This window comes from Rana temporaria, chromosome 13, assembly GCF_905171775.1.
Source record: "Rana temporaria chromosome 13, aRanTem1.1, whole genome shotgun sequence".
Lineage (NCBI taxonomy): Eukaryota > Metazoa > Chordata > Amphibia > Anura > Ranidae > Rana > Rana temporaria.
The window spans coordinates 13,280,856-13,352,944 of NC_053501.1; the positions used below are offsets into that span (position 1 = coordinate 13,280,856).

General features: G+C 46.5%; 1 protein-coding gene across 2 annotated transcripts; it reads right to left on the reverse strand.

Moving 5' to 3' along the window:
• Positions 1–2,681: 2,681 nt before the first annotated feature.
• C13H14orf132 (chromosome 13 C14orf132 homolog) lies at positions 2,682–58,119 on the reverse strand. Of its 2 annotated transcripts, none has more exons than XM_040332618.1 (2): positions 57,654–58,119; positions 2,682–6,150 (listed from the first exon to the last, which is right to left on the reverse strand). In XM_040332618.1, exons 1-2 carry the CDS (start codon positions 57,678–57,680, stop codon positions 5,923–5,925), a joined length of 255 nt encoding a protein of 84 aa, XP_040188552.1. In that variant the 5' UTR covers positions 57,681–58,119; the 3' UTR covers positions 2,682–5,922. The 2 variants fall into 2 exon arrangements, with proteins under 2 accessions (XP_040188552.1, XP_040188551.1); XM_040332617.1 differs by lacking the exon at positions 57,654–58,119 and adding an exon at positions 15,412–15,590.
• Between the last annotated feature and the right edge of the window lie 13,970 nt (positions 58,120–72,089).

Below are 72,089 nucleotides of genomic sequence, written 5' to 3' on the forward strand. Positions count from 1 at the left end.
ACTGGCCCTTTGTTTAGAAAGTTTGGAGACCCCTGACCTAGAGTGCCACCATCCAGAAATACAGCAAGGTAAAAACCAGGGACTTTCTAGGACAGCACCCAAGCATACAGACTCAACACACAAGTATATAAAAAAAAATGTATTATACAAAAATATATATGCTATATTACCAAAAGTATTGGGACACCCGCCTTTACACACACATGAACTTTAATGGCATCCCAGTCTTAGTCCGTAGGGTTCAATATTGAGTTGGCCCCGCCCTTTGCAGCTATAACAGCTTCACCTCTTCTGGGAAGGCCATCCACAAGGTTTAGGAGGGTGTCTATAGGAATGTTTGCCCATTCTTCCAGAAGAGCATTTGTGAGGTCAGGCACTGATGTTGGACAAGAAGGGCTAGCTCGCAGTCTCCACTCTAGTGGGTTGAGGTCAGCACTCTGTGCAGGCCAGTCAAGTTCCTCCACCCCAAACTCGCTCCTCCATGTCTTTATGGACCTTGCTTTGTGGTCTTATGCGCAGTCCTGTTGAAACAGGAAGGGGCCGTCCCCAAACTGTCCCCACAAATTTGGGAGCATGAAATTGTCCAAAATGTCTTGGTAATCCTGACACCTTATGGTGTGGGGTTGTTTTTCAGGGGTTGGGCTTGGCCCCTTCATTCTAATAAAGGGAACTCTTAAGGCGTCAGCATTCCAAGACATTTTGGACAAAGGGGACAAGCCCAACCCCTGAAAAGCAGCCCCACACCATAAAAAACCTCCACCAAATGAGTTGGACCAGTGCACAAAGCAAAGCGGAGACTGCGAGCCAGGCCTTCTCATCCAGCATCAGGGCCTGACCTCACAAATGTGCTTCTGGAAGAATGGTCAAACATTCCCAAAGACACACTCCTAAACCTTGTGGACGGCCTTCCCAGAAGAGTTGAAGCTGTTATAGTGGCAAAGGGTGGGGCCAACTCAATACTGAACCCTACGGACTAATGCCGCGTGCACACGACCGTTTTTCATGACGAGAAAACTGACATTTTTTAAGATTGGTCGTGAAAACCGGTCGTGTGTATGCTCCATAGCAGTTTTCTCTACGAGAAAACTGCCCGCAAAAAAATTAGAACCTGCTCTATTGTTTCTCGTCGTTTTTCCCGTCGTTCTTTTTCTCGTCGCAAAAACCGCTCGTGTGTATGCTTTTCGGAGGGGGAAAAAACGTGCAATGTCAGAATCAAGTATGAGACGGTAGCGTTCTGGTAAAACTAGCGTTCGTAATGGAGATGGCACATTCGTCACGCTGTAACGGACAGAAAAGCACGAAGACTGAAAAGCGCGAATCGTCTCTCACCAAACTTTTACTAACACAAGGATCAGCAAAAGCAGCCCAAAGGGTGGCGCCATTTAAATGGAACTTCCCCTTTATAGTGCCGTTGTACGTGGTGTACGCCATCGCGCTTTGCTCAAGCGTCTTTTTCATGAACGTGTGTAGGCAAGGCAGGCTTGAGAGGAATCACGTCGAGAAAAAGGTCGCGTTTGCATGACAGGAAAAACGGTTGTGTGTACACGGCATAAGACTGGGATGCCATTAAAGTTCATGTGTGTGTAAAGGCAGGTGTCCCAATACTTTTGGTAATATAGTGTGTGTGTTTATATATATATATATATATATAGATAGATATAGCCAGATTCAGAGAGAGTTACGCCGGCGTATCAGTAGATGCAGTAGATACGCCGACGTAACTCGGAATCTGCGCCGTCGTAAGTTTAAGTGTATTCTCAAACCAGCGCAGGCTGTCGTATCTTAGGGTGCAATTTTTTCAGCTGGCCACTAGGTGGCGCTTCCGTTGAGTTCAGCGTAGAATATGTAAATGCCTAGATACGCCGATTCACGAACGTACGTGCGCTCGTCGCAGTAAAGATATGCCGTTTACGTAAGGCGATTCCCGGCGTAAAGTTAGTCGAACAAATAGCTGGCCTAGTCAATGTTAAGTATGGCCGTCGTTCCCGTGTCGAAATTAGAAAAATTTACGTCGTCTGCGTAAGTCGTCCGTGAATAGGGCTGGACGTAATTTATGTTCACGTCGAAACCAATACGTCCTTGCGGCGTACTTTGGAGCAATGCACACTGGGATATGTACACGGACGGCGCATGCGCCGTTCGTAAAAAAACGTCAATCACGTCGGGTCACCAAACATTAACATAAAACACGCCCCCCATCCTCATTTGAATTAGGCACGCTTACGCCGGCCCCATTTACGCTACGCCGCAAGTTAGGAGGCAAGTGCTTTGTGAATACAGTACTTGCCTCTCTGACTTAATGCGGCGTAGCGTAAATACGATACGCTACGCCGCCTTAAATATGCGCGCCCCTACCTGAATCTAGCTAATAGAGTATATCGATCTATATACTGTATATATATATATATTTATATACATATATATATATGTGTGTGTGTTTTGTTACAAATGTGTTTTTTTTAATCAAATTTTTATATGTACACAAAATCTTGGCTTACTTTTAGTTTCCTACAATGCCCAGCACAGAAGCCTCTGAATGGGCGCATAAGGATCAACAAGGGAGCTTTTCTTTTCAAATCTCAGAATTCAGCTTTTAACGTAACGGAGGTGCTGACTGTACTGTCTGGTACAGAAGACTGGATCGTAACTCTGGCTAAACACAAAAGTCGTGTATTTGGCAGGTGGGTCAGTTGAAAAAAAATCTGTTGAATAAAGAGTTCAATAGCTCAAGGTGAATTTTACACACCAAGGTAAATGACTCCTTGCAATGGCTCATCCATTATTAGAGGGGTCATTGAGATATATATATAATATTAGATATAAAAAGATTTTTAAAGAATAGACATAACAAAAAATAAATAAATACATTTAACTTAAACCCGTTTTCCTTTAGTGCCGTCACCTTATGTTTCTCTGGCGGGTCCCCTTTCTGTACTTGGCCTATGCGGGCCCCATATCCATCTTTACATCTTGGCTTTGCATTCCTGCCACTCCCTCCAGCCACAGGGAGTGGAGAGAAATACCCAATACTTGCAAGCATGGGAAGCATGTGACTCCCTCCCATTCAGACCATCTCATAGTCCCGGTGCTTGCCCATTGGTTGCTGAAGCTGTTGTTATCACATGGGGTCAGAGTTCACATAAGGCGATTTTAAAAGGTTTATTAAAAGGTAGGTCAATAGAATCATTTGAGAAGGGTGGCAGTTGTGTCAATCTGTTGATTTGACTTGCATCGCCAAAGCACAGGTCCACTTTAAGACGTTTACAGAAACTGGGAGACTGGTTGTACCCAAGTTGATCGATCAACATTCTACATTCAACCTGCCCATTAACAGTTAAAATCTTAGCTGGTCTTGCTGAACCGGCTGAGATTCTAACCATGTATGGATAGCCTTAGTCTTCTCCTTGCTCCAGGAGGCCAAATGGAGTGGCGGGGGATGAAAAGGAAGGCCGGTAGAAGCATCTGAGAAGGGTGGCAGTTGAGTCAATCTGTTGATTTGACTTGCATGACCAAAGCACAAGTCCACTTTAAGACGGTTACAGAAACCAGAAGCTGGTTGTACCCAAGTTAATCGTTCGACTTTCCCATTACCGGTTCAAATCTCAGCCGGTTCCTGCTAAACCGGCTGAGATTCTAACTATGTATGGATGTCCTTAGTCTTCTCTTTGCTCCAGAAGGCCAAATGGAGTGGCAGGGGATGAAAAGGAAGGCAGGTAGAAGCATCTGAGAAGGGTGACAGTTGTGTCAATCTGTTGATCTGACTTGCATGGCCAAAGCACAGGTCCACTTTAAGACGGTTACAGAAACCGGGAGGCTGGTTGTACCCAAGTTGATCGATCACCTTGCTACATTCAACTTGCCCATTACCGATTCAAATCTTAGCCGGTTCCTGCTGATCCGGGTAAGATTTGAACCATGTATGGATGTCCTTAGTCCTTTACTTGCTGCAGGAGGCCAAATGGAGTGGCGGGGGATGGAAAGGAAGGCCGTTAGAAGCATCTGAGAAGGGTGGAAGTTGAGTCAATCTGTTGATTTGACTTGAATGGCCAAAGCACAAGTCCACTTTAAGACGGTTACAGAAACCAGAAGCTGGTTGTACCCAAGTTAATCGTTCAACTTGCCCATTACCGGTTCAAATCTTAGCCGGTTTCTGCTGAACCGGCTGAGATTCTAACTATGCATGGATGGCCTTAGTCTTCTCTTTGCTCCAGGAGGCCAAATGGAGTGGCGGGGGATGAAAAGGAAGGCCGGTAGAAGCATCTGAGAAGGGTGGCAGTTGTGTCAATCTGTTGACCTGACTTGCATGGCCAAAGCACAGGTCCACTTTAAGACGGTTACAGAAACCAGAAGCTGGTTGTACCCAAGTTAATCGTTCAACTTGCCCATTACCGGTTCAAATCTTAGCCGGTTTCTGCTAAACCGGCTGAGATTCTAACTATGTATGGATGTCCTTAGTCTTCTCTTTGCTGCAGGAGGCCAAATGGAGTGGCGGGGGATGAAAAGGAAGGCCGGTAGAAGCATCTGAGAAGGGTGGCAGTTGAGTCAATCTGTTGATTTGACTTGCATGGCCAAAGCACAGGTCCACTTTAAGAGGGTTACAGAAACTGGGTGGCTGGTTGTACCCAAGTTGATCGATCAACATTCTACATTCAGCCTGCCCATTAACGGTTCGAATCTTAGCCGGTTTCTGCTAAACCAACTGAGATTCTAACTATGTATGGATGTCCTTAGTCCTTTACTTGCTGCAGGAGGCCAAATGGAGTGGCGGGGGATCAAAAGGAACGTCAATAGAAGCATCTGAGAAGGGTGGCAGTTTAATACAGTTACAGAAACTGGGAGGCTGGTTGTACCCAAGTCGATCGTTCAAAATTCTACATTCAACCTGCCCATTAACAGTTGAAATCTTAGCTGGTTCTTGCTGAACCGGCTGAGATTCTAACTATGTATGGATGTCCTTAGTCTTCTCTTTGCTCCAGGAGGCCAAATGGAGTGGCGGGGGATGAAAAGGAAGGCCGGTAGAAGCATCTGAGAAGGGTGGCAGTTGAGTCAATCTGTTGATTTGACTTGCATGGCCAAAGCACAGGTCCACTTTAGGATGGTTACAGAAACTGGGTGGCTGGTTGTACCCAAGTTGATCGATCAACATTCTACATTCAGCCTGCCCATTAACGGTTCGAATTTTAGCTGGTTCCTGCTGAACCGGCTGAGATTTGAACCATTTGTGGACGGCCTTGCTCCTGGAGGCCAAACGGAGTGGCAGGGGATCAAAAAGTAGGTCGGTAGAAGCATCTGAGAAGGGTGGCAGTTGAGTCAATCCGTTAATTTGACTTGCATGGTCCACTTTAAGACGGTTTCAGAAATAAGTAAAGATTCAGCGAGTTTCTAAACCACTTGTCAGTTGCAAGTGGTGATAAGTGACTGGAGATCTGGAGAAAAATGCCCAATAACATAAAAAAAAAAAAAGGAAAGTTTGCAAATATGTTGAGAGTTGCAGATCTTTCATTAATAAGGCCATTAAGACTGCCATCGATTTTTATTTATTTTTTTCCCGCCACGCATAAGTTGTCAGCTGGCTCCTTCAGGGTATTTCTTTTCCATCTTCCAGACCATCAGTATTAGAGCCGTAATACAACCAGAATGAAGGCGGCCGCCGTTTCTTCCGATGTTTCCATGTAAATTACAGCAGCTTTTTCCATCTCTGTAGGCAAGGAAGCGCCCGGTTACCCCCCCTGGGCTCCGCAGAGTGTGACCACCGCGCGCTTTAGATTATTTACACTTCACAATGAACCGTCGTTCCCGAGCGTTAAATGTTTCATGATCATTTTTCTTTTTTAGGTCTGACAGGGTTTAAATAATGAACGCGGTATGTACATAAATAAAAAATAATGTTTGTCTCTTGGAGCGTCTGGCATTCTCGTCTTCTTAGAAAGTGAAGGCGTAGACAACGCCGACCACAACAATGTTCCCGATGGTGGCGATGATGGCGATCCATAGCAAGATGGCGTCGTTGGAGGAGCGGGAGGGTTCTTCGGGGGGGCTCTGGGCGATGATGGAGGCAGCGTGGACGTTGGCGGAAGAGTTAAATAAGGAATACTCTGTTTCGAATTCCTCGTTGGGTGAATCCATGAAGGCCCCTCCCATTACGGGGAGCTGTAAGAAGAAACAGAAAAGTCAGTTAAAACTTTTTAGGAAAAAAAAAAGCATATTCAACCCTATACATGTTTTCTACAGATTATTCATATAAAGTGGAAATGAACTGTGCCCCAAAAAAAGTTTGGCAAAGGGCCACCCGGGGGCCCTGGGGACCTCTGGGCCCTTTAATAACAAATAAGAAAATATATATAAAAATAAATAAATATGTTTTATAAAGAAAAAAAAAGGGGGGGGTTGCCATCTGGACCCCTGGGGACCTCCAGGCCCCTTACAGGTGTACTGCCTGTACCCCCCTGATGGCGGCCCTGGTTATAGTGGCAAAGGGTGTGCCAACTCAATATTGAACTCTACGGACTTAGACTGGGATGCCATTAAAGTTCATGTTACTTATTCTCTCTGGAGAAGAGACGCTTGAGAGGGGATATGATTTCAATGTACAAATACCGTACTGGTGACCCCACAATAGGGAGAGAACTTTTTCGTGGAAGGGAGTTAACAAGACACGTGGCCACTCATTAAAATGAGAAGAAAAGAGGTTTAACCTTAAACTACGCAGAGGGTTATTTACTGTAAGAACGGCAAGGATGTGGAATTCCCGTCTCAGCGGGACATCGATAGTTAAACTATTAGATAATCACCTAAACGACTACAACATACAGGGATATACAATGTAATACTGACATATCATCACACACATAGGTTGGACTTGATGGACTTGTGTCTTTTTTTCAACCTCACCTACTATGTAACTATATGTGTGTGTAAAGGCAGGCATCCCAATACTTTTGGTACTATAGAGTACATAGCCTCCGCCCTTTGCCCCTCCCCAGCCCCCACCTTGAAACTGTCTCTGCAGCACATTACGGTATTGGCAGCATGAGTGGCACTGTCTCTGCAGGCAGCACATGCGTTATGCATGTGCTACCTGCAGACAGTGGCACCCATGCCATGATTCCACCAATGCCACATTAACTGCAGAAAGTGCCACCCATGCCGTAAGGTGCTGAAGACAGTGCCACCCATGACGCTAATGCCATAACGCATGTGTTGCCTGCCAACAGTACCACCCATGCTGATGTTGCCAATGCCATATTGTGCTGCAGACAGTGCCACCCATGCCGTAATGTGCTGCAGACAGTGCCATCCATGACGCTAATGCCATAACGCATGTGCTGTCTGCCAACAGTACCACCCATGCTGCCAATGCCATATTGTGCTGCAGACAGTGCCACCCATGCCGCCAATGCATGGGTGGCACTGTCTCTGCAGGCAGCACATGCGCTATGGCATTAGCATCATGGGGGCACTGTCTGCAGCACAATACGGCATTGTCGGCATGCCATATACAGTGGAACCAAGGTTAACGAGCAACGCGGTTAATGAGCGTTTTGAAAGACGAGCAACTTTTTTTTTAAAAACCTGACTCGGTTTGTGAGAGTTGTCTCGCAAAACGAGCAGGATTCAAGCCAATGGGGTGTACAGTACTGCAGTTGGCCAGAGGTGCGGGGGGGGGGGTGCGCCGGTGACACTCGGAATGGTTCGGAGCCGGAAATACTCTCGAAACACATGGAAATACTCCTAGTTTCTGAGTGTTTCCATACCTTTCTGAGGGTTTCCAAGTTCCAGAGTATTTCCGAGGCTCTCCGATGCCCCCTCCACCTCTGGCCACATGCGGTATTGCATGCAATAGAAGTCAATGCGGAACGAATTATCTTTGTTTCCATTGACTTCTATTGGGAAACTCGCTTTGATATGCGAGTGCTTTGGATTGCAAGCATTCTCCTGAAGCGGATTATGCTCGTAATCTGAGGTTCCACTGTACAATGTTTGGGGGTTCTGAGTTATTTTCTAGCCAAAAAATGATGATTTTTTACATTTAGGAGAGAAGTGCCGGAATCGGCCCGTTATAGAAGTGGTTAAGCACCACACTCAAACCAGTAAGGTCAAATTTTACTGGGAAAATGATTAGCTCCTCTAGTGATACATTTTTTGCTTAAGTCGTCAATTTTTTTGGAGCGTTGATATTTAAAGTGCGCTGTCAGTGTTTCACGCCACCTAACCGCGCTCCACGCAAAACCGTTTTCGCTGGTCTTGTCTGATGTGCTAATAATCGCCTCTCTGCTGGAGGATATTAATTTTTCATCGCACCGCTAACAGCTAACCACCGGCACAGATAAATCACTGGAATATGACAGCCAATGCCGCGACCCAACGCACTCCTTCCTTACACAACTCATTTGCATACGGTTTTAATTAGAGAAGAAAATATAACAAGAACCGCATGAAGTATAAAATCCTCCACATATCATAAATACTGTATAGATATAGTTTAGAAAAGGATACGATTTACGAGAAGGGTTCAGTTTCCAATCGATGAATAATTGAAGGCTTAGAAAAAAGCAGTCTCTTCAGAGTGAATCCGCAATGTAGGATTGGAAACTGACAGAAATATAGGAAACAAAGTTACAAAAAGGAAATTATACATGGTGCTGCTGGCTACTGGAAGTGATGCTATTAGAAGGCATGGGATAAGTTATATCTTAGAGACCTGTTTATTAGGGATGAGTTGAATTGCCCCGAGTTGGGTTAGAGTAGGGTTCAGGGAACTTCAAACCCAATTGATATCAATAGGAGCCGAATCTGTCATATAAAAAATTACCTCTTTTCTGGACTAAAAGGCAAATGGTTGGCACTATTCCTCCCACTGACACCAATGATGGGACACTATTAATGGTACACTATTCCTCCCACTGATACCAATAACGGGACACTATTCCTCACACTGATAACAATAATGGGGCACTATGCCTCTTACTGATATCTATGATGGGACACTATTCCTTCCACTGACACCAATGATGGGACACGATTCCTTCCACTAACACCATCGATGGGACACTATTCCTCCCACTGATAGCAATGGTGGGACACTATTCCTCCCTCTGACACCAATGATGGGACACTATTCCTCCCACTGACACCAATGGTGGGACACTATTCCTCCCTCTGACACCGATGATGGGACATTGTTCCTTCCACTGATACCAAGGATGGGACACTATTCCTCCCACTGATAACAATGATGGGACACTATTCTTTCCACTGACACCACTGATGGGACACTATTCCTTCCACTGATACCAAGGATGGGGCACCATTCCTCCCACTGACACCAAAGAAAGATATTATTCTTCCCACTAATACCAATGATGAGGCGCTATTCCTCCTCCTACTGGGCATTATGTAATTCATTTTTACCTCTACTAACCACCAAGTCTAAGGTGTTTTCTACCGCCACTAGCTACAATCCAGTCCTCCTTTAGTCTAAAGGACAGTTAGGCCCCTTTCACACTGGGGCGAGAGGTGCGTTGGCGGTATAGCGCCGCTAAAAATAGCGGCGCCATACTGTCGGAAATTGCCGCGGGATTCGGCCGCTAGGGGTGCGGTATTAACCCCCACTAACGGCCTAAAAAGGGTTAATGCCGCCCCCAATGTGCCTCTGCAGAGGCGCATTGCGGGCGGTATTACCGCGGTTTCCCATTGTTTTAAATGGGAAGGAGCGGGGGAAGGAGCGGTATACACACCGCTCCTCTCACCGCTCCAAAGATGCTGCTTGCAGGAGATTTTTTTCTCTCAGCGCATCGCCTTTTTTTCTCTCCCGCCTGCGCAAGCCCTCGGTCTTTGACATTGAGAATGCAGTGCAGGAGTTTTTCAGGCGGTATTATTAGCCTAAACTCCTCAGTGTGAAAGGGGCCTAACTGGCCCCTTCGCTAAGAAAATTTGGAGGCCCCTGACCTATAGCAAAGTCCCAGGGCAGACAACTCGTATACTCTGTGCAGCAGGGGTAAAAAAGAGCAACAATCACTGAGATATTAGGTCTGTACTGCCCAAGACTTGAATGTCTCCCTAAATCCCTAATATTTACTTTACATGCGTTTTGGTCTTCCCTACTGCAGTCCACAGTAGGGAAAGACCAAAACGCATGTAAAGTAAATAGTGAGATTTATTAAAAGCATAAGTCAAACAATAAAACAAGCCAGCAAACAACCACGGTGACACACAATAATAATTCTCTAAACCAAACGTGAATACAGGAGTAAGATATAATCATAAATATAATCAAGCCAGGGTCATACACGAGAGATCAATCAGATAGAACAGGGAGGAGCAGGACGGGAAAGGGAGAGGACAACAGGAGAAAGGTATAAGTCTGCAAGACAGGGGTCCAGGTATGGATGCAGGGTTCAGGAACACAGGACACGTACAGTATTCAGGAATACAGGTCAGGGCTCAAGGAAAATTCCAAGGCAAGTGTGTGAGCATCTGACGGGTATGTGTACACACCTCCTGCAATCAGTCTCAGATGATGCCTGATTGCATGAGATGATATCGGCTCCAGACTGCCGCTGGTGGACACCAGTACTGCGGCCCAAAGATCTGACAGCGCCACCAACAGGTGAAACTTTATCTGACAGACTTGGTGCTGAGCCCAGCTGGGACCTCAAAGACCAGACAGGACCTTCAGCAGGACAGACAGAAAGGTCTGGCAGCCCTTTTGGCTGGGAACCTCTCCTCCAGGGAAAAGAACCCTGCTCTCTGGGGTTCCAGACTATTTATGCACTCCCCAACCATCATCTGGGCACACCTCCCCAGGGATTGGCTGGAGCTGCATAAATATTTGGGCTGCTCGTTTGGCTCTCCCACCCACTATGTTCTGGAAATCTCCAGAAAACAGGGGGGGAAGCAGTCAGACTTGCAGACTGCAGAACCCAGAGAAGCCCAGAACAATCACACACACATTGCTCTGCGGATTACAGGAGAGCCACAGAACTAAATTGGCCAAACCGGCCACGTGCGATCACGCGCACAAGCACCAGTGCAGGGATTTGTGTGTGTAAACGCACAAATCCCTGTGCTATCAGAGGAGAGGAGAAATGTCGTTTGTTCCTAGTATGTAGGAACGGCGATATGTCTCTCTTCCCCATACAGTTAGAACACACTGAGGGAACACACATTTAACCCCTTGATCACCCCCTAGTGTTAACCCCTTCCCTGCCAGTGTCATTTACACAAAAATCAGTTCCTTTTTTATAGCACTGATCGTTATATAAATGTCAATGGTCCCAAAGATGTGTCCAATCTGTCTGTCGCAATACTGCTAAAAATTGGAGATCACCGTCATTACTAGTAAAAAATAATAATAATAATGAAAATACTATAAAATCTTTCCCATAGTTTGTAGACACTATAACTTTGGCATGAAACAATCAATATACACTTATTGAGATTTTTATTTTACCAAAAATAAGTAGAAGAAAATATATTGGCCTAAACTGATATGTTTTGTAAAAACAGTTTTGGGCGTATTTATTAAAGCAAAAAGTAAAACATTTATTTTTTTCAAAATGCATGCTCTATTTTTGTGTATAGCGCAAAAAAATTAAAAACTACCAGTTAAAGTGACGCAGTGCCAAATTGTAAAAAGTGCTCTGGTCAGGAAGGGGGTAAAACCTACAAGAGAAGCACTCTACAAGTTGAGATACATGAAGACTCTGAAGAGTGGCTAACTGTATAGAATGCATTAGGTGAAAAACATTGAAGGTTTACAACCCCTTTAATGACATTCCAGTCTTATAGCTGGATTCACAAAGAGTTACGCCGGCGTATCAGTAGATACGCCGTCGTAACTTCGGAATCTAAGCCGTCGTACATTTAAGTGTATTCTCAAACTGAAATACACTTAAACCTAGCTAAGATACCACGGCCTGCGTCGTCGTATCTTAGCTGTCTAGTTCCGCCAGCCGCTAGGGGTGTGAACGCTGATTTACGCCTAGAATGCGTAAATCAGCGAGATACGCCGATTCACGAACGTACGCTTGCCCGTCGCAGTAAACATACGCCGTTTACGTAAGGAGTTTTCCGGCGTAAAGTTAGTCGAACAAATAGCTGGCCTAGTCAATGTTAAGTATGGCCGTCGTTCCCGCGTCCAAATTTGAAAATTTTACCTTGTTTGCGCAAGTCGTCCGTGAATGGGGCTGGACGTAATTTACGTTCACGTCGAAACCAATACATCCTTGCGGTGTACTTTGGAGCAATGCACACTGGGATATGTCCACAGACGGAGCATGCGCCGTTCGTAAAAAAAACGTCAATCACGTCGGGTCACGAGTCATTTACATAAAACACGCCCCCCTCATCCTCATTTGAATAAGGTGCGCTTACGCCGGCCCATTCACGTTATGCCGCTGTAACTTAGGAGGCAAGTGCTTTGTGAATACAGCACTTGCCTCTCTGACTTACGGAGGAGTAGCGTATATGCGATACGCTACGCCGCTTCAAAAGTAAGCCAGGCTATCTGAATCTGGCTATTAGTCCGTAGGGTTCAATATTGGGTTGGCCCACCCTTTGCAACTATAACAGCTTCAACTCTTCTATCGGGTTGAGATCAGCACTCTGTGAAGGCCAGTCAAGTTCCTCCACCCAAAACTCGCTCATCCATGTCTTTATGGACCTTGCTTTGTGCACTGGTCCAAATCATTTGGTGGAGGGGGGATTATGGTGTGGGATTGTTTTTCAGGGGTTGGGTTTGGCCCCTTAGTTCCAGTGAAGGGAACTCTTAAGGTGTGAGCCTACCAAGACATTTTGGGAATGGCCCCTTCCTGTTCCAACATGACTGCACACCAGAGCACAAGGTCAATAAAGACATGGATGAGCGAGTTTGGGGTGAAGGAACTTGACTGGCCTGCACAGAGTCCTGACCTCAACCCGATAGAACGCCCTTGGGATAAATTAGAGTTGACCTTCTCATCCGACATATGTGACCAATCATGCAATCCCATGGATGCGTCTGTGTTTGGTGGTTGCCAGGAGAACGGTACTTGCCTGACTGCATTGTGCCAAGTGTAAAGTTTGGTGGAGGGGGATTATGGTGTGGGGGGAGGGGGGATTATGGTGTGGGGTTGTTTTTCAGGGGTTGGATTTGGCCCCTTAGTTCCAGTAAAAGGGAACTCTTAAGGTGTCAGCATACCAAGACATTTTGGACAATTTCATGCTCCCAACTTTGTGGGAACAGTTTGGGGATGTCCCCTTCTTGTTCCAACATGACTGCACAGAGTCCTGACCTCAACCCAACAGAACACATTTATAATGAATTAAATCGCCGACTGTGAGCCAGGCCTTTTTGTCCAACATCAGTGCCTGACCTCACAAATGCTCTTCTGGAAGAATGATCAAACATTCCCATAGACACACTCCTAAACCTTGTGGACGGCCTTCCCAGAAGAGTTGAAGCTGTTAGAGCTGCAAAGGGCGGGGCCAACTAAATATTGAACCCTACGGACTAAGACTGGGATGCCATTAAAGGGGCTGTAAAGGTTTGTTTTCTATTTTCTAAATATGTTCCTTTAAGCAAGTGCATTGTTGGTTCACGGCCAGGAATCCCGTCTGTTTGAAAACCATCAGTTTTCCCAACGGGATTCCTGCCAATCTTGCCTTGAAAAGCCATGTATACACACGGCCACACAAAAGACCCGCCGTTCTTTTGAATGGCAAGAACGCGGTGACGTCAAAGACTACGACGAGCCGGCTAAATTACGTTCTATGCTACCGCGCATGCGTCGAATTGTTATTGTTTATTTCCCCTTCAGGTAAGCATACAGACGACCGGTTTTCTCGGCAGGAAACGCTCTGCCGGGAATCCCGACGGGAAAAGAGAGAGCAGGTTTTCTATTTTATTTTCGGCAGTTTTCCTGTTGGGGAAAACTGCTAGGGAGCATACACACGGCCGGGATTCCCGGCCAAAAGCTCTCCTGGCAGTTCTTCTGCCGGGAAAACCGGTCCGAGGCTTTACCTTTTCCTTCAATTTCCCTTTTAAATGTTTTTTTTTTCTTTGTCTGAATATCTCACTTCCTGTTCCTCCTTAGTAAGCTGTTCTGGCTGACTAGCCCCCAGCCAGAACATGGGGGCAAGCTTACCGAGGAGGAACAGAAAGTGAGAAATTCAGACAAAGAAAGAAAAACATTTAGGGCCAGATCCACGTAGCGTGGCGCATTGTTCTGTCCGGCGTAGCGTATCTCTGATACACTACGCCACCGTAACTAACAGCGTATTTTCCTTATCCTGAAAGAATTTGCGCCGTAAGTTACGGCGGCGTAGTGTAACTTTGTCGGCGTAAGGGCGCGCAATTCAAATGGATGAGATGGGGGCATGTTTTATGTCAATACGTCTTGACCCAACGTAAATTACGTTTTTTTTGAACGGCGCATGCGCCGTCTGTGGGGGTATCCCAGTGCGCATGCTCGAAATTAACCCGCAACAAGGCAATGCTTACGACGTGAACGTCATTCTACGCAAAGCCCTATTCGCGAACGACTTACGCAAACGACGTAAAATTTTCAAAATTCGACGCGGGAACGACGTCCATACTTAACATTGAGTACGCCTCATATAGTAACTTTACGCCGAAAAAAGCCTTACGGAAACAACGTAAAAAAATGCGCCGGCCGGACGTACGTTTGTGGATTCGCGTATCTAGCTAATTTGCATACTCGACGCGGAAATCGACGGAAACGCCACCTAGCGGCCAACGTAAATATGCACCTTAGATCCGACGGCGTACTAAGACGTACGTCAGTCGGATCTAGCCCAGCTTCAGGCGTATCTTGTTTTTTGGATACAAAACAAAGATACGCCGGAGCAAACTAGAAGTTACGCGGCATATCAATAGATACGCCAGCGTAACTTCTTTGTGGATCTGCCCCTTAGAAGGGAAATGGAAGGAAAAGGTAAGTGAACCAACAATGCACTAGCTTAAAGGAATATATTTAGAAAATAAAAAACAAACCTTTGCAAATCCCTTTAAAGTTCATGTGCGTGTAAAGGCAGGCGTCCCAATACTTTTGGTAATATAGTGTGTATGTATATATATATATATAAAATGTCTGATAGCACTATAAGCCCTTCCACGAATAGCACATTATGGAAATAGTTCATCATTCCCTGTAAAAGGTTGATTATATAAATGCGTGCAATAAATGTATATTTCTCTCCTCCAGTAATCCGGTGTGGGAGTCTAGCTCTCGGAGCCCCCCGGAGCGCGCACTCATAGATCCTCGGCGGCGGCGGAGGCCGATAATAACGTCTGGTACATCCCTCCTAATTAGCCGAGCCGGCTTCCAATGTATCTGGAGCACTCAGGCTGCAATCTCGCCTCCCAATCACATTGAATAACGCCACCACCTCGTACGTGACCCATTGTACCTCTGTATTATCCTGATTGAATCTCCGGCGGGGGCGCAGCGTGAGATGGTTGGATGATTGTATCATTTTTGCTTTTTTTTTTATCTTCTTTTCTCCTGAGGACAAAACCAGAAACCAGAGAGAGAGAGAGAGAGAGCAGCTCCTCCACTAATAATCTGCAGATTATTAATTTACAGCTCTCCGAGGCGAACGCACCCGATTCACGTGGAGTGGGGGCGGCTTTTTCTAAAAGGGACAGACAACAAAAATGCTGCAGCTGTGCTAAAGTCTGAAGATCTGTACGTGAAGTCCAGCCTTAAAGTGGCTCTAACCTCGGAAGGATATTTTTCATGTTATGTGAATGCATGCTAAGTAACACTTTCAGATACCGTATTTCCCGGCGTATAAGATGACTGGGCGTATAAGACGACCCCCTAATTTTCCAGCTAAAATGTTGGTTTTGGGATATACTCGCCATATAAGATGACCCCCTTCCTACTAGTTATGCCTCGCCTCACTGTGCCATTACATGCCAGACTGTGCCACCATTACATGCCAGACTGTGCCACTACATGCCTCACTGTGCCTTTACATGCCAGACTGTGCCACCATTACATGCCAGACTGTGCCACCATTACATGCCAGACTGTGCCACTACATGCCTCACTGTGCCATTACATGCCAGACTGTGCCACCATTACATGCCAGACTGTGCCACCATTACATGCCAGACTATGCCACCATTACATGCCTCACTGTGCCACCATTACATGCCAGACTGTGCCACCATTACATGCCAGACTGTGCCACCATTACATGCCAGACTGTGCCATTACATGCCAGACTGTGCCACCACTACATGCCTCACTGTGCCACTACATGCCAGACTGTGCCACCATTACATGCCAGACTGTGCCATTACATTCCAGACTGTGCCACCATTACATGCCAGACTGTGCCACCACATGCCTCACTGTGCCATCACATGCCAGACTCACTGTGCCCCATTACATGCCTCACTGTGTCATTGCATGTCTTGACGATCCCTTACCTTATCCTAAGACATGCAGTATCTGTCAGACCTGCGGCCGTCCATTTTTTCAAAAGCCGCGCCTCCTCCTTCTGCTGTTCTGTGATAGGCGGAACACTGAACACAGTGTCTCCTGGGAAGCCGAGTGTTCCGCCTATCACGGAAGAGCAGAAGGTGGAGGCGCGGCTTTTGAAAAATGGACGGTCGCGGTCTGCATGTTACCGGCGTATAAGACGACCCCCGACTTTTAAGAATAATTTTTACGCCGGAAAATACGGTATTTATTACCTATCACAGAGAGGTACACTTTGGCCTAAATTTATGAATATAATTATTTTTTTCTTGGATATATTTTAAAGCAGGAAGTAGAGATATCTGGGTTATTTTCAACATTTTTGGTATTTTTGTATTTATATAATAAAAACTAAAAATCTCAGTGGTGATCAAATACCACCAAAATAAAGCTCTATTTATGTGGAAAAAAAAAGGCATGACAGCGCAATTACCAGTTAAAGTAGCGCAGTGCTGAATAGCAAACAATGGCCTGGTCATGAAGGGGGTAAAACCTTCCTGAGGTCAAGAGGTTATTAGTAGCCACATCCAATCAGCCATAAGATCCTCCCATCACATCAGAGATCCTCCATTACATCAGAGATCCTCCATCATATCAGAGGTCCTCCATTACATCAGAGATCCTCCATCATATCAGAGGTCCTCCATTACTTCAGAGGTCCCCCATCATGTCAGAGACCCCCCCCCCCATCACATCAGAGGTCCTACATCACATCAGAGGTCATCCCATCACATCAGAGGTCCCCCATCACATCAGAGGTCATCCCATCACATCAGAGGTCATCCCATCACATCAGAGGTCCTACATCACATCAGAGGTCCCCCATCACATCAGAGGTCATCCCATCACATCAGAGATCCTCCCCATCACATCAGAGGTCCTACATCACATCAGAGGTCATCCCATCACATCAGAGGTCCTACATCACATCAGAGGTCCTACATCACATCAGAGGTTCCCCCATCACATCAGATGTCATTCCATCACATCAGAAGTCCCGCCATCACATCAGAGGTTCCCCAATCACATCAGAGGTCCTCCCATCACATCAGAGGTCCTACATCACATCAGAGGTCCTCCCATCACATCAGAGGTCCCCCATCACATCAGATGTCATTCCATCACATCAGAAGTCCCGCCATCACATCAGAGGTTCCCCAATCACATCAGAGGTCCTCCCATCACATCAAAGGTCCTCCCATCACATCAGAGGTTCCCCAATCACATCAGAGGTCCTCCCATCACATCAAAGGTCCTCCCATCACATCAGAGGTTCCCCAATCACATCAGAGGTCCCCCATCACATCAGAGGTCCCCCCGTCACATCAGAGGTTCCCCATCACAGCAGAGGAGACCCTATTAAATCAGAGGTCTTCCCATCACATCAGAGCTCCTCCCATCACATCAGAGGTCCCACATTACATCAGAGGTCCTCCCATCACATCAGAGTCTCCCCATCACATCAGAGGCACCCCATCACAACAGAGATCCTCCATTACATCAGAGGTCCTTCATCATATCAGAGTTCCCATCAATATCTGTATTTAATGACTACAACGTTACCATCTGATAAAAACTATATTTTCATTGTACACGTTATAATAATAATATCATATATAAAAAAGAGAGGTCTCCCATCACATCAAAGGTTCTCTCATCACATTAGAGGTCCTTCTATCACATCAGAGTCCCTCCATCACATCGGAGGTCCTCCATAACATCAGAGGTCCTGCCATCACATCAGAGGTCCCCCATTACATCAGAGGCCCTCCATCACATCAGAGGTCCTCCATCACATCAGAGGTCCCACCATCACATCAGAGGTCCCCCCATTACATCAGAGGTCCTCCATCACATCAGAAATCCTTCCATCACATCAGAGGTTCCATCAATATTTGTATGTATTGACTACAAAGTTACCATCTAATTAAAAAATATATTTTTATGGTACATGTTATAAAAATAGTAGATATTGGGTGCCAGACCCAGAGGTCTTCCCATCACATCAGAGATCTTCCATCACATCAGAGGTTCTCTCATTACATCAGAGGTCCTCCATCATATCAGAGGTCCTCCCATCACATCAGAGGTTCTCCCATCACATCAGAGGTCCCTTTATCACTTCAGAGGTCCTTCCATCACATCATAGGCCATTCCATCACATCAGAGGACCCCTCATTACATCAGAGGTTCTCCAATCACATCAGAGGTCCCCCATTACATCAGAGATTCTCCCATCACATCAGAGGTCCCCCGTTACATCAGAGGTCCTCTCATCACATCAGAGGTTCTCCCATCACATCAGAGGTCATTCATCATGTCAAACTATGACATATATACTGAAATTTGTATTTATTTATTTATTTATTTTATACTAGTAAAGGCTAGTACTAGTACCAGTGACTTATAGCGGGACTGTGATAGTATGGCGGGAAATCTGACACTAACTGACAATTTTGGGAATCCATCATCGAAAAATGGAAAGAGTATGGCACAACTGCAAACCTACCAAGACATGGCCGTCCACCTAAACTGACCGGCCGGGCAAGGAGAGCATTCATCAGAGAAGCAGCCAAGAGGTCCATGGTAACTCTGAAGGAGCTGCAGAGATCCACAGCTCAGGTGGGAGAATCTGTCCACAGGACAACTATTAGTTGTGCCACAAATCTGCCCTTTATGGAAGAGTGACAAGAAGAAAGATATTGGTGAAAGAAAGTCATAAGAAGTCCAGTTTGCAGTTTGTGAGAAGCCATGTGGGGGAGGGGACACAGCAAACATGTGGAAGAAGGTGCTCTGGTCAGATGAGACCAAAATTTAACATTTCTGCCTAAAAGACAAACGCTATTTGTGGGGGGAAACTAACACTGCACATCACCCTGAACACGCCATCCCCACTGTGAAACATGGCGGTGGCAGCATCATGTGGTGGGGATGCTTTTCTATAGCAGGGAAGGGAAGCTGGTCAGAGTTGATGGGGAAATGGATGGAGACAAATACAGGGAAATCTTAGAAGAAAATTTGGGGCGGAGGTTCACCTTCCAGCAGGACAACGACCCTAAACATGCAGCCAGAGATACAATGGAATGGTTTAGATCAGGAGTGTCAAACTCAATTTCATGGTGGGCCGCATCAGCATTATGATTGTCTTCAAAAGGGCCGTTTGTATCTGTAAGATTAGATGTCCAGCGCATCCCCTCCCCTTACATTAGATGTCAAGAACTACCCCACCATCAGAAGTTGAGTCCCCCACTCTCCCTTACATCACAGTGCACCCCCCTTTCCTTATGCTGCTGCTGGGAAGAAGCTGGATGCATTACTTGAAAGCAGAAAGTAGGAGTCTGAAGGAGGACCAGAGGAGGGCTGGAGCTCTCCTGCAGCTGCACGAGAGGTGTGAGGGCCACATGAAATGGCATGAAGGGCTGGATTCAGCCTGCGGGCCTTGTGTTTGACACCTGTGGTTTAGATCAAAGCATATTCATGTGTTAGAATGGCCCAGTCACAGTCCAGACCTAAATCACATTGAGAATCTGTGGCAAGACCTGAAAATTGCTGATCACAGACGCTCTCCATCCAATCTGACAGAGCTTGAGATATTTTACAAAGAAGAAGAATGGGCAGAAATGTCCCTCTCTAGATGTGCAAAGCTGGTAGAGACATCCCCAGAAAGTCTTGTAGCTGTAATTGCAGAGAAAGGGGGTTCTACAAAGTATTGACTCCGGGGGGTGCCATACAAATGTACCCCCCACACTTTTCACATATTTATTTGTGCCATTTATCATTTTCCTTCCACTTCACAATTATGGGCCACTTTGTGTCGGTCTATCACATAAAATCCCAATAAAATACATTTACGTTTTTGGTTGTAAGATGACAAAATGTGAAAAATTTCAAGGGGTATGAATACTTTTTGAAAGCACTGTACATGATCCAGTATTTCCAGGTAGGGCCCCCCGGCTGTGCTGTCATTCACTACAGCTCAAGCCGATCAGTGGGTCCCGGCCAAGGATTTCTGTCCGGGACCTGCTTACTGCCTGAGCAAATGACAGAAGGGAGCTCTGTGTTGGTAAACTACACAGAGCTCTCTACAGACAGCAGTGATGCGGCTGGTTTTTGTTTTGTTTTTCTACCCTGCAAAGCAGAATAAAAGCAACACATACTACAAACTTTACATTTGTTAGGAACACAATTAACCCTTTCATCGCCCCTGATGTTAACTTCCCAGCCAGTGTCATTAGTACAGTGACAGTGTAAAGTTTTATCCATATTAATGTCAGTTCCCACCCATTACCAGTTAGTGTCAAAGGGCCAGATCCTCAAAAGGGATACTCCGTCGTATCCCTGTTTCTATCTATGGAACTGATCCACAGAATCAGTTTTCCATAGTTAGGCAGAAGATCCGGCATGTGTAAGGGACTTACACTGTCGGATCTTAGGATGCAGTACCGCTTCCGCCGCTGGGGGCATTTTGCGTCGAAATGCAGCTTCGGGTATGCAAATTAGCACTTACGGAGATCCACAAAGCTTTTCAGCTTCGTTTTTTCTCCGTAAGTTTTAAGTTGCATGTGTAAAATTAGGGCTGCTTTTACAAAGTGTAAACTGTTTACACCTTGTAAAAGTAGACCCTTCTTACCCGCGACGCTGTAATTTTTTTTTTAAATTTTTTTTTTTTCCCGCCGTATCTTTTTTTTTTGTCGACGCACCTTTTTTTTACCCGGCGCGATTCACAAAGCTCGGCGTAACGTAAAACCGCGCTATGCACGTCGGGAAAATGACGTCGTGAGCATGTGCAGTACGTCCGGCGCGGGAGCGCGCCTAATTTAAATGGGACTCGCCCCATGAAAATAGGAACGCCTTGCGCCGGACGGATTTAAGTTACACAGCCGAAAATTTCTAGGTAAGTGCTTTGTGGATCGGGCACTTAGGTAGAAATTTTGCGGCAGTGTAACTTAAATCAGAATATTTAAGTTACGGCGGCTCTTTGTGGATCTGGCCCAAAGTTTCCGCCGCACTATCACTGTTCCGATATAAGTCCCTGATTGCCACCATTACTAGAATTGAAAAAAAAAAATCCCAGTATATACTCTATGTAGATGATATACGTTTTGTACAAACCAATCAATTTACACTTATTGGAGGAGATTCACAAAGAGATACGACGGCGTATCTCCTGATACGCCGTCGTATCTCTGAGATCCGACGGTCGGATCTATGCGACTGATTCATAAGAATCAGTTACGCATAGATCTCCCTTAGTTCCGACATGTGTAAGTGACTTACACTGTCGGATCTTAGGCTGCAATCTTCCGCTGGCCGCTAGGTGGCGTTTCGTGTTTTACTCGCGACGAATATGCAAATGAGGAGATACGCCGATTCAGAAACAAACGCCCGCCGCTTTTTTTTTACGTTGTTTGCGTTCGGCTTTTTCCGGCGGATAGTTATCCCTGCTATATGAGGGGTAGCTAATGTTAAGTATGGCCGTCGTTCCCGCGCCGAAATTTTAATTTTTACGTTGTTTGCGTAAGTCGGTCGCGAATACGGATGGACGTAATTTACGTTCACAACGAAACCAATGACGTCCTAGCGACGTCATTGGGAGCAATGCATGCTGGGAAATTTAGCCGGCGGCGCATGCGCATTTAAATCGGCGCTGGGACGCGCCTGATTTAAATACTACACTCCCCCTAGCTGCGGAATTTGAATTCCGCCGGGGGATTTACGATCCGCCGATGCAAGTTTCGAGGTAAGTGCTTTGTGAATACTGCACTAGCCTCTCAAAATTGCGCCGGCAAAATTTGGGTACAGCGCTGCATGACCACACAATTACCAGTTAAAGTAGCGCAGTGCTGAATAAAATGGCCTGGTCATAAAGGGGGTAAAATCTTCCCAAACGTAGGTGGTTAAGGCTCGGTGTACACCTTTGTGTTGTTTTTTTTTTGGTGCTTTTTGCTTTTTGTAGAAAAACCACAGTCCATTTAACATGGTTTCCTATGGGACACGTTCACTTCCATGCTTTTTTCAGCTGCTGCATTTTTTAACAGGATCAAGGACTTTATTAAACACAAAACGGTGCATTTTTGGTTCAACCGACTTCAACGGAGAAGCTGCAGAAAAGCCTGTGGAGCAATTCTGCCACAATCAATCTTGCTGCGATTTAAAATTTGCATTTTTTTAACCCCTCCACGTCCACGCTATAGCCCAATGATGGCTAAATCGCGGACCTACTTTGCCAGGACGCCGTCATATGACGTCCGCCCCTTTGCACGCTCCACGCGCGCCTGGCACGCTTTGTGATCACTGAGTCAATGAGACTCGAGCTGATCACACCTAACGAGGATATACGTCGGCAAAATGGCACGGCTGCGCAAAGCAAGGTACCTGCGCCCGCCGCGTACTCTATGAGCGTGCCCACGGGTCCCATGGCTGCTGGGCTCTGATGAAGTGGTCCTCGAAACGCGTCAGCCGGCAGTGACACACCTCTATCCCCCCTATTCTGGAGTGTGGTTCGAGGGGTATCTACCACGTTATTGATGACAAGCCTACTATGTTATTTCTCTTGTGAGTAGTTTTCCATTATCATTTTATTTTATTAAATTGTCAACGGTAACACACTAGGCTGGTGCGCCTTTCTTTCTCTTCTTTTTGTCCACGGGTCCCATGGACTCGATATCCGCCAGGTGCCCGCGATCGTCTCACGGAGAGGCAGAGATGCAAACAAGGCATCTCCCTGTTCTGCCTAGCAACATGACAGACATCTACTGCTCCCTGTCATCGGGAGGAGTGATTTCTGTCATATCAGTGGTAGCCCATCCCCCCACAGTTTGAATCACTCCCTAAGACACACTTAACCCCTTTATCGTTCCCTAGTGTTTAACCCCTTCCCTGCCAGTGTCATTTACACAGTAATAAGTGCATTTTAATAGCATTGATCGTTGTATAAATGACACTGGGCCATATTCTCAGTGAAGTTACGATGGAGTATCTCAGGATACTCCATCGTATCTCCCTTTTTTGGCCCGTGTATCTATGCGACTGATTCTTAGAATCATTTTCGCATAGATACACTTAAGATCCGCCATCTGTAAGTCACTTACACTGGCGGATCTTAAATGCAATGACGCCGGCCGCCTCTAGATGGCATTTACGTGAAGGACTCATTTGCGTATGCAAATGATCCTTCTACGCCGATTCCCGAACGAGTTCGCGTCGCGTAACCGTCGCTAACGTCGTTTGCGTAAGCGGAAACTTACTCCTGCTATATGAGGAGTACGTTTCCGCAAGTCCCCCGTAGGCCATGTTACGGATGGCGTCGGGTCCGCGTCGTGTTTTTTCGTCGGGTACGTCGTTTCCGTAAGTCGTTCTTGAATACGACTTTACGTCAATGACGCACACGTCGGCGTCATTGACGTTTTCCGCCGAGAACTGGAGCATGCACACTGGGCTTTTTGAAGCCCGGCGCATGCGCAGTTCATTAGAATCGGGGGCGCGCTTAATTTGAATAGAAGCCGCCCCCTTGAAGATACGCGTGGCTACGCCGGGGCATTTACACTCCGCTGTCCCAACTTATGGAGCAAGTGTTTGGGGAATACAGCACTTGCTCCTGTAAGTTGGGACAGCGGAGTGTAAGTGCCTTAAGCGCAGCCCGCGGATTTTTAGAGAGAATATGGGCCACTGGTCCCAAAATAGTGTCAAAAGTGTCCGATGTGTCCACCATAATGTCGCAGTCGCGATAAAAATCGCAGATCGCCGCCATCACTAATAAAACTATTCCCTATTTTGTAGACGCTATGGCCCAGATTCTCAAAGGGCTTACGATGGCGCAACGCCATGTACGCCGTCGTAAGTCCTAATCTGGGCCGTCGTATCTATGCGACTGATTCTTAGAATCAGTTACGCATAGATATCCATTAGATCCGACAGGCGTAAGGCTCTTACGCTGTCGGATCTTATATGCAGATTTTTTTTGTCCGCTAGGTGTCGCCTCCGTCGTTTTCCCAGTCTAGTATGCAAATTAGCTAGATACGCGAATTCCCGAACGTACGCGCGGCCGACGCAGTAAAGTTACGACGTTTACGTAAGGCTTGTCCCGGCGTAAAGTTGCCCCTGGGTATATGAGGCGCAATCAATGCTAAGTATGGCCATCGTTCCCGCGTCGAAATTTAAAAATTTACGTCGTTTGCGTAAGTCGTCCGTGAATGGGGCTGGATGCCATTTACATCGTTTGCGTAAGTCGTCCATGAATGGGGCTGGACGCCATTTACATTCACGTCAAAACCAATGACGTCCTTGCGACGTCATTTGGAGCAATGCACCCTGGGATATTTTACAGACGGCGCATGCACAGTACGTTCGGCGCAGGAACGCGCTTAATTTAAATACTACAGGCCCCCTTCCCGCCTAATTTGAATTAGGCGGGCTTGCGCCGGGTGATTTACGCTACGCCGCCACAACTTTACACGCAAGTGCTTTGTGAATAAAGCACTTGCCTGTAAAACTTGCGGCGGCGTAACGTAAATGAGATACGTTACGTCCGCACAGTTTTGCGAGATTCTACGAGAATCTGGGCCTATAACTTTTGCGCAAACCAATCAATATACGCTTATTGAGATTTTTTTTCACCAAAATTATGTAGAAGAATTCGTATGGGCCTAAACTGAGGAAATATTTTTTTATATATATATTTTGGGGATATTTATTATAGCAAAAAGTAAAAAAATATTGCTTTTTTTATTTTTTTTAAGAGGAAGAAAGGACGTCAATTTTGTTTGGGTGCCACGTCGCACGAAAGCGTAATTGTCAGTTAAAGTGACGCAGTGCCGGATGGCAAAAAGTGCTCTGGTCAGGAAGGGGGGAAATTCTTCCGGGGGCTGAAGTGGTTAATTGAGATGTGGTGTTTATTTATTACTAGTGTTGCTCACGAATATTCGTATTGCGAATATTCGGCTCGAATATGGCATATTCGAGTATTCGCGATATATTTCGAATTTCGCGGTGAATATTCGCTATTCCGAATATTCAAATTTTTCCAATTTTATTTTTAAAACAGATCACATCCTAGAGATCTCCATCGACGTCTAAAAGCATTGCTGGTATGATTAGAGACCTTGGGCCGAGTAGCTGAAGCGATCATTTTATCTTGCCGAAAAAGCGCAATGCGAATATTCGGCAATCGGAATATCGCGCGATTATTTTCTCCGCCCTTCTTTTGCATCAGAGCCAATCAGAGTTCTCCTACCGCAGTTGTCGAAATTCCGCAATAAATATCGCATTCGCATTTTGCGAAATTTCGATAAAATATCACGAATATTCTGAGCCAATCAGAGGGCTCCTACCGCAGTTGTCGAAATTCCGCAATAAATATCGCATTCGCATTTTGCGAAATTTCGATAAAATATCACGAATATTCTGAGCCAATCAGAGGGCTCCTACCGCAGTTGTCGAAATTTCGCAATTATTTTCGCATTCGCAATAGCGAAATTTCGCAAACATTTCATTTCGATAAAATATCACGAATATTCGAATTTAGCGAATATTTCTCGAATATTCGGCTATATATTCGTGATATATCGCGAAATCGAATATGGCGTATTCTGCTCAACACTATTTATTACTATTAATTGCCACCAATCTATGGCCGTTTTACTCCACAGATTGTCGAATGCCCAAGTCTTTAGAGCTTCGCTCCGATTGGCTCCCCTTAATCAATACGCTGCTGGTTGCCCTAATTTCCCTCTTTACCCTCCAGCTCGATAATTCCCGCGTATCCGGAGGATATCGCTTAACAGAATATAATGCGAGCGCAGGGCGAGTGTTGGAGGAAAACGCTGTGAATTATGTATGGAGGCTCAGAGGATCTTTTCACATTGCATTAAATCAGTGCGGGGACTCCGCCGGATCCGGGTAAGGAGCGCTAACGTGAGTTTAATCGAATAAAACAGATGGCTGGTTATGCATTTGAAGTCGGAATAAAGCTAAATTTCGGAAGGTGATCTGCTAATTGTAGAAAAAAAAAAAATGGCATCGCTGAAGGGGACCTCTGATCTTTTTAAAGCGTTTTATTTTTTAATATAAATGTAAAATTCATCAGCATCAAGCGGGACCTCAGCCAAATAACTAAACGCACAGATAAGCACCAGAGATATATATTAATTTTCCCATTTATTATTTTCATATCTGTAATTCTGCGCGGCCAGTCGTGTAATTTATGCTTTCCCTCCTCCCCCCTCCTGGAAGCAGTGACTCTGACCTGAGCTCTCCAATCAGCTGGGAGAATGAGCGGCCTCTCTGCAGAGGTCTGACACTCCCCTGCTTGGTCAGAGCCAGGGATCTCCAATCAGCTGGAAGCATGAGAAGCCTCTCTGCAGAGCTCTGACACGCCCCCCTGCTGAGTCAGAGACAGGGCTCTCCAATCAGCTGGAAGCATGATTGGTCTTTCTACAGAGGTCTGACACTCCCCCCTGCTGAGTCAGAGTCAAGGCTCTCCAATCATCTGGAAGCATGAGAAGCCTCTCTGCAGAGCTCTGACACGCCCCCCTGCTTGGTCAGAGCCAGGGATCTCCAATCATCTGGAAGCATGAGTGGCCTTTCTGCAGAGGTCTGACATGCCCCCCTGCTTGGTCAGAGACAGGGCTCTCCAATCACAGACATGAGTGGCCTTTCAACAGAGGTCTGGCATGCCCCCCTGCTGAGTCAGAGCCAGGGATCTCCAATCAGCTGGAAGCATGAGAAGCCTCTCTGCAGATCTCTCTCTCTCCTCCCCTGACAGAATGGGGATCTGTCTGTTTACATTGGCAGACCCCCGTTCTGGCTTTCTGTGGAGTGAACGCAGGTGGCATCAGATCCTGTGCCGTGCAGCGGGCGCCCACGCTCCTTAAATTAGCCGACTTCCCGTAAGAGATACCAGGAATGAGCAGTATAATGATAGCGGCGGGTTGGCAAGCGGTTAAATACCACCAAAAGAAAGCTCTATTTGTGTTTAACCACTTCCATACCGGGCACTTATACACCTTCCCGCCCAGACCAATTTTTAGCTTTCAGCGCTGTTGCACTTTGAATGACAATTGCGCGGTCATGCTACACTGTACCCAAACTAAATTTTTATCATTTTGTTCCCACAAATAGAGCTTTCTTTTGGTGGTATTTGATCACCTCTGGGATATTTATTTTCTGCAAAAAAAAATAAAAACATGACCGAAAATTTAGAAAAACAACGTTTTTTTTGTTTCTGTTATAAAACATTGTAAATAAGTACGTTTTCTCCTTCTCTGATGGGCACTGATGGTATTGCACTGACGGGCACTGATAAGTTGGCACTGATGGACACCGATGAGGTGGCACTGATGTGGTGGCATTGATGGGCACTAATATGCGGCACTGATGGGCGGCACGGATGGGCACTGATAGGCGGCATGGATGGGCATGGATAGACAGCACGGATGGGCACGGATAGGCAGCACGGATGGGCACTGATAGGCGGCATGGATGGGCACGGATAGGCGGCATAGATGGGCACTGATAGGCGGCATGGATGGGCACTGATAGGTGGCACGGATGGGCATAGATGGGCACTATCGTATGTGTTGTACTAATGGATGCCAATCAGTGCCAAACAATGCCTGCCAATCAGTGATGCCCATTGTGGGCACTGATTGGCATCCATTGCGGCACTGATTGGCATCCATTTTTTGTGTCCTTCTCATCCCTGGTGGTCTAGGATGGCATACCTTTTTATTTATTTTTTTGCATCCCTGGTGGTCTAGTGGGCATCCCTGGTGGTCTAGTGGGCATCCCTGGTGGTCCAGTGTGGGCATCCTCGGGGGGGGGGGGGCTGTGCTGATAATCGATAAGCACAAACCCCCCCTGTCACAGGAGCAGCCGTTCGGCTCTCCTCTACTCGAGTGAGGAAAAGCCGATTACCGGCTTTTCCTATTTACATCGTGATCAGCCGTGATTGGACACGGCTGATCACGTGGTAAAGAGTCTCCGTGAGAGACTCTTTACCGAGATCGGTGTTGCGGGGTGTCAGACTGACACCCCGCAACAACGATCGCCGCGATGCGCGCCCCCGGGGGCGCGCAGCGGCTCAAAATCCTGAGGACGTCATATGACGTCCAGTCAGGATTCTACAACCACTTTGCCGACGTCAATATGTCATTGGCGGGCGGCAAGTGGTTAAGCAATGACTGCGCAATTGTCATTCAAAGTGTGAGAGCGCTGAAAGCTGAAAATTGGCCTGTGCAGGAAGGGGGTAAAAGTGCCTGGTATTGAAGCGGTTAAACATTTCCATAGCATGTTGAAGAAGGGGGGAAGGTAAAACACAAGCATAGGAAGCTTCAGCTTGAATGTATTAGGCAGTAATAGGAATGAATTGCCGGCGCACAACGGCCATTAACACAATCACCAAGAGGCGTCAGGTGATCAATTTGTAATTAAATGAAGGAATTGTAGCAAAGTAGCAATGTCAGTAAATTGCAGTTCTTTTTTTTTTCTTTCTACTTTTGGTGTTTCGCTATTTTGTATCATATAAAACCAGTGGCGGCTGATGCTCAAAATTTTTGGGGGGTGCAAACAAACGAGAAAAAAAACAAACAATTGCAGCCTCAATGTGCCCATCAAATGCAGCCACTGTGCCATGCCATCAATTGTCGCCACTGTGCCATGCCTTCAAATGCAGCCACTGTGCCATGCAACGCAGCCACTGTGCCATCATTTATCGCCACTGTGCCCATCAATTTTCACCACTGTGCCATGCCATCAAACGCAGCCACTGTGCCATCAATTGTCGCCATTGTGCCCATTAATTGTCACCACTGTGAGAGAGAGAGAGAGAGAGAGAGAGAGAGAGAGTGAGAGAGGTAGAGAGAGAGGGGTGAGCGAGAGGTAGAGAGAGAGGGGGGGGAGAGAGAGGGGGAGAGAGAGGGGGGAGAGGGAGGTAGAAAGAGAGGGGGGGAGAGAGAGGTAGAGAGAGAGGGGGGAGAGAGAGGTAGAGAGAGAAGGGGGAGAGAGAGGTAGGGAGAGAAAGGGGGGGAGAGGGGGGGGAGAGAGGGGGGTAGAGAGAGGTAGAGAGAGAGGGGGGAGAGAGAGGTAGAGAGAGAGGGGGGGGAGAGAGAGGTAGAGAGAGAGGGGGGAGAGAGGGGGGGAGAGAGAGGTAGAGAGAGAGGTAGAGAGAGAAGGGGGAGAGAGAGGTAGAGAGAGAGGTAGAGAGAGAGGGGGGAGAGAGGGGGGGGAGAGAGAGGTAGAGAGAGAGGGGGGAGAGAGGTAGAGAGAGGGGGGAGAGAGAGGTAGAGAGAGAGGGGGGAGAGAGAGGTAGAGAGAGAAGGGGGAGAGAGAGGTAGAGAGAGAAGGGGGAGAGAGAGGTAGAGAGAGAGGGGGGAGAGAGAGGTAGAGAGAGAGAGAGGGGGGAGAGAGAGGTAGAGAGAGGGGGGGAGAGAGAGGTAGAGAGAGAGGGGGGAGAGAGAGGTAGAGAGAGAGGGGGGGAGAGAGGTAGAGAGAGAAGGGGGAGAGAGAGGTAGAGAGAGAGGTAGAGAGAGAGGGGGGAGAGAGGGGGGGGAGAGAGAGGTAGAGAGAGAGGGGGGAGAGAGGTAGAGAGAGAGGGGGAAGAGAGAGGTAGAGAGAGGGGGGAGAGAGAGGTAGAGAGAGAGGGGGGAGAGAGAGGTAGAGAGAGAAGGGGGAGAGAGAGGTAGAGAGAGAGAGGGGGGAGAGAGAGGTAGAGAGAGGGGGGAGAGAGAGGTAGAGAGAGAGGGGGGGAGAGAGGTAGAGAGAGAAGGGGGAGAGAGGTAGAGAGAGAGGGGGAGAGAGAGAGGTAGAGAGAGAGGGGGGAGACAGAAAGAGGGGGGAGAGAGAGAGATTTATATATTTTTAAACATAACCCCCCTGAGCTCATCGTTACCCTGCGCGGAGAAGATATATATATATTATATATCATCATATATCGTCATCAATGTTATGAAATGAATAATATGCCGTTTGCAATAAACTTTGCGTAAAATATTTCATTTGCATTTAATTTTAATGGTTCAAAAAAAGTCATGCAAAATAGTCGGCCCTCACGCATGTTCACTTCATGAAATCTGGCCCTCTTTGAAAAAAGTTTGGACACCCCTGGCCTAGAGTTTAGCTTTAGCTAATTGTCCGGGGGGGGGGGGGGGGGGGCTGCCTTCCATCTCAATGGGGACAAACTTCTGCCAGTCCAACCAATAATAAACCTGAACCAGCTGATGGACCCGCACAACCACAATGTGAATGCAAACTCCATGCAGGCGGCTTCCTTGTTAGGAACTGAACCCGGAGACCACAACGCCGCAGATGCAAGATTTACCACTGACTATTGGCGTCCTATGAAATGCCTTTGTTGATTTGCTTTCCTTTATGGTCTGTTCTGGTCTCCTGAGCAGTCAGCGCCGGCTGAGTTCATTTATTTGTGTGATTAGGAGCTGACAGTCTAAATCCTCGTCATCGTATCTCTCGGCACTGCCGCTGACACGCTTCTATCTGCCCTGCAGCCGCATGCACATCGGGACAGACGGAACTCACTCAGTGGCAGCAGGACTCCAATAACCGCAAAATGGATTTGCGCAACACAACCTGATCCGCTGAGAGATGTCATACCATTCAAAGGGACAGTCAATAGAAGGAAGAACTCCGGTCTAATCAATCAGCAGGACACGTTTAAAGCTGAACTCCGGGCACAAAAATGTTCAATAAAATACATTCCTAAATAGTCAAAAAGGATAGAAATCCAGTTTGGGGACCAACTTCCTTTTCAATGCAGATATATAGGGCCAGATTCACGTAGATGGGCGTAAATTTGGGCGGGCGTAACGTATCTGTTTTACGTTACGGCGCCGCAAGTTTTTCAGGCAAGTGCTTTATTCACAAAGCACTTGCCTGTAAAGTTGCGGCGGCGTAGTGTAAAACACCCGGCGGAATTCAAATTCGGCGGGTAGGGGGCGTGTTTCATTTAAATGAAGCGCGTCCCCGCGCCGAACGAACTGCGCATGCGCCGTCCCTAAAATATCCCGGCGTGCATTGCTCTAAATGACGTCGCAAGGACGTCATTGGTTTTGACGTGGACGTAAATTACGTCCAGCACCATTCATGGATGACTTACGCAAACAACGTAAATTTTAAAAATTTTCGAGGCGGGAAAGACGGCCATACTTAACATTGACTGCGCCTCATAGACCCAGGGCAACTTTACGCCGGGAAAAGCCTAACGTAAACATCGTAACTTTACTGCGTCGGCCGCACGTTTGTTCGGGAATTCGCGTATCTAGCTAATTTGCATACTCGACGGGGAAATCGACGGAAGCGCCACCTAGCGGGCAAAAAAAAAATTGCAGTTAAGATCCGACGGCGTAAGAGACTTACGCCTGTCGGATCTAAGGGATATATATGCGTAACTGATTCTAAGAATCAGACGCATAGATACGACGGCGCTAGGCAGAGATACGACGGCGTATCTGGAGATGCGCCGTCGTATCTCTTTTGAGAATCTGGGCCATTACCTTGCAAACGCAGAAGTGACATCATCACTCTGCTGTACATGGCCTGTGCACAGAGCAGCAGGCTCCACCCACTACAGAAATCTACAGGAGGGGGCGGAGACAAGACCAGTCACCCTACACAAGGAGAGAGAGCAGAGCTGTGGGAGGGGCCCAGCCGGCTCCACCCACTACATAAAACTACAGGAGGGGGCGGAGACAAGACCAGCCCTCGCACAAGAAGAGAGAGCAGAGCTGTGGGAGGGGCCCAGCCGGCTCCACCCACTACAGAAAACTACAGGAGGGGAGGAGACAAGACCAGCCCTTGCACAAGGAGAGAGAGAAGAGCTGTGGGAGGGGCCAGTAGGCTCCACCCACTACAGAAAACTACAGGAGGGGCGGAGACAAGACCAGTCACCCTACACAAGGAGAGAGAGCAGAGCTGTCGGAGGGGCCCAGCAGGCTCCACCCATTACAGAAAACGACAGAAGGGGGCGGAGACAAGACCGGTCACCCTGCACAAGGAGAGAAGAGCCGTGAGCGTTTTTTATTACACACTGGATTAGCGGGTGTGCTCGTTGTCCTTTGGACACTGCTGATCACAGATCGGGGTAAAGGGCCAATCACAGCTGGCCTTTACCATGTGATCAGCTTTGTCCAATCACAGCTGATCACATGTAAACAGACTTGACGATTATCAGCATTCCATTCCTCACACGCTGGGGTTAATTTACTAAACCTGGAGAGTGCAAAATATGGTGCAGCTCTGCATAGAAACCACAGCTGTACCAGATTATGAGTAAATCAACGCCACTGTGTCTGTGTGAGAAAAAGAGTGCCGATAACCGGCAAGGCAGTCACCACACTCTTTACACTGATGATCAGTGCAGCCCCATCAGAGCCAATCAGTCCCCTCAGCACGTATTAGTGCAGCTTTCCAGTGCCAATCAGTGCCACCTATCAGTGCCCATGAGTGCTGCTTAACAGTGCCCATCAGTCCTCATCAGTGCAGCCTCATCTGTCATTTAAAGTTGACAGCGTTGAAAACTGAACATTGGCCTGGGCAGGAAGGGGGTGAAAGTGCCCGGTATTGAAGTGGTTAAAGTGGAACTGCTGAAAGGTCCCTGTAACAGAACATACTGTATACTTACCTGGTGAACCAGGTATGTTCCCTCGGTTTTGGTGCTGCAGTCTTGGTAAACCTTTTCAGTATTATGGGGAGTGTTGGACCCTCAGAGCCCTGTGTCATTACTGGCCCAGATTCAAGAAGCTATTGCGCCCGCGCAACCATAGGTTGCGCGGCGCAATAGCTGTTTTGCTCCCGCGTAGCGAATGCCCCTGATTCAGGAACATCGCTACGCGGACTGCAGCCTAGGATATGACAGACATAAGCCTCCTTATGCCTTCATATCTCAGGCTGCATTCTTGCGTTGGCCGCTAGGGGGCGCGGCCATTGTGATCGGCGTATAGTATGCAAATTGCATACTACCACCGATTCACAAAAGTTGCGCGGGCCCTGCGCACGCAAGGTACGGAGTTTCCGTACGGCGACTTTAGCGCAAGGCTGCTCCTGCTAATAGTAGGGGCAGCCAATGCTAAAGTATAGCCGCCCTTCCCGCTCGTGAAATTTAAATTTCACGTCGTTTACGTAAGTGATTCGTGAATGGCGCTGGACGCCATTCACGTTCACTTAGAAGCAAATGACATCCTTGCGATGTCATTTGCCGCAATGCACGTCGGGAAAGTTTCCCGACGGAGCATGCGCTGTTCGCTCGGCGCGGGAGCGCGCCTAATTTAAATGATTCCCGCCCCCGGCGGGATCATTTACATTAGGCGCCCTTACGCCGGGCTAATTAGCATAGCGCCCGCGCAATTTACGGAGCTACTGCTCCGTGAATCGCGGGCAAATCGAAATATTTGCGTGGGCGCAGAGCAAAAATCGTTGCCCTTTGCCCACGCAAATATTGCGCGGATCTACCTGAATCTGGGCCACTGTGTGCTGTGGTGACAATGGGGCCAAAGGATGTCACCACGGTACATTCTGGGGGACTCAGGTACCCGACACTCCCAGAAGCATTGAATGCTGAAGAGCCTTACCAAGGCTGCAGCACTGGAACAGGGAGAGAAGGCAGAAGACACAGCCTGCCAGAGAGATGATTAGAATTCCCTATTGGGGCCCTTTAAGAAGAAAGAAAAAACATGAGTCCATGTGATTGTCTCTATATAGGCTGCCATGTAATAGCTATGTAAATCCCTCCTTCTATTGGTTTACCAATTTATTGTGGCCCCTGGGCTTTGGTTGGGCTTGTATTATCCAAATGAGGATCTCTCTGAATCCCAGCGCCCTGAAAGATTTAGTGTCTGTGCCGCCGTGACTGGCACCAGCTCAGCGAAGAAAAGTGGAGAGAAACGGAGGCTTTTCCCAACTATTCCATGTTGTGGCCGTTTCCATCATATGTGTGGGCACGTGAAGCCCAGTTCCTGTTTCTTCCTTGTTTCTGAGGAGACCCAGCATGCACCTCTCGATCTTGCGCATGCGCAAGAGAACGGCGCTCGTAGCGCTGTTCATTTGTTTTGTTGTCATTAAAACGGGCGGCGACTGAGGAACGTCCCGCCCCATTGTTATGGCAACACAGGGCCTTCTTCCCTTTTCAAAAATGGCGCTGAGATCCGCCTTAATGGCATCATTTCCTGTAAGGAAATAACGCAATTCTTAGGCACAGTAATGCCCAGAGACTCCTGGGAAATGAGTGTCATCATTTCCCAGGAGTCTCTGGGCATTACTGTGCCTAAAAATTGCGTTATTTCCTTACAGGAAATGACGCCATTAAGGCGGATCTCTGCGCCATTTTTGCTATTTTTGAAAATGGGGTCTTAGGACAGGAAGTTGAACCACAGAGGACTGGTAACAGCCATATAGAAGTGAGTAAAACATTAAAAAAATAAAAATAATTACGTTAAAGGCTGTTCATAGAAAGTTCTAGCCAGATTCAGGGAGAGATACGCCGGCGTATCAGTAGATACGCCGTCGTAACTCCGAATCTGCGCCGTCGTATATTTAAGCGTATTCTCAAATTGAGATACGCTTAAATGTTGCTAAGATACGACCGCCGGCGCCGTCGTATCTTAGCTGTCTGTTTACGCTGGCCGATAGGGGCGTGTACGCTGATTTACGCCTAGAATGCGTAAATCAGCAAGATACGCCTATTCACAAATGTACGCTTGCCCGTCGCAGTAAAGATACGCCGTTTATGTAAGGTGTTTTCAGGCGTAAAGATAAACCACCAAAATGATGGCACAGCCAATGTTAAGTATGGACGTCGGAACCGAGTCAAATTTTTACGTCGTTTGCGTAAGTCGTCCGAGAATGGGGCTGGCCGTAATTTACGTTCACGTCGAAACCACTGAGACTTTGCGGCGTAATTTGGAGCATGCGCACTGGGTTACGTCCACGGACGGCGCATGCGCCGTACGTTCAAAACGTCAATTACGTGGGGTCATGCCTTATTAACATAAAACACGCTCACCTCTTCCCAATTTGAATTAGGCGCGCTTACGCCGGCACATTTACGCTACGCCGCCGTAACTTAGGACGCAAGTGCTTTGTGAATACAGCACTTGCCTCTCTAACTTGCGGCGGCGTAGCGTAAATACGATACGCTACGCCGGCTCAAACATACGCCGCCCTACGTGAATCTAGGTGTTCATTTTTAAGGTGGAACTCCGCTTTAATGACCACAAATAAGAAGCTCTATTTGTGTGAACAAAATTAAACGATTTTCATTTGGGTACAGTGTCGCATGACTGAGTAATTGTCATTCAAAGTGTAACAGCGCTGAAAGCTGAAAATTGGCCTTGTCAGAAAGAGGGTGAAAGTGTCCGGTATAAAAGGGGTTAAATAATTCAGGAACGTTGTATCGTTGTGATATATTTCCTTGAGTCTCCGCACTAAATCAATATTGTTTATTAAGTTATTTTATATTTGCAATAACGGCTGGAGGCCCTGCATCTAAATTCTATTCATAATCCCCTTTTATGAATAATTTATAAATCACAGAGCCCCTTCATTAGAATCCATTACATTGTTTTTCCCGCGTAACATCGCAACCTTCCAACAGTCCCGGTGTGAGGCGCTTCCATTTGTGCTTTATGATCAATTTCTGCGCGCTTGGATGAGCGCATTCAGACGCCCGCACCTGAGCAGTGTTTCGGACTACAGGGGATACAGCAGGTTTTATAGAGCCAAGAGTGGTGATCCAGGTTCCGTATGCAAAGGTGACAACGTAGGCGCACAAGCGGGAGACAGGGCGGGATCATTGGGTGTTATTTTAACCACTTGCTTACTGGGCACATAAACCCCCTTCGTGCCCAGGCCAAATTTCAGCTTCCGGCACTGCGTCGCTTTAACTGACATTTGCGCGGTCGTGCGACGTGGCTCCCAAACAAAATTGACGTCCTTTTTCCCCACAAATAGAGCTTTCTTTTGGTGGTATTTGATCACCTCTGTGGTTTTTATTTTTTGCGCTATAAACAAAAAAAGAGCGACAGTTTAAAAAATATATATATATTTTTTACTTGTTGCTATAATAAATATCCCAATTTTTTTTTTAAAAAAAATACTTTTTCTCTCAGTTAAGGCCGATACGTATTTTTCTAAAAAAAATAAAAAATCGCAATAAGCGACTGGTTTGCACAAAAGTTATAGCGCCTACAAAATAGGGGACAGAATTATGTTTTTTTTTTTTTTACTAGTAATGGCGGCGATCTGCGATTTTTATTGGGACTGCGATATTGCGGCGGACAAATCGGACACTTTTGACACAAATTTGGGACCATTCACATTTATACAGCGATCAGTGCTATAAAAATGCACTAATTACTGTATAAATGTGACTGGCAGGGAAGGGGTTAACACTAGGGGGTGAGGAAAGAGTTAAATGTGTAGCCTGGGTGTGTTCTAACTGTGTGGGGGGAGGGGGGTGACTGGGGGAGGTGACCGATGCTGTGTCCCTATGTACAAGGGACACAGATCGGTCTCCTCTCCTCTGACAGGACGTGGAGCTCTGTGTTTACACACAGAGCGCCACGTCCCTGCTGTCACCTGCTGTGTCACCGCCGATCGCGTGTACCCGGCGGACATCGCGGCCGCCAGGTACACGCATCGGCTCTTCAGCGATGCGCCGGGACAGTGTTTACCCGCTGCGTGCCCCCCAGTGGCGCGCGCGGGTAATGCTTTTAAAAAGACGTCCAAAGACGTCCACTTGGCACTTGAGAGCCGCGCTGTTGACGTATTTTGTCAATAGCGCGGGTCTGAAGTGGTTAATGAATTAATTTTTTGTTTTCACCTTTTTTATTTTAACTTAACCTCCCTGGCGGTATTATTATGTCAGATTTTTGATGCTGGAAATTTGGCATTTTATATTGTAGGCCTGTAATTCTTAGAAATAACTCACTTAAATCTGACCAAACAAGAGTCTAGTAGACATCCCGGGTATGATGAAGTTTGAAACACAAAATCATAAATTATAATATAATAAATAACTATAAATAACGAATACTCGAGTATAAGCCAAGTTTTTCAGCACATTTTTTTGTGCTGAAAATGCCCCCCTCGGCTTTTACTCGAGTCACCTTTTTGCGCCTGATCTCCCGGACTTTGGGGACCCGGTACCCAAACTTGGCACACATGTAGCTCCACTCGTCCTCTACAAGTGTGCAAAGTTTGTTGTCCGGGGGACCTACGGCCGGGGAGCACCCAGTTTTCAAAGCCGGGCACCCCTTCCATAGACTCCCATGTTAACCACTTGAGATCCGCGCTATAGACAAGTGCCGAGTGGACGTCTTTAGACGTTCTTTTATGTGCATTACCCGCGCGCGCCACGGGGGGGCGCGCAGCGGGTAAACACTGTCCCGGCGCACCGCCGAAGAGCCGATGCGTGTACCTGGCGGCCGCGATGTCCGCCGGGTACACGCGATCGTCGGTAATACAGCAGGGACGTGGAGCTCTGTGTGTAAACAGAGGAGAGGAGACCGATCTGTGTCTCAATAAAAATCGCAGATCGCCGCCATTACTAGTAAATAAAAAAATAATAAAAATTTTTTTTTTTTTTAAATTGGGATATTTATTATAGCAACAAGTAAAATATATATATATTTTTTTTTTAAATTGTCGCTATTTTTTTGTTTATAGCGCAAAAAATAAAAACCGCAGAGGTGATCAAATACCACCAAAATAAAGCTCAATTTGTGGGGAAAAAAGGACGTCAAGTTTGTTTGGGAGCCACGTCGCACGACCGCGCAAATGTCAGTTAAAGCGACGCAGTGCCGGAAGCTGACATTTCGCCTGAGCACGAAGGGGGTTTATGTGCCCAGTAAGCAAGTGGTTAAATGGTAATTTCTCTGGTGAATTTGCGGACCCAGTACCGGCCGGCCATAGGCCCCCTGGACCAGGACCCTTCATTTTTTTGATACATGATTTTAGCTGCAAAATGGGCTTACAGCGGTGGAAGTGAAGACTGCAGGGGCTGTGACCACAGGGGGCAGAGAAACAGCAGGACACTAATCTCCTCCGTCAAGAGCTGTGCAGGGGGGTGTGTCAGCCCAAGTCTGATCATTGGAGGACAGGAAGGCTATGCAGGGGGGCGTGTCATCCCAAGTCTGATCATTGGAGGACAGGAAGGCTATGCAGGGGGGCGTGTCATCCCAAGTCTGATCATTGGACGACAGGCAGGCTGTGCAGGGGTGCATGTCAGCACAAGTCTGATCATTGGAGGACAGGAAGGCTATGCAGGGGGGCGTGTCATCCCAAGTCTGATCATTGGATGGCAGGCAGGCTGTGCTGGGGGGCATATCATCCCAAGTCTGATCATTGGACGACAGGCAGGGGGGCGTGTCAGCCCAAGTCTGATCATTGAAGGACAGGAAGGCTGTGCAGGGGGGCGTGTCAGCACACGTCTTAGCCATTGGAGGACAGGCAGGCTGTGCAGGGTGGCGTGTCAGCCCAAGGCTGATCATTGAAGGACAGACAGGCTGTGCAGGGGGGGGTGTCAGCCCAAGTCTGATCATTGGAGGACAGGCAGGCTGTGCAGGGGGGCGTGTCAGCACAAGTCTTAGCCATTGGAGGACAGGCAGGCTCTGCAGGGGGGCGTGTCAGCCCAAGTCTGATCATTGGAGGACAGGCAGGCTGTGCAGGTGGCCGTGTCAGCCCAAGTCTGATCATTGGACGACAGGCAGGCTGTGCAGGGGGGCGTGTCAGCACAAGTCTTAGCCATTGGAGGATGGGAGGGCTGTGCAGGGGGGCGTGTCAGCCCAAGTCTGATCATTGAAGGACAGGCACACTGGGCCAAATCCTCAAAGATCCTGCCTAACTTATCTTTTCCCATTTAAGTTACACTGCCTTAAAATTTCTACCTAAGTGCCTGATCCACAAAGCACTTACCTAGAAATTTCAGGCCGTGTAACTTAAATGTCTCCGGCGCAAGGCGGTCCTCTTCTGCAGGGGGCGATGACAATTTAAATGAGGCGCGCTCCCGCGCCGGCCGTACTGCGCATGCTCGTGACATCATTTTCCCGACGGGCAGCGTGCGAAATTACGTTACGCCGGGCTTTGTGGATTGCGACGGGACAATAAAGTTGCGTCGGGAAAAAAAAAAGTTACGCGCCGAAAAAAAAAATCAAAATTTAAAAAAAATCGCGGCGATCGAAAAAAAGGTCTGTTTTTACAAGGTGTAAACAGTTTACAATTTGTAAAAGCAGAACTAATTTTACGTATGCAAACGTAAACTTACGCAGAAAACACAAAGCTGAAAAGCTTTGTGGATCTGCCTAAGTACTCATTTGCATACGCGAAGCGGCATTTCGACTCTAAATGCCCCCAGCGGCGGATGCGGTACTGCATCCTAAGATCCGACAGTGTAAGTCTCTTACAGATGTCGGATCTAATGCCTATCTTTGGAAAACTGCTTCTGAGGATCAGTTCCAAAGATAGGCACAGGGATACGCAGGCGGAACAGCAGTTCCGCCTGCGTATCCCTTTTGAGGATTTGGCCCACTGTGCTTCCAGAACAGCCAGAAACCTGACTATACTGGGATGCAGTGTGGTCAGTTTGAAATAGGAAATCCGGGAGACTGGCAGTATCAACAGGTATTTTACACAAAGGAAGCAATACAAAGAGAACAGGAGACTTCCTCATACAAGTACACGGTACAACAGACACATATCAGGAATTTGAAATGATGGGGTAACATATTCTTGAAGCTTCCATGAGATTTTAATGATCGGATTTATATTGTACAATAACACTTTGCACAGATTATGTTATTGCTGTTTATGTAAATATGTTTCATCTTTATAAAGTAGGAGACTCTGTTGCATTTGATAATGAGATCCGTATCTCTCGGTATTCTCATTAAAGGGGATTCTTATCAGGGAAGCAGCCGGTGCGATTATTGTGTCTGTGCCACCGCCGAGATAATAAATCTGCTCTTTACACTATCTCTGTAATAGGAATGGACTCGGCTGGAAAAAATATTGATGTTACTGGGTAAGAAGTATCATCCGCCGTGACTTCACCACGTCAAAGACGCGGCGACAGGGCGGAGCAGAAGAGAGTGATTGAAATGTGTTTGTTCTTAGCGGCTCTGTGTTCTTCCGTTTCTATAATATCGGCAAAAAAAGGGTGTTGGACCCAAAAAACAGGACGGGTGAGCTTTTTAGATCTGGATTTCAGAGGACCACGGTGGATTTCCCGCAGGATTACTTTTAGAAACGGTGGTGCCCACTCCCGCCGCTTCCCAGTCGTTTCTAGTCATTTACATATTCTACGCCGAAATCAACGGAAGCGCCACCTAGCGGCCAGCGGAAAAATTGCAGGCCGTCGTATCTTAGCTAGGTTTAAGTGTATCTCAGTTTGAGCATACACTTTGGCCCCGTACACACGAGAGGATCCATCCGCTGGAATTGATCCGCGGACCGGCTCCAGCGGATAGATCCCCTGGTGTGTACACGCCAGCGGATCTGTTTCCGCGGATTTTTATCCCCTGGGATGGATTTCAAGCGGATAAAAATTTGCTGACATGCTTTCAAATCTATCCGCTTGAATCCATCCCAACGGATTGATCCGCTGGTCTGTACAGACTCACCGGATCAATCCGTCCGAAGGGATCCCCCGCATGCGTCGTAATGATTCGACGCATGCGTGGAATTCCTTATATGACAGCGTCGCGCACGTCGCCGCGTCATCATCGCGGCGATGGCGCGACACGTCATCGCGATGGTATTTCGGCGCGGATTTCGATCTGATGGTGAGTACACTCCATCGGATCAAAATCCTTGCAAATCCTCGAGAGGATTTATCCGCGGAAACGGTCCGGTGGACCGTATCCACGGATAAATCCTCTCGTGTGTATGGGGCCTTAAACTTACGACGGGCTTAGATTCCGAGTTACGTCGGCGTATCTACTGATACGCCGGCGTAACTCTTTGTGAATCCAGCCCTAAGTATTTAGGGTTGCACCGATACCGATACTAGTATCGATATCAGTGCAGATACCGAGCATTTGCCTCGGGCCTTGATCCAATACCTGGGCAGTCAGGGGTGATCGGTGCGGTGGTGGGGTGAGTTACAAGCACCCATCTCCCTGTATAGATTTCAATAAAGCAGCTTCTTCTTATCTCCCTCCCACGGCTTTCAGCTGCTTTATTGAAATCTATACAGGGGGATCAGTGCTTGTAACTCCCCCCACCGCCGCACCGATCACCCCTGACTGTCCCCATATCCTACTCCAGTCCCCCTTTTTTTTTAAATTTCCCAAAAAATATTTAAATACATATTTTTTTTTTAAATCAAGGGCTAATTCACACATGTTCTCTGACCCATACAGTGCAAATTATCTGTTTTTGTATAGCTGCAGCATCCTCAAATTGCAACATAGGCTGCTTGCACACAGCAATGCCCACAAAAAAAAAAAAAAATTAAAAAATATATTTAAAAATAAATATTCACATAAAAAAAAGTAAAAAATCAAGGGCTAATTCACACATGTTCTCTGGCCCATACCGTGCAAATGAGCTGTATGTGCAGCGGGAGTCGTCTGTTACTCTATAAGGGTAGCAGCGTGCTGAACACAGCCGCAGGTCCTAATTTAATAGGTGTGCAGGTGTGGGTGAGTGGTCCCGAATGCACACTGTCAATGTTCGGGGGCCACACACCTGCATCCACACGCCTGAGGACCTGAGGCTGTTTTTGTACAGCTGCAGCATCCTCATAGTGTAACATAAGCTGCAATAGCCACATCAAAAAAAAAAAAATTCCCACCGTACAAGCCACAGCACCATGTGAATGATCCCTATTTACATGCAGAATGTTTTATAAGTTACGTAATGTTTGTGTCCACTAATAATGATTTTAGTGTATTTTTTGTGAAAATATTGTTTTGACATGTTTGGGGTGGGGGGGCGTTTTCATGTGTTGGCCATAGGGAAACCTATTCACTTCAATGGGCTGCCCTCCCGCTTCTTTTTTGGTGACAAGCTTTACGTGATTTTTATAGGTGCGTTTTTTTAAATCAATTTTGAATAGTTTTCGAATTTAAACAGTTTCCAAAGAAAATAAAATAAAATAGAAAATAGAGGAATAGAATAGAAAAAAATATATTTTTTTTTTCTATTCTATTCCTTTATTTTCTATTCTATTTTATTCTCTTTGAAAATTTTAAAACTATTCAAATTAGAAAACTATTTGAATTCAAATTTCGTCCGAATTTTTTTTTTCGTTATTTTGAATTCGTCCAAATTCAGTACTATTCGAGTTTCGAATTTGTCCGAATTTTAATTTGGAACAAAACTAACCGCACATGTCTAGTCCAGCGGCAAGTTGTTAAATAGACTTTAGGGGTGCGCTCCATAACGTTATAACTCAGGCAGTTCTTTTTTTTCCCTTTTAACCTAAAAAAATGAACATTTCATATAATTCTATGCTCAGCAGTGCATTGTGAGGCTCGGTGGCATGTTGTACCTCATTTTTGGGCATTGCAGAGATTGATGCCGCACAAAGCCCCGGGTGGGAATGAGCCCCAAGTCAATGGCTCCCCCATATTCCCGAGGCGCTGTCTTTTTGTAAGGCGACTATCTGTGTCAATAACCTGTGCTGTGTGCTGACACGTGCCCCATACATCTGTCTCCAGATCCTGCTACTATTTTCAGAGCAAATCAAATCATTCCCATGTTCTGCCAACGCTTTCCAGGAAAACCACAGATGTGCCCAGAATGGCCAGAACGAGCGCAGCTTTATTCTGGAGTCACACCCTTTGTTTTTTTTGCTTCATGCGTTTTCCATTGAGACCAAAAGAGCAACGGAAATGCATGCAAGCACATCCCGACTCATGTGCTGAGACGTCCGTCAATGTGCGTTATGATGCATATTGACATTTAATAAGAAGTTATAAAATATTGAGCTGGCTAAACAGAAACCTAATAATTAAATGGGTGAAATAATGTACAACATATATAAAAAAATAAAATAAAAAAAATGTTTTTTTTTTTTTCATCCAGTGAATAAATACAAAATACACGAATACACAAGAAAAAAAAAAGGGCCTCTTCTTAAAGGGACCTTCATTAATTTGTTCAACTTTCTATCTATTATATCTTCTGCCTTTTTATATAGAAAGCATTTTTTCCTACCAGTATGTACCTTATACATACTATGGAGTCCTAGATTAAGATATATTTTGGCACCACATCCCAAAGATTATATATGGACAAATCGGAAACATGGGGGCTTTAAAGGTGCAAATAAACACTTTGCAATTAAAGGTGCAATTAAAAAATCATTATTTATTATAAATCGTTAAAATGTATTTTGTAAAACAATTAATTTTCAATAGATACACATATCTCAATGAATAAAAATGATGCTTCCACTTGACATGTTTCACTGATTCTTTCTAATTAATCTGATTAATTTTCTTTTTTTTTTCTATTTATTTTCTTTTATGAATTATTTTTCTTTAATCTAGACTGATGCGTGTACTCCTGAAGAAGCGGTGTAATCAGCGAAACATGTCGAGTGGAAGCATCATTTTCATTCATTGAGATATATGTATCTGTTGAAAATAATTGTTTTGCAAAATGAATTTCAATGATTTATAATAAATAATGATTGTTTAATTATTATGTGTTTATTTGCACCTTTAAAGTACCAATTTTTCAGATTTGTCCATATATACTGTAAGGGGTTAGCTCGGTAGCGGGGTGTGTGACCCCTTGGATGGGTTCACTACACACTGAATTTATACAGACAGGCAGTCGAAGACGGTTGAAAACAAAGATTTTGGTTTATTCTTCCATCTTGCTGGAAACAAGTGCAAGCGTCCAAACAGCATAAACAAAATCAAACATAAAATAAACCCTGGCCACTTGGGGCGTCTACCTTCACCACACAGGAACCTATCTATGGAGTCTGGCACAGCCTAGTGCTGGGAAGACACTGCTGGTCATACAGCAGAAAAACAATAGTCTTTTGATTTTTATCACACAGAAAAATCAATCCTCCTCACCTCCTCAGAAGACTTCCAGCTACTGCTCTCCTTCACTCAGAAAGCCTCAGGATGCAGCAAATCAGTGGTAATCCTCTGTACTACTTATATAGGCCTTAATTGCCTCATTCTGAATAGCTGAAGTTTTCCAACGCCCTTAAACCTTTCCTGGCTACTTTTGCAGCCGACGCCTAATAACAATTTGTGTATTGTCTAAACAAGGCAGAAATGTATGTCCCGTCTGTGACAACACCCACAGATTTACCTGACTTCCTGTCACAATACATTATACAGCCCACTTCCTGATTCGTGTCTGGTCATTAGCCTAGGCTTTTGACAGCATGCAAAGCTCTCTCTCCCACTCTTGTGAGAGTTTGCCAGAAAGGGACGGGTTGTGAGTCATAACGAGGGCCAACGAGAACTTCAGGGCTGCAGAGCTGGAGATGTGCCTCTGTGTCTCTGTGTAAATCCAGGAAGTGATCAGGCAGCAGCTTCAGCTACCCACAGTTAAAATGGCTGCAGCAGTGAAGGGAGATTTCTGCAGCATATTTGGCAAGTACAGAATCACAGTATATATAAAATAATATGCAAAGTGGTTGGAGGGAAGCTTCAGAATGGCAAAGATGTTTTTATTACAAATTATGTGAGCAGACTGCAGTTCCCCTATAAGTGCTTAAATGGTCATATAAAGGTAGTGAATAGCCATAAACAATGTTTAAAAGCATCTGTTTGTGAAACCATCACCTCTTATGGAAGAAATACATGCTACATATACACGCTACACCAGCTACATATGACCCTCTAATTAAAGAAAGGTCATCAAGGCTTAGAATAGAGCAGCCCAGCTTATTGTCATCAGAAGCGGCTCCAGATGTTCTTCCCAAAGGACAAGAGGTTGTATCATAATTCTCCACACAGCATCATCCCATAGAAATTAACATATGGACATGGAAATAAAATGCTCCGATAGTGTAAAACTCTTCTACTTGATTTATTAACAATGAAAATCACACTTACATCAAAGAAATTATCATATACAGCTTTACAGTAAAAATCCTTGCTCATCCCTTGCTCACACGTCACACGTCTCTCTATACGTTTCGTCACATGTGACAAAACATGTAGGGCGGAGCTGTGTGCTGATGGCTTCGCTTTGCCTGTGTCACAAACTATGGTGAACGTGAGTGAACCACAACTGCGGTTAAGGAAAGAATTCAATGCACCTCCCTATGTTATGTGAGATTTCAGTATTGGACCCCAGGCGTCACTCCAATCAGAACACAGGAGTTTGGGGGTTCACTACATCATCTCTCTCACATATAAGAATGCGTTGAGCTACCAAGGGTGGAGGTATTACAACATGCCTTCAACCACTTAGCATAGAAAATGACAATAAGGAGCAAGGGGTAGAACTGCATTAATGATTTCAATGCACTTCTCTATGCAAGTGATTATCAGTACAGGACCCCAGGCGTCACTCCATCAGAGAACAGGAGTTTGGGGGTTCTTTACATCATATCACTTAACATAGAGGAATGTGTTGGGCTACTAAGGGAGCAGGTATAAAATACCTACAACCCTTAACATGAAAATACTAGAGCGAACATGTTCAGAAATTTTGGGCGTAAGCCCATATACTTTTAACAACGTATGTCAAGCACGTAGCAAATAAGAATATTGTAGACAAGTAATATTTGCATAAGAGAGGCAAGTATAGCTCAGCTGATTTGAGAGTGTATGTCCCTTTAAGCTATTCCACAATGTGGAACTGAAGATACACTAAGTAATCCCAAGCAGTAGGTTAGTATTTAGTAAGCCAGATTTAAATACAGTTCTTGGTTAAAGGAATATATGAAGCAGGTAATTCTAGAGCAGTATAAGAGACATGATTGCTGTAGTATCTTAGCAGCAAGGGATTCTGTAGTGCAGGGTCCGGTGAAGAAAGATATTTTTAGGGTGTCCCCAGCATAGGCACTATGTATGTATGGCAGCGTGGATCCAGTGTAGGCATTAACTAGATGTTGTTATGGGTCCAGCGTGGCATGGTCTGCAGCTTGGGGATCGATGGTACCTGTAGTTTGTAGCGTAGCCCGCTGCGGCTTACAATAATAGAACAACGTGTATACTACACGCTGTTCTGTTTATAGTGCAGAGAGATGTGTGCCGAATAGAGCGCAATTACGCTCTGCACTTCCGCGTTCCAGCCTGGAACGCACGCGGCGCCTGGCGATGACGTCATCGCGCGGTCGCCATATGCGCTCCAGCGTGGAACGCAGTACAGCGAAAGGCGCCTATTACACCCGGAAGTGCAGGTGGTTTGTTTGTATTCGGCCCGCACTGCATCCTGGGAGGAAGTCACGTACTCCTTTATACCCTAAAGCAATGGATCTTAACTACTGGGCCATGAGCTCCCTCCTTCTGGGCCTCAAGCAGATTACCTAACCTGCCACAGCTCCTTCCAGTTACTTTAGTACCACTCAGCCTTCCAACGTGGGACACATAGCCCTCCAACCTTTCACTATGCCCCCTTAGGCCCCCTAAGTACTCTCAGCCCCCAAAGTGCTGTCCAACTTCCCACAGTGCCCTTCCCCCCAGCAATGCTTTTAGCTTGCTACAGAACTTCCAGCTCCCCATAGTGCCCCCATCATCATATGCCTGATAAAGGGGTCCTGCAAAGCAATGTCAATTGAAAATGTATCAGGGGGAAAAATATATTGAAGTGAATCTGAAGACACATTGAGGGTAAAATGACAGTTGCTCAACCCCTGACCAACTTATACTTACCTTCTTGTGTGTCGCCGCTCAGTTCCTCCATCAGGGCTGAGATTCCGAACCCTGTGTAGACTTCCTTGGTGGATCTGGTGATTAAATCTGAGCACTGCATCCTGGGAGAAAGTCACATGCACCTTTACACCCCAAGTCAATGGTTCTGTGCTGTGGCCTCTGGGCCTTAAGCACCTCCCCTAACCTGCCACAGCTCCTCCCAGTTCCTATAGTACCACCCAGCCTCCCAAAGTGGGACAGTGCCATTCAACCTTTCACAGTGCCCCCCAGGCCCCCTTATGTAATCTAAGCCCCCACAGTGCTGCTGAACTTCCCACAGTGCCCCCAGCTTGCTAAAGAACCTTCCCCCACAGTTGACCCCAGCTCATTCCAGGAACTTCATCCCTTACAAGGCCACCAAGTTTTTGCTGTAGAGTCTACCCCCCCCCCCCCAATCCTACAGTGACACCCAGTCCCATCCATAGGCTTCCAGAATTTTAATACCTATTTTGTATTTACATACATTTATTGCATCATTATAAAATGTTATTTTTAACCGTTGGGGTATGGAAGGTTTTGGAAGAATTTATCGGACCCTGGTCTGCAAAAAGTTTGAAAACCACTGCTTTAGATCAGCATTTCTCAACTGGGGTGCCCCCAGAGAATCACAAGCACAGGACCCAGTTTGTCCCTATAACAACCTGGCATTGGTCTCAATAAAGTTCAGAACCTCTGCCCTCAACACTTGGTGTTTACAAAGACACCAAGAAAGCAAAAGAGCACCCAGGTGAGTATGAGTGGGTGGTGGTGGTGGAGGATGGATTGCTCTTTCAAAAGAACCTGACACTTTACCCTGAATGGTTTGCTTGGTTTTGGTACATCGGGTGTACAGACCCAGGAACTCAACACAGAGATGGTAGGAACCCTTCATAATGGGCAATGCGGTTATACAGATCCAGGAACTCAGTACAGGGACGGTGGAGACCTCTTATAATGGGTACAGACCAGGGCTCAAGTCCTGCGGGAACGCGTGGGAACGGAGTCCCTGCACTTTTTTCACAGCAGGAACGCAGTTTCCTTTGCAGGACTAGAGCAGCCGAGAGCAGCTGAGCCGCCCAAACCAAACCTTCACTAAGCGGTGATGCCCAGCTCGAGTCACTGTCAGGGGCAAGCGAACCTTAGTAATCCTTTATGTTACTGGCCGCTTCCTGTATATGGATTCATCGGGTAGTGTGCGGGTATTCCGTCACTTTCTCGATGCCGCAATGTCTCCTGGGAGCTTTTGTCATTGTTCCTTGCGACATTGCGGAGGTCTGCCGCGAGTTATCGCGGGATTTAGAAAGAAACATGCGGTTTAGTAATTATGCATATGAGCGTATAATTTTTTTTTTTTGGTGGAGGAGTGGATCTTGGGTGGGAGTTCCCACACCTTTTTCCCCAGGACTTGTCCCCTGGTACAAACGATGTACTGACCTGGGAACTCAGCACAGGGATGTTGGGGAACCCTCTTAATGGACACAACAGATGTACAGACCTGGGAAGTCAGCACAGGAAATCCCTCATAATGGGCACAGCAGGTGTACAGACCCGGAAACGTAGCACAGGGATTTCACCATGAAGTCCCAATAGAAAAAGAGACTGTCAGCTGGTTTAACTCTCCAGCATCTGCTCTTGCTGGACTGCTCGCTTGTACAGCATGGGCTTGCATTAAGCTGATTTTATTACCAAATTGAGTCAAGGTAAATTAAATTAGAAACCAACTAAGCCATTCCTTGAGCAATACAAAGGCACACCGTAGCACCTCAGAAGCAAGTCAAATCATCTGAAAACCCTGTGAAAGCATACTGCATTTGACTCGCTTTACAGTACGATGTATGACCTTGGATGTAATGGATGGCTGCTCTGCACACATAGGTTAACATGCCAAATAGAGATGCTCTATGCCATGCCCAAAGGCTATGGGAACAGTTGTGTCTTGGCAAGATGTCTTGGAATGGATAATGAAGTACAGTGGCCTCTAGTGGCCAATCATGTCACACATTGAGTGGAAACTAGTCCCCACTGCTAAGCATTTCAGGAAACTATTTATGGCTGCTATCTGGGTTCCCGGGCCTCTCAATTATGGGCTTGGTGTTGGCCATGGCAGAGCAGGAAATTCAGATGAATCCATTTTAATATAAAGCTAATTACCTACTGCTGGTTGTGAAAAGAAAGCAGAGCAGCCAGAGAAAACTGCACACATACATACAAACTCCATGCAGATAGTGTCCCCAGTGGACATGAAACCAACCAAGACCTCAGATCTCCAAAGCAATAGTGCTTTCCCTCCATCTCCACCAATGAGCCCTCCCTCCCCACCTCCATCAATGGGTCTTCCCTCCCCACTTCCTTGGATGAGCCTCTCCCCACCTCCATCAATGGGTCTTCCCTCCCCACCTCCATCAATGGGTCTTCCCTCCCCACCTCCATCAATGGGTCTTCCCTCCCCACCTTCATCAATGAACATTCCCTCCCCATCTCCACCAATGAGCCCTCCCTCCCCACCTCCACCAATGAGCCCTCCCTCCCCACCTCCATCAATGAGCCTTCCCTCCCCACCTCCATCAATGAGCCTTCCCTCCCCACCTCCATCAATGAGCCCTCCCTCCCCACCTCCACCTATAAGCCAGGGTTTGACAAATTTGCTTGGAATCTAGGAGCCAGATAAAAAAGTTAGGAGCCAGAAAACGCGCCCCGTCCCGCGCAGAAACAAACGCATACATGAGCAGCGCCCGCATAAGTAAACGGTGTTCAAACCACACGTGAGGTATCGCAGCGATTGGTAGAGCGAGAGCAAAAATTCTAGCCCTAGACCTCCTCTGTAACTCAAAACATGCAACCTGTAGATTTTTTTAAACGTCGCCTATGAAGATTTTAAAGGGTAAAAGTTTGTCGGCATTCCACGAGCGGACGCAATTTTGAAGCGTGACATGTTGGGTATGAATTTACTCGGCGTAACATTATCTTTCATAATATTAAAAAAAATGGGGATAACTTTACTGTTGTATTATTTTTTAATTAACAAAAGTGTAATTTTTTCCCAAAAAAGTGCGCTTGTAAGACCGCTGCGCAAATACGGCGTGACAGAAAGTATTGCAACGATCGCCATTTTATTCTCTAGGGTGTTAGGATAAAAAATATATATAATGTTTGGGGGTTCTAATTAGAGGGAAGAAGATGGCAGTGAAAATAGTGAAAAATGACATTAGAATTGCTGTTTAACTTGTAATGCTTAACTTGTAATACCAACGGCCACCACGAGATGGCGCCAGCTCACACAAGGAAGATCTGGGGACTTCACAAATTTGTTTTTAGTTTTTTTGCCCACCTTTCAAGCAAAGTCGCCAGGAGGCTATTTCTAGTCGACCTGGCGACCGGGATTTTTTGAGCCCTGCTATAATCCCTCCCTCCCCACCTCCACCAATGAGCCCTCCCTCTCCACCTCCATCAATGAGCCCTCCCTCCCCACCTTCATCAATGGACCTTCCCTCCCCACCTCCACGGTTGAGCCCTCCATCCCCACCTTCATCAATGAGCCCTCCATCCCCACCTTCATCAATGAGCCTTCCCTCCCCACCTCCACCAATGAGCCTTCTGTCCCCACCTCCACCAATGAGCCCTCCCTCCCCACCTCCATCAAAAATCCCTCCCTCCCCACCTCCATCAATGAGCCCTCCCGCCCCACCTCCATCAATGAGCCTTCCTTCCCCACCTCCATCAAGGAGCCTTCCCTCCCCACCTCCATCAATGAGCCTTCCTTCCCCACCTCCATCAAGGAGCCTTCCTTCCCCACAATCCATCAATGAGCCCTCCCGCCCCACCTCCATCAATGAGCCTTCCCTCCCCACCTCCATCAATGAGCCTTCCCTCCCCACCTCCATCAATGAGCCTTCCCTCCCCACCTCCATCAATGAGCCTTCCCTCCCCACCTCCATCAATGAGCCTTCCCTCCCCACCTCCATCAATGAGCCTTCCCTCCCCACCTCCATCAATGAGCCTTTGCTCCCCACCTCCATCAATGAGCCTTCCTTCCCCACAATCCATCAATGAGCCCTCCCGCCCCACCTCCATCAATGAGCCTTCCCTCCCCACCTCCATCAATGAGCCTCCCAACCTCCATCAATGAGCCTTCCTCTGTCTGTCTCTCTCTCCTCCTCATGTGTCCCTCATTTTGGTCTGATCCATATAATTGTATATAAAATACACTATTTATCCTTCAAAAATTGTTTTCCAGTGCTAAACCTTTCATCCAATTTCTATATTGCTGCATTTGTAAATTTGATCACCTGCGGTCACCTGCGGTTTTTTTTTCCGACGCTACAAACCAAAAAAAAAATTACAAATTTGAACATTTATATATTTTTTTACTTTCTGCTATAAAACATATCCAATAAATAAATAAATAATTATAAATATATATATATATATATGATGACTGGGAATAACAGATCTCCATGATGTCCCCTGTCAGAACGGGGATCTGCCTTGCTTACCCTGTCCCCTGTCTGTACCGCGATCGCAGGTCGTTGACAGACTTCGAGTCCACTGGACCTGCTCGCGCCCACAGTTTAACAGGCATGGACCGACGTACGATTACGTCGGTTTGCGCAGGAGAGCCGACCTGTGGCCGTAAATATACAGTGGCTGGTTGGCAAGTGGTTAAAGCGGGCACAGAAAGCAATTAAAACATGACAGGGGTTCTAATCAATCTCTAAAGCTAAAAAAAAAAAGTTTTGCCTCTATGTGAGATTTACAGTATTTACAATCGAAATCCATCCAACCACCAGCAAACAGAATATACAGCAAACATGAGGATATGTTCCTCCCAGCGCTCTGTGTATTATCTAGTCCTATACCCAGCGCTCTGTGTATTATATAGTTCTGAACCCAGCGCTCTGTTTATTATGCAGTCCTGTTCCCAGCTCTCTGTGTATTATATAGTTCTCAACCCAGCGCTCTGTTTATTATGCAGTCCTGTTCCCAGCTCTCTGTGTATTATATAGTTCTCAACCCAGCGCTCTGTGTATTATGTAGTTCTGTGCCCAGCTCTCTGTGTATTATATAGTTCTGAACCCAGCTCTCTGTGTATTATGTAGTTCTATACCCAAAGCTTTGTGTATTATGCAGTCCTGTACCCAGCGCTCTGTGCATTATGTAGTTCTGTGCCCAGCGCTCTGTGTATTATGTAGTTCTATACCCAGCGCTCTGTGTATTATTCAGTCCTGTGCCCAGCACTCTGTGTATTATGCAGTCCTATGCCCAGGGCTCTGTGGATTATGCAGTCCTGTCCCCAGCGCTCTGTGTATTATGCAGTCCTATGCCCAGCGCTCTGTGTATTATGCAGTCCTATGTCCAGGGCTCTGTGTATTATGCAGTCCTGTGCCCAGCGCTCTGTGTATTATGCAGTCATGTGCCCAGCCCTCTATGTATTATGCAGTCCTATACCCAGCACTCTGTGTATTATGCAGTCCTATACCCAGCGCTCTGTGTATTATGCAGTCCTATGCCCAGCGCTCTGTGTATTATGCAGTCCTATGCCCAGAACTCTGTCTATTATGCAGTCCTATGCCCAGCTCTGTGTATTATGCAGTCCTATGCCCTGTGCTCTGTGTATTATGCAGTCCTGTACCAAGCGCCCTGTGTATTATGTATTCCTGTGCCCAGCGCTCCGTGTATTATATAGTCCTATGCCCAGCTCTCTGTGTATTATGCAGTCCTGTGCCATTTGCCAAAAAAAATGTCCCCGGATTTTAATTAAAAAAATCTGGTCACCTCACTCTGCCCAGCGCTCTGTGTATTATGTATTCCTGTGTCCAGGGCTCTGTGTATTATGCAGTCCTGTGCCCAGCGCTCTGTGTATTAAGTATTTCTGTGCCCAGCGCTCTGTGTATTATGCAGTCCTATGCCCAGCGCTCTGTGCAATATGTAGTCCTGTTCCCAGCGCTCTGTGTATTATGTAGTTCTGAACCCAGTGCTCTGTGTATTATGCAGTCCTGTACCCAGTGCTCTGTGTATTATGTAGTTCTATACCCAGCGCTCTTTGTATTATGCAGTCCTGTGCCCAGCACTCTGTTTATTGTACAGTCCTATGCCCAGCGCTCTGTGTATTATGTATTCCTGTGTCCAGGGCTCTGTGTATTATGCAGTCCTATGCCCAGGGCTCTGTGTATTATGCAGGCCTGTGCCCAGTATTTACTCGGACACCATAGGAAGAACCTGCGAGGAGTCTTAAGCTCCGGGGACTTCTCTGCACCCAACTGCTGCAGATAATTATTCAAAATGGCCGCACTTATTCTGAATTCCGAATCCCACTAATACATTAATCTGGACATCAATGAACCTCAATGGAAACGTCATCCAATCAGTGCACAGCTGTGTGTCAAAGCTCGCTTTTCTCTCCAACAGATTCCACTTACAGCTCTAAAGTATTTTATGAAATAGTAATGGCGCGCCATTTCATCTTCTTACAGTTTTCTTTTCATACCCATTTTTGCATAATTTATGTTGTGATCATCCAGTAAGACATGTGTGGGCGGGTGTGGCCTCCGGTGTGGGTTGGAAGCACTTGATTTCAGAGAGCCCAAAGTGCTGGCAGTCATGACTCAATGGAAGGGCAAATGAAAGCATCATTAATGATGGCCTACTAGTAACCTTAAAGTGACATACTGAGTGTGATTGTGCTTTGCTCAGTAATCTAAAGGAACCAATCAGGGACAGCCTTTTATTGTTCCGACTGTGTAAAAGTGATAAAAAACTCAAGCTAATTGGTACAGTAGGACTTTACTGATACAGATACAGATGGGACAGACACTTCATTTGAGTAAGGTTTATACAAAATGTATTATGTTCAATTTTGTATAAATCTTTCTCAAATGAAGTGTCTGTCCCATCTGTACCAATAAAGTCCTACTATAAAATGTGAGCCTTGGTTGTTGGAAAATATAGGGATGTGGTACATTCACAAGCAGCCGGATATTTTGTATACGTTTATTATTATATACGTAGTCAGTTTAACTTTCCTGCAATTCGAAATGGTCTTCATCTCTTTCCACTCTTGTATTGAGTTTTACTGGAGCTGTACTGTTTATGATTTTGTAAAGTGTTGGCACGATATAAATCCTGTATAAAAATAACAATGCCAATTTAAAGCAGTTCTAGTTGAAAAAGTAATCAGTAATATAAAAGAAAAGGCAAAAAAAAATAATTGACCCGGGGCCACCAGGTTCATCCTGTTGTCAAAGATAATTCTAAAAGCTGTTGATCCAGAAGAAGGCTAAACAAAACCTCCAGCAAGTCAGCCGCCTCTTTATCCTTACTGGGGAAAAGGTATTGCCAATAAAAGTACAGTTGAGCTACAGGTTATGAACAAGGATACTAATAAATATATCATAGGAAAGGATTAAGTACAAGGACATTTGATAAATATATAAAGTACAAGATTGAGGAAATGGTATTGCCAATAAAAATACAGTTGATCTACAGGTTATGAATGAATATACTCTTAAATGTATCACAATACAAAGGATATTTAGGCCCCGTACACACGACCGGATCTATCCGCTGGGATTTATCCGCGGATCAGTTCCAGCGGATAGATCCGGTCGTGTGTAGGCCCGAGCGGACAATTTTCGGCGGACATTTGTCCAGCCGACGGATTTCCAGCGGATAAAAATTTCGTAGCATGCTACAAAATCTATCCGCTGGAATCCTGTCCGTCGGACTTATCCGGTCGTCTGTACAGACTCACCGGATAAGTCCGTCCGATCCCCATCCCTCGCATGCGTCGGAATGATTTGACGCATGCGTGGAAGTATTTACCTTCCAGCGTCGCGCACGTCGCCGCGTCATCGTCACAGCGATGGCGCGGATACGTCACCGCGGATGTTTTCCGCGCAGATTTTGATCCGATGGTGTGTACAGCCATCGGATCGAAATCCGGAGGAGAAATGTCCTATGGAAACGGTCTGGCGGACCGTTTCCATCGGATATCCCCTCGTCTGTACGAAGCCTTACAAAAAAAATGTATCATAGGAAATGAGTAAGTACAAGGATATTTAATAAATATATAAAGTACAAGGATACTTAATAAATGTATGAGAGGTAAAAAAAAAAGGAGTACCTAATGTATATCACAGGTAAAAAGGATACTTAACAAATGTATCTGGGGCAAGGATTAGGTACGAGGATACTTAAGTACAAAGCTACATAATAAACTTTCCTGCCATTCAAATGGTCTTCATCTCTTTCCACTCTTCTCTTGTATTGCAACTGTACTGTCTCCCATTTTGTAAAGTGCTGCGCAAACTGTTGGCACTATATCAATTCTGTATAATAACAATGCTAACTTAAAGCAGTTCTAGTTGAAAAAGTAATCAGTAATATAAATGAGAAGGCAAAAAAAAAAAAAAAAAACGGGGCCACCTGGTTCATTCCTGTTGTCAAAGATAATTCTAAAAACGCTTGATCCAGAAGAAGGCTAAACAAAACCTCCAGCAAGTCAGCCGCCTCCTTATCCTTACTGGGGAAATGGTTTTGCCAATACAAATACAGTTGAGCTACAGGTTATGATGAACAAGGATACTAATAAATATATCATAGGAAAGGATTAAGTACAAGGACATTTGATAAATATATAAAGTACAAGATTCTTAATAACTATATAAAGTACAAGTATACTTAATAATGGTATGAGAGGTAAAAACAGAAGTACTTAATGTATTTCACAGGTACAAATGACACTTAAAACATGTATCACAACACAAAGGATACTTAAAACATGTATCACAATACAAAGGATACGTAAAAAATGAATCACAATAAAAAGGATACTTAAAAAATGTATCACAATACAAAGGATACTTAAAAAATGTATCACAATAAAAAGGATACTTAAAACATGTATCACAATACAAAGGATACTTAAAAAATGTATCACAATACAAAGGATACTTAAAGAATGTATTACAATACAAAGTATACTAAAAGTGGAGGTTCACCCGAAAAGTTAATTTTTAAGATTAGATTGATGCTCATTTTGTGAAGGGGGTAGTTTTTTTTTTTAATCGAAGCAGTACTTACCGTTTTAGAGAGCGATCTTGTCCGCAGCTTCCGGGTATGGGCCGGCGGGACTGGGCGTTCCTATTTGATTGACAGGCTTCCGACAGGCTTCAGACGGTCGCATACATCGCGTCACGATTTTCCGAAAGTAGCCGAACGTCGGTGCTCTATACGGCGCCTGCGCACCGACGTTCGGCTTCTTTCGGCTACTCGTGACGCGATGTATGCGACCGTCGGAAGCCTGTCAATCAAATAGGAACGCCCAGTCCCGCAGCCCATACCCGGAAGCGGCGGAGAAGATCGCTCTCTAAAACGGTAAGTACTGCTCGGATTTTAAAAAAACTACCCGATTCCCCTTGACAAAATGAGCATCAATCTAATGTTAAAAAAAAAAATTCGGGTGAACTCCCGCTTTAAAAATGTATCACAATACAAAGGATACTTAAAGGATGTAGCACAATACAAAGGATACTTAAAGAATGTATCACAATACAAAGGATACTTAAAGAATGTATTACAATACAAAGGATACTTAAAACATGTATCACAATAAAAAGGATACTTAAAAATGTATCAAAATACAAAGGATACTTAAAAAATGTATTACAGTAAAAAGGATACTTAAAGAATGTATCACAATACAAAGGATACTTAAAGGATGTAGCACAATACAAAGGATACTTAAAAAATGTATCACAATAAAAAGGATACTTAAAGAATGTATCACAATAAAAAGGATACTTAAAGAATGTTTCACAATACAAAGGATACTTAAAAAATGTATCACAATACAAAGGATACTTACAGAATGTATCACAATAAAAAGGATACTTAAAGGATGTATCATAGGCAAGGATTAAGTACAAGGATACTTGATAAATGTATGAAAGGTAAAAACAAGAGTACCTAATGTATATCACAGGTAAAGAGGATACTTAATCAATGTATCTGGGGCAAGGAGGTACAGGGATACTTAAGTACAAAGCTACATAATAAACATATGAGGTAAAAGGATACTTAAGTACAAGGATACTTGATAAATGTATCTCGGACAGGGATTAGGTACAGGGATACATAATAAATATATCACAGGTAAAAAGGATACTTAATGAATGTAACTCAGGCAAAGATTAGGTACAGGGATACAAAATAAATATATTAGGTAAAAAGATACTTAAATACAAGGATACTTAATAAATGTATCAGAGGTAAAAACAAAGATACTTAATAAAATATCAACAGTTGCAAGAGGTAAAAGCAAGTGTACTCAATCAATGTACCGTACCTGAGCGGCCATAAAGGAAAGATCCATGGTATGTCGTAGCGGGGGACCGTAAGCCGTCTATAGAATCTGATCAGCTGTGTTCATCTTCCAGGGGGCTTGGAGGCGCGGGCTCCGGAGAGCGTTCCGGTAAGGGGACCCAATTAATCCAAGCTGCTTTTTCATGACATCTCCTTGGCGTCTGCTTCCCCTTGGCCACCGTTGACCAGACAAGAGCGTGCTCTGCCTCTGTGTTTTTTTTTTCGGGGTAAGCTTCTCGTTTTAAGTGGCAGCGCGGTGCCCTCCGCCGTTAACCCTTTCCTGCCCGGCTTGTCTCCTAGGCGGTGCTGCGAATGCCGAGCCCTCCAATCTGAGGAAAGGAAAGCGGTTTCTGAGGGATTAGCTCATCTTTTTAATTGTTTTTTTCTCTCTCTCGTCTTGCAGTTGGAGACCCCTGACACAGATTCCGTGCTTGACGACGGAATAAAATGTGCGGCGAGCCCTGGATTTGAGATTCATTTATAAAGTGATGTGATAGTTAACTGTGTTCCTATGGCAACCAATGCTCCTCAGGGACGGAATGAATGAGCAGCAGTACTGACAGGGAAGTTTCAGGCAGATGCGGTCTGTATTGAAAAGTTGGTGACCGTCAATTGCAATTTCACTTGAGAGTCACGTTGGGGTTTAGATGCTGCCGGAAGAATTATAAAAAAAAAATATATATATATATATATATATATATATATATATATATATATAAATTGTGTGATTTCCAACCTGGCCGCTGCTTCGCTTATTTGAAGGAAATGATATGTTGAATATACTTCATATTCCCCAACATACTCTTCTTTCTAATTCTTTATTTTTTATTTTTTTACTTCAATGGCAAGCCATGACAAGATTTTTGCTTTAATTAAGAAAATTGTATTTAAATGGCAACCTACATATTTCTCTTACCACAGGCTTCCTTTATTGCCAACTTAGGGCCAGATTCTCAGAGGAGATACGACGGCGTATCTCCAGATACACCGTCGTATCTCTGAGTCTGAGCGGTCGTATCTATGCGCCTGATTCTTAGAATCAGTTACGCATAGACTTATATTAGATCCGACTGGCAAAAGTCTGTTACGCCGTCGGATCTTAACTGCATATTTACGCTGGCCGCTAGGGGCGCGTGCGCTGATTTACGCCTAGAAATATGTAAATCAGCTAGATACGCGAATTCACGAACGTACGCCCGGCCGACGCAGTACATTTACGCCGTTTACGTTAGGCTTTTCCCGGTGTAAAGTTACCCCTGCTATATGAGGCGTATATGCGGCGCACCAATGTTAAGTGTTCCCGCTGTCGTTCCCGCAACGAAATTTGAAAAATTTACGTCGTTTGCGTAAGTTGTCCGTGAATGGGGCTTGAGGTCATTTACATTCACGTCTAAACCAATGACGTCCTTGCGGCGTACTTTGGAGCAATGCACACTGGGAAATTCCACGGACGGCGCCTGCCGTCGGGTCAGGGTTGATTTACATAACACACGCCCACCTCTTCATAATTTGAATTAGGCGGGCTTATGCAGGCCTATTTACGCTACGCCGCCGCAACTTTCTTTTAAGAATACGGCACTTGCCTGTAAAAGTTGCGGAGGCGTAACGTAAATAGGATATGTTACGCCCGCACAAAGAAACGCCATTCTACGTGAATCTACCCCTTACACTTCAGCATTGTGGGCAGGGCCGTGGGACAAGGAAGGAGGGGCAGGAAGGGCGGCTGCCCTGGGCACTCACTGTGGTTACACTGTGGTCCCCTCCCCCCAAGAGATTGGGGGGAGGGGATTTGTGTTGGGAGGAGGAATTTTGGGGGCGGCAGGGGATAAGGATAGTGCTAAGAGGGGAAATTTGGGGAGGTGTGCTAGAAGTGGGGATTTGGAGAGGGTATTTGTGTCTGGAGGGGGGTGGGGGGTACAGGATTTGTGCTAGGAGGGGGAATTTGGGGGGGGGGGTGCTAGGAGTGAGGATTTTGAGAGGGTATTTGTGTCTGAGGGGGGGGGTACAGGATTTGTGCTAGGAGGGGGAATTTGGGGTGGTGTGCTAGGAATGGGGATTTGGAGAGGGTATTTGTGTCTGGAGGGGGTGTACAGGATTTGTGCTAGGAGGGGGAATTTTGGGGAGGTGTGCTAGGAGTGGGGATTTGGAGAGGGTATTTGTGTCTGGAGACTGTTTTCACACTGAAAGCCTGAGTGTGAAAAGTCACCCTGGAATGAATGTGAGGCGGTTTTCAGGCACTTAGCAGAGGCTTTTTCCAGAGCTAAAGCGCCTGAAAACTGACCCCGTGTGAAAGGGGTCTTAGAAAAGGTAATATTGTGGAGAATTGTGTGGGAATTTTTTAAGGGGAGAGGGGATTTGTGTGGGGGGGGGGGGGGGGAGAGGATTAGTGATTGGAGAGGATATTTGAGAGGTAGGAGATTTGTGCTAAGAGGGAGAACATTATTTGGGGAGAGGATATCTGTGCTGGGGGGGCATGGGGAGGTAAGATTTTGTGCTTGGAAGAAGGGAAATTCAGTAGGGGGTGGATTTGTACTTGGAGGAGGGGGGATATATGCTTAGGGGGTAAATACACAGATTAGAGCTCGATTGTTTGGGGGTGAGGGATTTTTGCTGACACATAATGCTCATACTTCTTTGGGGGGCATAATTTGGCATGTTCGCCCTGGGCTCTAGATGGCCTTGTCCCAACACTGGTTGTGGGAAAGATGTATGACCCACGCAAATTGTGGGAACACATATAACATGCATTGTTGTGTTGCAGTGTCTTTTATTTTGAATGGAACCACAATTTTCACTGAATTTTGAATGGCCCCAATCTTCCGGGGCTGAAGAGGTTAATATACTATATGTTTTTTTTTTCTTTGTTGCTTTACTGCAAAGTAACCTAAAAAATAGCAAACCAGTGGGAAGCAAATCGCAGGATGCAACTTGTGACCAATCAGCATGTAGCTTCCTAAATTAACCACTTGCTTACTGGGCACATAAACCCCCTTCGTGCCCAGGCGAAATTTCAGCTTCCGGCACTGCGTCGCTTTAACTGACATTTGCGCGGTCGTGCAACATGGCTCCCAAACAAAATTGACGTCCTTTTTTCCCCACAAATAGAGCTTTCTTTTGGTGGTATTTGATCACCTCTGCGGTTTTTATTTTTTGCGCTATAAACAAAAAAAGAGCGACAATTTAAAAAATATATATATATTTTTTACTTGTTGCTATAATAAATATCCCATTTTTTTAAAAAAAAACTTTTTTTTCTCAGTTAAGGCCGATACGTATTTTTGTAAAAAAAAAAAATCGCAATAAGCGACTGGTTTGCGCAAAAGTTGTAGCGCCTACAAAATAGGGGACAGAATTATGATTTTTTTTAATTATTTTTTTTTACTAGTAATGGCGGCGATCTGCGATTTTTATTGGGACTGCGATATTGCGGCGGACATATCGGACACTTTTGACACAAATTTGGGACCATTCACATTTATACAGCGATCAGTGCTATAAAAAATGCACTAATTACTGTATAAATGTGACTGGCAGGGAAGGGGTTTACACTAGGGGGTGAGGAAGGGGTTAAATGTATTCCCTGGGTGTGTTCTAACTGTGTGGGGGGAGGGGGGTGACTGGGGGAGGTGACCGCTGCTGTGTCTCTATGTGCAAGGGACCCAGATCGGTCTCCTCTCCTCTGACAGCACGTGGAGCCCTGTGTTTACACACAGAGCTAAACGTCCCTGCTGTCACCTGCTGTGTCACCGGCGATCGCGTGTACCCTGCGGACATCACGGCCGCCAGGCACACGCATCGGCTCTTCAGCGATGCGCCAGGACAGTGTTTACCCGCTGCGCGCCCCCCAGTGGCGCGTGCGGGTAATGCTTTTAAAAAGACGTCCAAAGACGTCCACCCGGCACTTGAGAGCCGCACTGTTGACGTCTTTTGTCAATAGTGCGGGTCTGAACTGGTTAATGTCAGACTGACTAGGACCTCTGGATGGGGACAGAATGGTCAAATAACAAACAAGCAGACTATTTGTACCTGAAACTTTCTGGGAACAATGGTGCAAATTGTTGGGAGGAAAAAAAAGTCCCCCCCCCCCCCCCCCACAGAAAAGCAATTTGGGAAACGACTTTGTTCCAGGTAATTATTCTCCTGCTGCTTGCGTTACATTTTGTCGGGGGAAACGGGGGCTGAGCTGCGCTTGGCGGCTTATTAAAGACGTGTAGAAAAGCATTTAAAGAGTATTGAGTATTTAAGTTTAGAAGGCATACCTGGAGCTCCCGCAGCAGTGCCTGTCAGGGGCGAGTGGGCAGGAATTGGGTTTATATAAGACGGAACTCGGCGGTGCGGCGCGCGCCTCGGAGGATAGTCGTGAGATTTCACAATCTGAAAACGACAGTAAAACCTTGGTTTGAGAGCGTTTTTCATTTTTAATACATTTTGCCTTGATATACAAGCGATGTCTTGATATAAGAGTAGCGTCATGTCGCAACCGAGTATAAAATAGAAGAGAGGGGCCTCTAAGTGTAGCAATATGGTTACATTTAATGAAGGTACAACGTTTAGAAACAGGCACATCTAAGTATCCAGGGTAAAGCTGTCCACATAGACCATTCTCCTCACCGTCGTTGATGCCGTCCCTTCCACAGGCGGTTCAAGCCTCGCTTTTAGATCGCTCTACTGCAGGGTAGTCTTCCCAGTCACGATTGCAGACTGAGAGCCGGCGGTGAGGAGGCGACAGTCTATGTTGGATCAATTTCAGAGGTGGTTCTAGGCAGGGCCGCCATCAGGGGGGTACAGGCAGTACACCTGTGAGGCCTTGTACACACGGCCGAACATGTCTGCTGAAACATGTCCGACCGTGTGTAGAGCCTACCGGACAGTTTTCCGGCCTAGCGGACAAAAGTTTCTTAGCATGCTAAGAAACTTGTCCGCTGGAAGCCTGTCCGTCGGACATGTCCGATGGTTAGTACGACTCATCGGACATGTCCGCTGGCCCAAAATCCCGCGCATGCGTCGAATTGATTCGACGCATGCGTGGAAGCATTGAACTTCCTGGGTCGCGCATGTCACCGCGTTTTCTGTCCGCGGGGAATTTGGTCTGATGGTGTGTACAAACATCAGACCAAAACCTCCGAGCAGACATGTCTGATGAAAACGGTCCGTGGACCGTTTTCATCGGACATGTCTGGCCTTGTGTACAAGGCCTAAGGGGCCCGGAGGTCCCCAGGGGCCCAGATGGCAAACCCCTTTAAAAAAAAATATATATATATATATGAGAAGGCCAGTATGGTGGCCTGAGTTTATGGGAGGAGCCCGGAGGTTATTTAAGCAGCCCACTCACACATGCTCTTTGTCGGTTCAGTGTGCGGTACTACACGTCACTGGGCCGACTTCCCAGCTCACCTCATGTCCGTGAGTCTGCGAATTCAATCGCATTCGACATCGCAAGCGCTTTGCGGCTTCTCCCTTCATGGTCTTCGCCGGCGGTTCCCGCTTACTTCGCAGGTAGGATTCAAACCTTTTCGTATCTTGTGCAATCTTGCAATTCGTTATGCTTCCTATCCTGCATCCCTTTGGGAAAAAATCTGCCTCTGAGTTACTTTTGCTCATGTTTCAACATCATTCGGCTCAGGCGTAGTACATTTGTAACTTCCTTCTGCCAAACATACGATTCATTTGTAAATCCATTTGGAGATTGACATGTGTTTGTATGGGTTCTTTGGCAGATTGAGGTGGTAATTGGACTCACATGGTGCCTTGTCTGCACTTGATTAGCCTGGGGGGATGGGTGGTTGGTAGGTGTTCGGTTTCAAAGCAAGGGGTAGCATACACTCTACAACCAATTCGTATCAGATTCGTTCAATACTCCTTACCATGGCTGGACTAGGACAGAAATTTGGCTCTGGACTTCATCCAGACTGGCCCACTTTCACAGGTCTCTCCCATGGCTGCCGGACAACTCCCTCACCCCCCCCCCCCCCAGCCACCCAAGCCCCTTCTCCCCCTTCACTAGCCATTCTACTTTATTAGAGTAGAACGGCTGGTACTTTTATAGGCAGTACCAGTGGGAAAGCTAGACATTATTTCACCCGGGGCAAAGAATCAGTTTGGTGCCCCCCCCCCCCCTTATGGGACAAGATTAGGCAGAAGGGAGAAACTTCCAGGCCATAGCTGTTGAGTCAGCTGTATGTCCCCTCCCCCCATGCTCCTCTGTTGTCCCCCCTGCTTCTTTGTTCCCCCCCAGGTGAGCGCTACAGGGAGGGAGAGACAAAGGAGCGGAGGGGGGCGGCAGTTCGCTGTAACTGAAGCCGGCCCACTGAGCCATCGGCCCACCGGGAAACTCCCTGTAGTCCCAATGGCCAGTCCATCCCTGCTCCTTACTATCAATTCGTATCGGATTAATTTCATGCATTTTACAACCATTTTGTATCAGAAACATTGCATACTTTCTACCGTTGTCATTCATTGTTTCCCCCATGTCGTGTGTTTTAGTTCCCGCACCGGAACTTACGAATTGCTTGTACACGGCTCTTCTCTCTCATTTATTTACCAAAGTTATTGCCTGTGTGTCATGCATGGCGCCACACCACACTCTTGGGATGCGTTGCACATCCACTCCAGTCCAAAGCAAACCCAGTCGCACGTTCACTGTCCCAGGTACGATTCGTTAGCTTGTTTGTCATGTCAAATTCGTGGCCACTCATGGTGTCACCTGTACCATATGTTTGGTTCCCGCAGTGGAGCTTACAAAGCATTGATACGCACTTCTCGTGTTCTATTTTCTACACCAAACCTTGTTGTTTTGCCCCATGCACGGCATCACGCTACACGTTCCCGACATGTTTCACTCCAGCCACAGTCCGCCGCAAACTCACTCGCATGGCCCACTGTCGCAAGTAAGATTTGTTATTACATTCTTTATGTCTTATCAATTTGCTACCATTCGTTGTCTCCCATATCATTCATTAGTGGCCCCTGCGGAACCTACGATTCAAACAGGCGTTGTCCTTCTACCTTATACTGCTTGCTTAAGCTACAAACAAACCAGGTGTTTCTATCCGTTCTCAGTAACCCATTTCTTATTGATTGAGAACTTGCAACCATGCAAATCATCTCAGCAGTCTGATACCCTTGCTGAGACCCTTGCAACACATGACCCTTACAAAATGCAAAAAAAAAAAAACGCAAAAAGGAAAAAAATATATAAAACGCAAAAAAAAAAAACAATTGCCGCCACGTAATCTCAGCCCAGCAACCTGACACCTGTTGAGACCGTTGCAACGACGCAAAATTCGTCTCCACAGCCTGACACCCTTGTTGAGACCCTTGCAAACGCAATACCGTCTCAGCAGCCCCACACTCATCGAGACTCTTGCAACCACACAAAATCGTCTCAGCAGCCTGACACCCTTGTTAAGACCCTTGCAACACATGACCCTTACAAAAAAAAAAAAATTATAAAAAAAAACGCAAGAAAAAAACGCAAAAAGAAATATAAAAGTGCAAAAAAAAAAAAAAATTGCCACCACACAATCTCAGCCCCACAACCTGACACCTGTTGAGACCGTTGCAACGACGCAAAATTTGTCTCCACAGCCTGACACCCTTGTTGAGACCCTTGCAAACGCAATACCGTCTCAGCAGCCCCACACTCATCGAAACTCTTGCAACCACACAAAATTGTCTCAGCAGCCTGACAGCCTTGTTAAGACCCTTGCAACACATGACCCTTACAAAAAAAAAAAAAATTATAAAAAAAACGCAAAAAAAACGCAAAAAGAAATATAAAAGTGCAAAAAAAAAAAAATTGCCACCACACAATCTCAGCCCCACAACCTGACACCTGTTGAGACCGTTGCAACGACGCAAAATTTGTCTCCGCAGCCTGACACCCTTGTTGAGACCCTTGCAAACGCAATACTGTTTTAGCAGCCCCACACTCATGGAGACTCTTGCAAGCACACAAAATTGTCTCAGCAGCCTGACACCCTTGTTAAGACCCTTGCAAACGCAATACCGTCTCAGCAGCCCCACACTCATGGAGACTTGCAAGCACACAATTGTCTCAGCAGCCTGACACCCTTGTTAAGACCCTTGCAAACGCAATACCGTCTCAGCAGCCCCACACTCATGGAGACTCTTGGAAAGCACGCAAAATTCGTCTCTGCAGCCTGACACCCTTGTTGAGACCCTTGCAAACGCAATAACGTCTCAGCAGCCCCACACTCATGGAGACTCTTGCAAGCACACATAATTGTCTCAGCAGCCTGACACCCTTGTTAAGACCCTTGCAACACATGACCCTTACAAAACGCAAAAAAAAAAAAAATGCAAAAAATAAATAAATAAAAAAAAAATGCAAAAAGAAATATAAAAAGCGCAGAAAAAAAAAAATTCACAACGCAATCTCGGCCCAGCAACCTGACACCTGTTGAGACCATTGCAACCATGCAAAATCGTCTCAGCAGCCTCACACCATTGTTGAGACCCTTGCAAACGCAATACCGTCTCAGCAGCCCTACACTCATCAAGACTCTTGCAACCACGCAATACCATCTCAGTAGCCTCACACCATTGAGACCCATGCAAACGCAATACCATCTCAGCAGCCCTACACTCATCAAGACCCTTGCAACCACGCAATACCGTCTCAGCAGCCTCACATCATTGTTGAGACCCTTGCAAACGCAATACCGTCTCAGCAGCCCCACACTCATCGAGACCCTTGCAACCACGCAATACCGTCTCAGCAGCCTCACACCATTGTTGAGACCCTTGCAAACGCATTACCGTCTCAGCAGCCCCACACTCATCGAGACCCTTGCAACCACGCAATACCGTCTCAGCAGCCTTACACCATAGTTCAGACCCTTGCAAACGCAATACCGTCTCAGCAGCCCCACACTCATCAAGGCCCTTGCAACCACGGAATACCATCTCAGGAGCATCACACCATTGTTGAGTCCCTTGCAAACACAATACCGTCTCAGCAGCGCCACACTCATCGAGACCCTTGCAACCACGCAATACTGTCTTGAGCAACCTCCCACTCGTCATAGACCTTTGTGACCATGCAGTCTCGCCCCAGCAACCTGGCATTCATTGAGACCCTTGCAGCCAGACAAATCATCTTTGGCCTTATGTACACTGCTGTTGGTAAAAAAATAATAAAAAAAAATGGGTTCAGACGGATGTTCAGAGGCATTCGAAACGCATTTGAAACGCCAATGCCTGTAACAGCTTGTAAACACTGCCAGATGCGGTAACTCATGTTTACCAGCGTTTCATTCACAGTGGTTTTCATAAAAAAAATTAAAAATAAAGGGGAATATTGTCTCAGCAACTTGACACTCATTTGAGACCCTTGCTAAATGTAATATCATCTCAGCTACCTCACACCCATCTAGACCTTTGCAACCACACAATCTCATCTCAGCAACCTGACACCCGTTCAGACCTTTGCAGCCATACAAAGTCGTGGCAACCACACAATGCCATCTCAAAACAAACCTCATAATCATCGAGACCTTGCAACCATGCAATATCGTCTCAGCAAACCAGACTGAGACCCTTGCAACCACGCAATACCATCTCGGCAAACCAGACTGAGACCCTTGCAAACACGCAATGCCGTCTCAAAACAAACCTTCATACTCAAGGCCCCTGCAACCACACAATATCGTCCCAGCAACCTGACACTCACTGACACCCTTGCAACCGCACAATATTATCTGCAGTAGTATAAAACACTTTGCGGCAGGCACCTACGTGCAAACCCGAATACAAACTAAACTTGCAAACACACCTCAGTGACAAACAATCAGCCACACAAACACACAGTGGCACCCAGTTGACCATTCATCTTCAGTGGCACGCGGGCCACTCATCTTTTCTCTGTGTTTTTTCCCTGCGGTTAGTTCAGGTTTTCATCCAGCACCTGCGAGTGCACGTTGGCCTGCGAGTGCATGTATATCGTCTTGTTGAGCACCTGTGTATTGTCTTGATTTTCTCACACCAGTGCAAGATCCAGTCCAAGTTCTCAAACTAGACCAAGCATCAGTAGCAGACTTAGCTATGTGGGACAACTTCCCCACCTGATAGAACAGCATTTCAATCTTCATCCCGGCAGTGTCAGCCGAGCCACCAAAGGCTTTTGCAGCCATTTTTAGGCCGCCACTGGTTCTCCAAAACTTGGCCCCCAGAAATTCTCATACATTTTTGCTTCACCCAGTCTTCATCACACCTCGTGCTGCACCCCATCGTGGCAGCTGCCCAGGTCTGGGAACACACTTGAACAGGACAGACACTGTTCTTCACCACAGACAATCAGGCCACAGCCGACATCATCAATAAGGTAGATCTAAGTCACTCCCCATCACTTCCTGCACAGGCTCGCGCAGCTGTCACTCCGTCACCAGTTAATATCTTATGTAGACCTTTTTCCAGGCAAATGCAAAAAGCAGCTGATGCGCTTTCCTATTCCAACCTTGGAATGGATGTTTTTTCCAGCAAGAGCCTGGAGCCGACCCAACAACTATCCCTGTCCCACCATGGACATTGCTGACGATGGACTGAAGTCACATCTCACCAACGCAATCCAACTTATTAACCACTCCTTGGCACGCAACACACTGAAGGCCTATCGCACTGCTTGGAACACTAATCGCAAATTTTTGGCCCCTTGCCCCGGAGCAGCAATAGGCAACGTTGGACACATCCTAGCCTTCATATCGTATTGCCACATGCAGCTGACCATTTCTCAATACTATCATGCCATATCTAGATGGCATCCAGCATTTCCTGTCCCTGCAGGACCCCAGTAAACCGTCAGTATTCTCGAGCCCATGCAGTCAAGTCCCTCCTACAGGGCATACAGAAGCACCAACCTGTAGTCAGTGGCAAGCGCCTACCTTTCAAGAGTCCCCTCTTTAGGGACATGTCTAAAATCCTTACTCGTTCCCTGTTTAGGGCTTTGCCCAGACTAGTCACCCAAACAGCCATCTACCAGGCCTTCTACGGTTCCCTACAACCTAGTGAATTTAGTCAGCGGCTCCGGCAGTCACACACTGCTCCGACGCCACCCGACTCGCTTTCGAACCACTACACTCTCACAGTCTGCAAACGCAACAAACCAGTCCCTGGGGTTGACATCAACCTGTTTCAGACTGACAACGCCTGACGCCCAGTGACGGTGCTCGACCCACTACTGCTCCATCTACCCAGCCAATCTGATGGTAGTTTGTTGCTACCCTTTCTAAACCAGCTCCCTGAGTGTCAGCCAGTGTGTCAAGCATGTCAGAATCCTCCTAAGTAACTTGGGCTTCAAACCCCAGTCAGTTCTCTGGACATTCTTTGGAGCAGCCTCAGTTGCCTCCCAACAGGGAGTACCAGACTACGTAATCAAGATACCAGGCTGATGGAAGTCTCCTTGTTTTGCCCCATACATCCCAAATCCTCATGAAGGAATGGCACAAGCCTTTACCAAGCTGGCTCAATAAATACAAGAAATTAATATAAACTATTTCCCTATCTGAGTCTTTTGCCCCCTTTTCTTGGCATACTGACCAGACCACCAAGGCCAGGGCCGGACTGGGAATGAAAACCAGCCCTGGAAATAATTTCATACCAGCCCCATAGCGTTATTATACCAGCCCAACAGCATAACGTCATTATTTTCTTGTTCATTAAAGGGGAAATCATACATTTTAAAGCACATTTGAAGAGTGTATTATGTATAGATTCGACACATATGAAAGCATATAGGGATATATGTACATATATATATATATATATATATATATATATATATATATATATATATATATATATATATATATAGAGAGAGAGAAAGAGAGAGAGAGATAGAGGAGAGAGAGAGAGAGAGAGACAACGAACAGTTAAAAGAGGTAGCTTAAAGCAAAATTTCACCCAAAAAGTGATGTTCTGCTTGTCTGCCTTCTCCCCCTTTTGGCACTTTAAAAAAAATGTTGTGGGTTGATTGGGGGCAACCCAAGCAGGACAAGCCCCCCCCCCCCTGCAGCTTTCTGGTTACACCGCACAGGCCCCAGACCAGGAACATTTCAAAAGTGCATCGCAGTTTGCACATGTACAGTGGGAATCTGGCTGTAAAGCACAGCTGGTTTTCCAAGGGTAAGCATTCCAGTGCCGGGAGCCAGAGGACCAACAAAGAGCCAGCTTGGGTAAAGAGTGCTGAATCCTTACAGGTAAGTGTCCCATTATTAAAGGTCTGCAGCTACAGGATTTGTAGCTGCTGACTTTTAATTATTTGTTTCATTGCTGATGGGGACACTGCTGATGGGTACACCAATGATGGGGACGCTGCTGATGGGGGCACCGCTGATGGGGACACCGCTGATGGGGACACCAATGATGGGGACGCTGCTGATGGGGACACCGCTGATGGGGACACCGCTGATGGGGACACCAATGATGGGGACGCTGCTGATGAGGACACCGCTGATGGGGACACCGCTGATGGGGACACCGCTGATGGGGACACCGGTGTCCCCATTTGTGTTGTTCCCATCAGCAATGTCCCCATGTCCCCATCAGCAGTGTCCCCATCATTGCTGATGGGGACACTGCTGATGGGTACACCAATGATGAGGACGCCACTGATGGGGACACCGGTGTCCCCATCAGTGGTGTCCCCATCAGCAATGTCCCTATCAGCAGTGTCCCCATCAACAGCATCAGCAGTGTCCCCATCATTGCTGAGGGGGACGCTGCTGATGGGGACGCTGCTGATGGGGACACCGCTGATGGGGACACCGGTGTCCCCATTTGTGGTGTCCCCATCAGCAATGTCCCCATGTCCCTATCAGCGGTGTCCCCATTAGTGGTGTCCCCATCAGCAATGTCCCGATCAGTGGTGTCCCCATCAACAGCATCCCCATCATTGCTGATGGGGACACTGCTGATGGGTACACCAATGATGGGGACGCTGCTGATGGGGACACCGCTGATGGGGACACCGGTGTCCCCATTTGTGGTGTCCCCATCAGCAATGTCCCCATCAACAGCATCCCCATCAGCAGTGTCCCCATCAGTGGTGTCCCCATCAACAGCATCCCCATCATTGCTGATGGGGACACTGCTGATGGGTACACCAATGATGAGGACGCCACTGATGGGGTCACCGGTGTCCCCATCAGCGGTGTCCCCATCAGCAGCATCCCCATCAACAGCATCCCCATCAGCAGTATCCCCATCATTGCTGAGGGGGACACTGCTGATGGGTACACCAATGATGAGGACGCCGCTGATGGGGTCACTGGTGTCCCCATCAGCCGTGTCCCCATCAGCAGTGACCCCATGTCCCCATCAACAGCATCCCCATCAGCAGTGTCCCCATCAGCAGTGATCCCATGTCCCCACTGCTGATGGGCACACCAATGATGGGGACGCCGCTGATGGGGACGCCGCTGATGGGGACGCCGCTGATGGGGACGCCGCTGATGGGGATGTCGGTGTCCCCATCAGCCATGTCCCCATCAGTGGTGTCCCCATCAACAGCATACCTATCATTGCTGATGGGGACACTGCTGATGGGGACGCCGCTGATGGGGACACCGCTGATGTGTCCCCATTAGCGGTGTCCCCATTAGTGGTGTCCCCATCAGAGGTGTCCCCATCTCCCCTGTAGTGTGCTTCTCAGTGTTGTGCAACACAATAACATGATCAGCATCTTACCTCTGTACTAGATCATTTCTTGTCTTCTGCAGCTACCGTCTCCGAGGCGCGGCACCTCCCCTCTTCCCGCTCGCTGTTTGAAGTTGCGATCCCACGAGTGACGTCACAGGCGCGGCACCTCCCCTCTTCCCGCCCACTGTTTGAAGTTACGAGCCGAGACTCGAGAGACAACACAGGCGTGGCACCTCCCCTCTTCCCGCCCACTGTTCGAGCTTCTCCCTCACTGGTGCGGTGCTAACGCGGCCCCTCACGGGCAGATGGAACGGGGAAAGCAGCACCACCACACCGCGGCGTTCTGACGTTCTGCTGCTCGGCTCCTCCCCTCGGGCACATGATCACTCTGCATCTCCTCAGGCATGCGCGCGCCAGGTCAGATGCAGTACAGCGGCGATGGCGGCCGCGGCTCTCCGGCCTGCCGCTGCTTTTTGAATGGTGACAGGCAGGCAAAAGCGGCCTCAGGGGACTGAATGAAAACGGCCTACCGGGATATTTCCCGGGATCCCGGTAGGCCAGTCCGGCCCTGACCAAGGCACACTTCAGGTCTATTTATGTTGTAAGTCTTGTCGCGTGTTTATGTGATCCACATCTCTCTCGGTCAGAGGGTAACGACCATAAATGAGAAGGCCAGTATGGTGGCCTGAGTTTATGGGAGGAGCCCGGAGGGTATTTAAGCAGCCCACTCACACATGCTCTTTGTCAGTTCAGTGTGCAGTAC

Coding starts and splice junctions, on each gene's coding strand:
- C13H14orf132 (XM_040332617.1), bottom strand. CDS start 15,477: ATGATACAATCATCCAACCATCTCACGCTGCGCCCCCGCCGGAGATTC. Junction 6,151..15,411: donor TCAATCAGGATAATACAGAG/GTACAATGGGTC, acceptor TTCTTCTTACAG/CTCCCCGTAATGGGAGGGGC.